This window comes from Paramormyrops kingsleyae, chromosome 14, assembly GCF_048594095.1.
Source record: "Paramormyrops kingsleyae isolate MSU_618 chromosome 14, PKINGS_0.4, whole genome shotgun sequence".
In the NCBI taxonomy this organism is placed as follows: domain Eukaryota; kingdom Metazoa; phylum Chordata; class Actinopteri; order Osteoglossiformes; family Mormyridae; genus Paramormyrops; species Paramormyrops kingsleyae.
Genome location: NC_132810.1, coordinates 19,274,249 through 19,346,337, shown reverse-complemented (window position 1 = coordinate 19,346,337; position 72,089 = coordinate 19,274,249). Strand labels below are relative to the sequence as shown.

General features: G+C 49.7%; 1 long non-coding RNA gene across 1 annotated transcript; it reads right to left on the bottom strand.

Moving 5' to 3' along the window:
- Positions 1–15,453: 15,453 nt before the first annotated feature.
- On the bottom strand, positions 15,454–37,845 carry LOC140578366 (uncharacterized). The gene is made up of 4 exons (XR_011982512.1): positions 37,327–37,845; positions 34,410–34,516; positions 16,309–16,443; positions 15,454–16,071 (listed from the first exon to the last, which is right to left on the bottom strand). It is a non-coding gene; the product is annotated as an uncharacterized lncRNA (long non-coding RNA).
- Between the last annotated feature and the right edge of the window lie 34,244 nt (positions 37,846–72,089).

Below are 72,089 nucleotides of genomic sequence, written 5' to 3'. Positions count from 1 at the left end.
TCTTTTAAATTGACAATGATGAATTATTGTAGCCACATGGCACATTTGCGATGTGTCGTTCCAAATTCTGTTCTTTCCAAAGTCAGCAGCTTTGGTGGGGAGGGTGTTTGCCCATGTTTGTGTGCATGTGGGCGTGTCTCTCCTGTAAATAACTTGTGTGAGCCGCGTACGTACCTGTGCTGTGCGCGAGGAGTGGCTGAGGCAGTAACAGACTGGAAGCAGTAGCATGCCACAGCCTGCGGGGGGCGCCAGAGAGAGGCTACCGGCACACCTGCACTATTTTGCCATCCTATCTTCAGAAGTCATCAATTTGCTTAAAACACTTTGGGGACGTTCTGGCGGCAATCATAGGATCAATCGAGTGTCAATCTTTGGGTATCTGACTCTGATAAAGACCATCAGAAAGATTCCCACAGTGCCCATTTCTAAGATCCAGGTAGGTGATGGGATTCAGTGAACAGTGTCATGTGACTTCGGTGGCTCTCTGTGATGTGGCAATGGCATGGGGGGGGGGGCACCTCTGGGTTGGAGAGTGATAGACACGCCCTCGCATGTTTTACACACCCTGGGTGCCAGCTGAGTGAATTAGCCCCCCTCACGAGACCCCCGGCCTTTTATGCTCCCCGATTTCAGGTGCAGTGATGGGTAATGGGGGGGGGGGGGGTATGTGTAGTGGGAGGGCCATAAGGGCGGGGGTGGGGCCTCAGGCCCCAGACAGCTGTTCCCCCCCAGAACAGTGGGAGTGTGAGTGAGGGAAGAAGCGAAAGAAGAAAGAAAGAAAGAAAGAAAGAAAGAAAGAAAGAAGCAAAAGAAGGAAAGTCTTCTGCTTGTCCTTCAGGCAGGCCAGGTGTCTCCGGGCTCCATGCCACGCCCCCCTGTCCCCCCCCCCGCCCCAAACAGGCCCATCGCATTGTTCTCTTTCCCCTATGGCGTACACAATTAGTGCACACGGGTCCCGTCCCGGTGAACACGTGAAAAATGACGCCTGGAGCCAGGGAGAGACTGCTGAATGGCGGAGAGCCGCACGCGCGTGTGCGCGGCCGGGTGGGGGGGGGGGGCGCCCGCGTGGGGGGGGCGCCGCTTTGTAAAGGTCCAGGTGCAGGTGCTGGATGTGGGCCCGGACCAGGCCGCCCGCTCCTCCCGCTCCCCGTTACCATCGTCAGCTTCTTTTTAATTATTATTTCTGCTCCTCCTGAAAAACGAGCAGCGCCGTCCGTGCGGCTTTCGCGCCCCCCCCCCCACTCCCCACGCCTCCGGTGTCTGCACTTCTCCCGGCCTGGGAGCGCGTGAAACTCCCCCTCTTTTTCATTTGGAGAAGACTTTCGAACACGGCAGCGTCGGAATCGTTGCGGAGCTCAGCACCCGACTTAAGCAATAATTCAGAAGGAATGATGAAATAACAATACAATCGCAAACGCCACAGCGCACAGGCAAGGGCTACACAGAGCAGACAAAGAGGAGGTGTCTGACATGCAGTTCTTCGTGGCAGCCTCTAGAGGGCAATGTGACATAGTGCATAACTGAAGTACCACTGAAGTTGGACCATTTCAAGGGCTTTGTTACGGAAGATGAGAATGGCCTTACCCAGCCATTGTAATACAGGTAGAACCAAATCTATGCCACTATCTCTAACCATCAGGCACCAATTCAGCCAGTTTCTTAGACACTGTGATTTAAAGAGGAGGTATGAAATGTCTCTAGATAAAAAGAAAAACAGGAATGACAACTATTTGCGAAACGCACGGGAGCGCATGCGAGATCCGCAGTCACACGCATGCATCACTTGATGTGGTACTTGGGTTATATCTACCACTTACCCTCCTGAAGGTCGTGACCTTTTCGGCTGATGACCCCGGTGACCCTTTGAGGATTCGCCGAAGTCTCCGCCACCCATTGACACAATGATCGAGACATGTGGGACGTGATCGGCGTGCAGAGAGAGGGGCTTTTTCCGCTGTATTTGCTCCCACCCACCACAGCCAATGAATTATTAATTTTGCCCTTGTACCAGATCGGCACTCACCTGCTCTCGCCTGGCCGAACCGTGTTGGACTTCGGGTAGACGGCACTCGCTGTGGGGCCAGTCAGAATCCCGAAAAGGAAGAATGTGCTGGAAGAATCTTCGCCCCTCATGCCTCACGGGCTATAATTGATCCAATGGCATGTTCACGAGCACCAGAATTGATGTAGAAAGTTCAGTATGGCACGTTTAACGATGATCAGATAGCTGGAGTGACTCAGCCACCAGATCAACAAGAACGACATGCTATTCATCTCTCACCCCTTTTGTGGGAAAAATTACAGCCGGCGTTTTCAGACGCTGTTCATGCTAACTGGAGTGGTTACTGGTGGAGCAGCACGACCGAGTTGCTCAGGGGCCTGAAATCCCACTGGACAGGGCCTCAAACCAGGGGATATGCAGGGGACTCAACCAACACTCTTTCCATCCTCCCTACTGCATTTCATGGGCTTCTGTGAGGATGTCAAGGGGGGCGCAGGGACAGCCAAGAGTTCCCAGATATGGACGGGACCAACAGCGGCATCCGGATAACGAGATCTCGATTTTTTTTTTCTCCCAAAGATCCGATTTCCGAGGCGCCGCGCATCTTAGATCAGAAGGAAGGTCTCACGTCTGCGCGGTTTTGGCAGAGTGACTCCGATCCTCCATCTGTCTCGCTTTAAATATATCAGCACCGTTCGAGGGGTCAAAAAAGCGATCTAACCAACTTTGTGAGTGAAGAAGCACACAGAGTCGCACGCGAGCAGCCTGGCCCCCGACGGTTAGCCGAGGAGGCTAATTGCTTTCAGCGTCGCATTTCTGATCACAGCGACAGTTGGCTGGGGAGCTTTATGGGCCCGTGCACCAAACTGAATTAAACAAAAGGAGAGACCCGACTTCACTGAGACTCGACACCCATCTCTGTGGCATCTTTGTTAAAAGCTACAGCGGCTGGGTTTAAAGAGCAGCATGATTATTTTTAAAGACCAAAAAAGAAAGCGTGTACATTTCTTTCCGCTTTGGTCCTCATTACTCCACCGGTTTTGTAACCAAGAAATGGGATCTGATGTACAAACTGCGGACAGCTGGTTTATACCCGCCGCACGGCCTGCTGGGATTTGTAGTTCTTTTCGGCGGCATATGCAAATCCCAGCAGTCCCTCCCCGGCACTCCGCAACAACCTCGCCGACTCAGGGAGAGACAAAAGTAATGAGTCTGAGCCGTTTCAATTTATTTATTTATTTTTGCTAATGAATAAAATATGGAGACAGAGCTCAGGAGCCGCTGAGCCCCAGCCCGGCGCAGGGGACTCCTGGGGGGGGGGGGGGAGATCGGGGGCGTGAGTCTGGCCTGGGTCTGCACAGCCGCACGCCACCCCCTTTTGGCGGAAATGCCGCAGCTGCGTCGCGGGTCACAGATTGTGTTGCTTCGCTGATGGGGATGACGTCCCTCGAGTGAGATGTAAAACTCCGGCACCCATCTGCCGCACAGATTTCCTCGGCCCCCGAAAGCCTTGGCAGGCGGCGATGGGTGGGGAAGGGACTCGACTCGCAGCCGGCGCTGGCGTCGCCACTCAGGCACTGGGGGGGGTGGGGGGGGGGGGCTGCAGCTCGGTGTCAATGACCCATAGGGTCACGACTGTGCCGAAATGCCAGGTCCCAAAATCAAGTGATCGACAAATGATGCTTTATTTGCCACTTCCGCATTGTACACTGGAGCGCTTCATTGCATATAATACCCCATAATACCCCATCCTGATACCCCATTATACCCCATCCTGATACCCCATTATACCCCATCCTGATACCTCATGATACCCCATTATACCCCATCATGATACCCCATTATACCGCATCATGATACCCCATTATACCCCATCCTGATACCCCATTATACCCCATCATGATACCCCATTATACCCCATCATGATACCCCATTATACCCAATCCTGATACCCCATTATACCCCATCATGATACCCCATTATACCCCATCATGATACCCCATCCTGATACCCCATCCTGATACCCCATTATACCCATCATGAGACCCCATTATACCCCATCATGATACCCCATTATACCCCATCCTGATACCCCATTATACCCCATTATACCCCATTCTGAGACATTACCACATATAAAGCTGAGAGTAAAGCTTGAGATCTGAGAAGTTTTGCCCCTGGAGCGTCTTGGGGAGTTAAGGACCTCGGTCAAGAGCCCAGTGGACATTTGACATTTTAGACAGTGACAGTCATGCCGTCACAAACATCTCCGATCCACTCGAAGCACGATGGTCTGTCCGTCTGTCCTGCAGTTCGAAGGAAAATTCACCCGCTGCTTTTTGTCAGATGCGAATTCCTAGCATCTCTGTTTTGAAACCACGGAATTATGCCAAGAATATGCCAGTCTGATGAAATAAAAAAAAATAGGTTTTAACCAGACAGATATTGAGCATAGGAGAAGCTCCCTGCATACCTGCACAGGAGCCGCTAAACTCTTATCTGTGCCATCTGATCTGGATCCCTCAGTCTCTCCATGCTTTTCCGCGTCTGTGTGTGTGCATGAAGTATGTGGCATGTGCTGTGCTGCCCGGTAACGCCGCCGCTGTCTGCCGTGTCGGTCTGACTCTGATCATTACCGATGGCTAAGGGCATGTTGGTCCCGGCAGTCTCCGAGCCGGCTGGATCCGGCCCTTGCTCCTGCCCGGAGGCGGCAGTGTCGGAGCCAGGGAGGGGGTGGGGTTTTGGGGGGGGGGGGTTGCTTTGTTAGTGCATGGCGATCCAGCCTTCCTGTTCACACCTCCCACTCACCGTGTACTGGCTCAGGAGAAACCAGCACCCCACCCACAGCTGTCGGCGGGGGACACGGGCAGGTGTTGGGCCCCCACTTCAAACGACAGCTTAGGCTGAGGGTGGGGGGATTGGGGGGAGGGGGTGGTTCTTTACAGCCACGTCAGGGTGAAACTCTCTGTCATTTAACCTCCGTCTGGCGCCCCCTCTCTCTCGACGTGGGGTGTCTCAGGATCACCAAGGACGCACATATGCGTGGCCCGAGTCCCGCCGAGTGTCGAACCTGCACACATCCGGCGCTTGCCGCCTAAACTGGGCTCCAGATGCGATGCTAATGGAAACTCTGAAGCCTGCGCTCAACTCGCTGTCTGCTTCTTTGATACCTTGTTAGCCTTAGATTTCGACTCCTGCCTCCAAAACAACACGTAAAACGTACAGAGTCGGATAAGCAATTAAAGAATTTGCAAAATAAATTAAGAGAAGTATGATATTTCCGATGCGGTTATTCACCGCGGAGAAAGAAAAAAAAGCAAAGTAATTATTTTTGTTGATGTCAGTGCTATTAACCGGCTGAGCTAACTGTATAAAAACTGTAACCAGTGACTCGTGTTTTGCAGTGACTCTCTCATTCCCCAGTGTGTACGCAGTGTGACTCTGTGAGTGAGGCGCCCTTTCACATTCATCAGGAGGACCAGAGTCCTGGAGCAGGTCACTATCTGATAACTCCCTGGTTTCAAAAGCACCTGCGGTGACTGCACAGTGCCCCTCCATGTGGATGCAGGGGATGATGCTGAGGCCCCCAAGCTTCACAGGGGGACAAGGACGTTTATAGGGGTGGGGGCCCCAGGTGAAAGCTAATTGGCCCCCTCATCTGTCACTCATCAATTCAAAACATGTTATTGGCTGCAGTAATAATAAGTAAATAATAATAATCAATCATCATCATCAACATGATAGAATCATGGTCACTTTACAAGGAGAGAAAAAAGCAGTTGAGAAAGAAGAGAAATGTCTATGTAACAGAAGGGTCTGTAAGTCTGTAAGTTAAAAGCAGTCAAGGAGAGACTGAGGAAGAGAAATGGTAAAGATGGCAGCTTTTATGACCTCGACGGCCCTTGGCTGTCAGCACACAGCATTTCAGTGAACATGGAGGAACGAGGAAAACAGCGTCATTGGCAAAGAAACACTTCAGCAGCCAATCAAAGTCAGTATCTCAAGGAATTCCGAAGTGCTACCCAAACTTTCTCCCCCTCCTCCATGCAGTCGTGGGCAGTCGTGGGCAGGCGCGGGCAGTTGTGGGCAGTCGTGGGCAGGCGCGGGCAGTCACGGGCAGTCGTGCTCGTCTCAGAAATGGGAATCCTTGCATTAAGGGGGGAAGGTCACTTTGCTTTCTAGTTCAATAAAAGTCAATTCTGCTCTGACACAAATTTATGGGAAGATTGAGGCAGCCATGAAAGCCTCTCAGGCTGATTAAATTAAGGATGTCGAGAGAGCAGGGCGGTCTGACTCGCCTTCCGGTAAATTCCAGGCCCCCTTTGACTGGGACGTTTCCTCCACCCCCCAGTCATTGACAGATGTCATCGTACTTATGAAATGTGTACAGTTGGACCACAGTCTTGAAACCCCGTCCACTGTGTATAATGTAACATATAATTATAAGCATTGAATTTCAGATTTTCCTGTCGATGGTGTCTCCTGCCTTATGCCCTGGGAGTTCCGAGCTCACAATGACTCTATACTGGATAATCAGCGATGGATGGATGGATGGATGGATGGATGGACGGATGGATGGAAATAAAGTAGTAATGAAAGCAGTACAGAAGGAGAAAAAAGGGTTGTGTATCTCTTTTGCAAAAAACATTCTACAGTCAGAAAAAAAGGGTATCAGCTCTGGAACTGTTTTGTTACAAACAATAATAATAATGTACCCCAGTGGTAAAAATCCATTTTCGTACCGTAAAGATACATTTACTTACAGCTAAGGCACAAATGGCAGATCCTTCACGGTACAGCCCCAGTAATTGTACCCTCAAAGGTACAGATTGGTACTTTTGTTACCTGATAGTGTAAGCACCAAGCCCTACTTGTTCACATCTGACTCAAAACATCTTCATTTCTTTTGTTTGACACATTTAATATTTTAAGTTTAATATGTATAATAATATGTATGCATGGTTAATATTATGTTTAATATGTGCAGTTGGGAAAATCAGCATAACTAAATGTAGATTTAAAAAAAACAACATTAAACTTTAACTTCCAGACACATCCTCCAGTCATTCTGCTCATCAAGATTACCTTCTCTTTTTTTCGAACAGCAGCCATATTGAGTCAGACTGAAATTCGCAAATCATAAAAAAAACACTTATCCAAACGTCTCCTAGTCACTTCTCTGGAGATCAGCTCAACAGGGTTTTTCCTATTTGATTTTTTTTATCGCGTTACGCCATACCGCAATCCGATTTGCTGTAAATATTTTCCAGTGCTTATGCGGTATAATCAGTTCCACGGGTGCTAGAGTAAACTACGAATGGCGTGGGCGTCGCAGAAAGAGCATTGGGTCTGAGTACGAAACCAGCAAGGCTGCGGGCCCCCCCCCCCCCGTCACGCGGGCACCGAGGGGGTGCACCTTGCCGACGGCAGCCACTCGAACCCCTCAGGGTGCAGTCAGCGTGGTCCATGCCTGCCGTAGGTTGCTGGGGGTAAGTGGGTTAGCGTGCGCTAAAAACAGAAAATAACTCAATTCCGACTGGGAGAGCGTAACCTTGCACAAAGACACGGGGGCACTGACGGAAAAGCAAGGGACGGGGGTGGGCGAGGTGAACTAGGGGTGTTTTATTCTGCGTAAATGCAGATTCCTCTAAGCAGACCAGTGTAAGCAGTAAAAACAGGGCGTTTCCCAGAGCAGCGTCGCTTGGTCAGCAGGCGAATGACCATGGAATTGGAACGACAACCTGCAATTCAGGCGGAAAAGTGAACAGCCTGCAACTTTCTGCCATTTATTATTTTACTGCTCACCCCCACCCCCCCAAGCCAGCTTGCGTATCTCCGCACCCCCCAAGTTAGCTTGTGTGTTATGAAATGGTCACCGATAACTGAGCCTGATGCCGTCATAATTCAACGTTTTTTAAATGTGGAGGCAGCGTGTGCAGGTTCCTGCGCTGTGTCTGTGGTCGGATGATTGCACATGTTAATCCCAGGGTCAGCTGAATTATTTCACCATTGGGCCCCTGAGCGAGGCCCTTAACCCCCCCCCCCACATGCTGTAGGGACTGTGCATCTCTTTGGACAAAATCTAAATAAGCAAAGTGTAGATGTATTTTGCTTTTTTTGATAAGAAACAGCAGATCAGCTGTGCATTGTTTTTGTTTCAGAGTAGGTTGCCGCTGCTCTTACCCTCACAGATGTGTTTATAACCGCAACAAACTTCGGGAACACGTCCCGTGACAGTTTCACAGAAATAATCTGAGTGCTCGTTAAGCCGACGCCGTGGGATTCGTCAGGATAACGAGCGGGAGCTCGTGGTGAGCTCATCGATTCGAGGAGAACTCCCTCACTACGTAAGACCGCCACGGTCTAAAACACGGCTCGGAAAGTTCCAGAAAGCCTCAGGTAAACACAGGGGCGGTGTCGCGCTGACAGTGTTAAATGGCGGTTTTTACCGCGGGGCTCTGACGTGAGTCACAACCACGGTGGGGTTCCCGGCGCCAGTCGGGTGCGGGGGGGTACTCGTCCCTGTTAGTACAGAGCGACCGCAGAGAACAGCAGAAATTCCCAAGGCGCGAAATAAACACGTTGACGCTCGTCACGTGTCATTACATACCCGTCGTACCCCACGTGGGTGTTTTTAATCACGCGGCTTGCCGTGCCGAGGGGGGGGCTCCTGATTTATGGCACTCTGGGCGACCCAGTGTGCTAGTCACGCTTCCTATAAAAGCCTCACCTCATTCGTAACCTTTTCTAATGTATCCAGGGGCGAATTATCTGTCACCATAACAAACTACTTTTTGGTCACAGATATTCCCAACGTCCCTGTTGTACTAAAAAAATCATTTTTTTTAATTTCTTGATGGTATTTTCTCATTTTCCTCCTTACAGTTCCTAATTTCTCTTAACGGTTTTCCGGAGGCCACGTTCAGGCCGTACAATGTCAAATCAGTAGGCCCAGGGGGGTCAAAGGTCAGGGAAGCTCAGATTCCATATCAGCATGGGATCACATGCAACGATCGGCTAGTTTAGCCTGTTTTGGCATTTCTGTATGCTTGTAGGTTTTATTTTCTGTCTAAATATCATGGCCGAAACAAAAGACGATTCCCTACGACCTAGAAGGAGGGGAACGACAGCAGAAAGTTATCAGAGGAAGTGAAAGACGTGTCTCATTTTGTTTTTACCATGCGGATAGGAGACTTTCTTGCCATAAATTAAACCCACCATTATCTTTACTCCAAAGGGCATATTCTGCGTGGATTTCTACAACGACACTGGGTTTGGGGGTCTTGTTTTTGGTAACAATTATTGAAAAGTAATGAAAATACAGTATAACCAAGACCCCCTCATCAGAGGCCCGGTGGGGAGAGAAATGTCAAACCCCCCCCCCACCTCCACTAACCCCCATACGCGCGGCCATCCTGCCCCCCTTATCGCGGGGGCCACGCGTTTGCCTTTCCTTATTAGTCTCGCAAAGGGGCCCCCACGCCATTCACCAGTTATCATATCACAAAGGCTGCAGCTGAGTCAATTATTCTGCATCGGGGGGGGGACGCTGGGTGCGAGGATCGACATAGAAAATAAAGGTGGGGGGGGGGGCAAATCGGCACCTGGATGACGGGTTCCCACTTTAATTGAAGTCGTCTCGGAACACGTGGCGGGTCTGTGGGTTAGCGGGGTGGGGGGGGGGGGATTAATTGAGGTCCTAGCAGCTGCGTTAATATGACATTGGCATGCAGTGGGGTGGAGGAGAAAGCCTCTCTGCTAGGACCCAGGCATGGCGGACCAGTGCGTGCCTGTCTGTGTGTTTGTGAGAGAGAAAGAGAGAGAGAGGTTTCTAGAAAGCTTCACCTCCAACAGAGAGAGAGCCAGATGGAGCAGGACGTGGAGCCCCAGCCTAGTAGGGGGTCTCCTGTGCCCTTTGACCCCATCACGGCTCCAAACGCCCCCCGGGGACTGGTGGCCCACCTGGGCACACATTGGACCCGCCCCCCCTTGACGGGCGGGACACGGGTGTCAGACAGGGTCCCCCAGAGCAGTCACCTCCGCCGGGAACACGGCACGACCGGAGCGGGCGTCTGGAATGGGCAGCCACAGATAATATTGTTTGCAGCAGAGAATGGAGCGAGGACCCCGGGGAACGAGGTGAGTGGGCGCGTCCTGCAAGGAACGGAGAATTTAATTTGCTGCCTTGTTTTTTCGCTCTATCTTCCTGCCGGGTTCCCTCACTGACAAGGTGTTTGTCTCCTGATACACATGAGCCCCAAGTCCACCGTGTTTCCCAGAGCCACTCGGCCCAAAACAAACCCCCCCCCCAAAACTCCTCCTCTGCTGGGTCCATTGTTTCGGCATTTCCGGCTCTCGTGTGCACACTGCGAGATAATCTCACCCGGGCTCCCTGTAAGTCATGATAAAAGCATTTTTTTTCATGGAATTCCTATTTCCGAAAAAGCCCATTTGCATAAGGCTTGCATTCGAGTCTCGCCACTTCCGTCACGGAAACGCTTCTCGCGTCGCTGTATCCTTCATGAGCAGGATTTAAGGCTGGATTGATAATTAGCCATCATTGCGGCTCTTTCTCGCGATTTTTAACTGGCATTTTTATGGGACCTGCGTGACGCCTTCCTGTACAGGTCTGCCCGTTATCATCAGCAACGGTCATCCTGTCCTCAATAAATAAAGTGAGAGACGCCACAGAAAACCTGAACGGTAAAGTTGTGCAGATGGGGCCTCGGGGCCGACATTTAGCGCTGTGGTCATCGCAACAACAGCTCTGCTAGTCGAACAGACGGCGCCAACGTTTGCAGAAAACAATAAAAAAGTGAGAGGATGTGGGTTGGTTTTTTTCGATAACCTCAATAAGAACAGGAAGACACGCCCACGGGCGGCTTGTTTTCGAGCGCTCAGCTCCTCTGATCCTTTTCAATTTGTTTTGTTTTTTTTGCTCTCTGACACAGAAACCCGCAGATTTGTGTCTCTAATGTAGATATAAAGAAAACAAACAAAAACATATCAAAGAGCAAACACCTGCTTTAGCGGGAGACTTGGTTACGGAGGGGAACCCAGATACTGACTCACCTCCCAAAAGGTTAACGAGAAGCTGCCTCAATGTAGCCAAGATAATGGTGTTCTAAGGTCCAAAAGTCTGGTCCTTCCCTTCTCATTTCCCAACACCTCCCCCCCCCCGTGTGCGTCCCGAGGTCTGGCACTGAGGTCGGCAGGCTGTCCCCCCCAGCCTGCTATTTGTGACCCCAGATCAGCGACCTCCTTCCCCCACCCCGCTGTGTGTGTCCCGAGACCAGCAGCCTCTACCCCCCACCCCGCTGTGTGTGTCCCGAGACCAGCAGCCTCTCCCCCCAACCCCGCTGTGTGTGTCCCGAGACCAGCAGCCTCTACCCCCCACCCCGCTGTGTGTGTCCCGAGACCAGCAGCCTCTCCCCCCCACCCCGCTGTGTGTGTCCCGAGACCAGCAGCCTCTACCCCCCACCCCGCTGTGTGTGTCCCGAGACCAGCAGCCTCTACCCCCCACCCCGCTGTGTGTGCTCCGAGGTTGGATCCGGAGGCCGGCAGGCTCTCCCCCCCTCCACGCCACACAGATTGCGATGCAGCCACTCCAGCCCCACTGCATCTGGGGTGCGAGCTGCGGCCGGGCACTGCGCCCTGGCACCCCAGCGCCCACTGTTTCATATTCATGCGGCCGCCAGGTCTGAAGCGTGGGCCGTGAAACACGTGTGCCGATGTCAGGAGGCCTGTCAGCCGCTCAGAAAGAAAAGAATTTCACCCATTTTCGTCATCAGTTACACCCCTCCACGAACCTCATTGGACTGACCTGTCTGTGATGTCCTATGTATGCTAGTGGGGGTGGGGGGGGGGGGGTGTGTAATTCTCAAAGCACCCCAGACCTCCCCCCAGACCCCGACGATACGCAGAAAATGAGCCGCATCCATTTCCCGTGTCGTGTTTAAACAAAGGCAACAGGCGTGAAAGAGTGAGGAACGAAATGGCGGCTTTAACCCGGACCCCAAACCGTCCGCGTCAAAAGCCACCAAACAATCGTAGGGTTCCTGTTTCCCAGAATTCCCTGCATCAGGATTAAATCGCACATTCCAAACGTGAAGGCCACGTTACATATAACGCATGCTTTCTGGCAAGGTCACAAAGGCTGATTTTTTTCTGAAGACGGTAGAGTATTAAATAACGGGGGATATTGAAGTAAAGGGTCTGCGAGTGGCACTGTCCTTAGGCAGGTGGGGCCGGTACAGACTGATGCCTGACCTGACCATGGTCCATCTCCTGCTCGAACCAGACCCAAGCAACACTCTCAGCCTGACCATCCATTCATCCATTAATCTCTGCATAGATCCATCTACTCTCACCTCCATCCATCTATCTTCCAGCCGTTGATCCTGCTCAGCGTCTTGGGCCCCAGCGCCTCCCCCAGGCGGCACAGGGCACAGGCTGGGCTACACAGAAAGCCAGAATCATATAAATACTTCATATGAAGGACATGGCTAAGGTGTCTTCAGTGTGCATGTGCCCTGCGGTGGGCGGGGAACCTGTGCTGGTTCCTCATCGGCCGCCTGCCCTGTGCTTCCTGGGAAAAAGTCCAGGCAGGTTAAACCCTGTCTATATTCTTCACGCTCACAGACCTCTGGGACGGAGTGGTGGCTCTGTGGCTGGAAGGTTGCTGGTTCAAATCCCATGAATGCCCAGGGTGATTCTACCCCATTGGGCCCTTGAGCAAGGCCCTTAACCTGCAATCGCTTCATCCTGTATGATGCTAATCTACACCCAGCCCTGTAAGGAGGTCCTCCGACTTACAGGGAAAAACTTGGGGGTTGGGGGCAGGACTGGCACTCCAGCCACTGGAAAAAAACCTCACACTGGTCCATTCGGACTAGTGTGGTGCTGAGGTATCACCCGCCACACGGCTGCACTCAGGTTGTCATCCCTGAGGTGCTTTGTCGTGTGGTGGGTGCAGCAACACACTGTAAACAGCGCATGCTCCTTACGCACTGTATTCAGCGCATGCTCCTTATGCACTGTAATCAGCGCATGCTTCTTATGCACTGTAATCAGCGCATGCTCCTTACACAATGCATGCTCCTTGCGCACTGTAATCAGCGCATGCTTCTTATGCACTGTAATCAGCGCATGCTCCTTACACAATGCATGCTCCTTGCGCACTGTAATCAGCGCATGCTTCTTATGCACTGTAATCAGCGCATGCTCCTTACACAATGCATGCCCCTTACGCACTGTAATCAGGGCATGCTTCTTATGCACTGTAATCAGCGCATGCTCCTTACACAATGCATGCTCCTTACGCACTGTAATCAGCGCATGCTCCTTACACAATGCATGCTCCTTACGCACTGTAATCAGCGCATGCTTCTTACGCACTGTATTCAGCGCATGCTCCTTACGCACTGTAATCAGCGCATGCTTCTTACGCACTGTATTCAGCGCATGCTCCTTACGCACTGTAATCAGCGCATGCTCCTTACGCACTGTAATCAGCGCATGCTCCTTACACACTGTAATCAGTGCATGCGCCTTACCTCCCTCTTCTCACACACTGAACAAGGTGCCCATTTCACACGTTACCCTCTCAGAAATCCATCCGCAGCGCATCTGTCTTGAGGGGCATCTCTTTCTGTCACTGAAAACCGGACTCCTGAGTCCAAATGGGCCGGGCTGTGGAGACAGTTTTTTATGTCATACATTGAGGTGAGATTCCCCCCCCCCCCCCACTCCCCCATACCACCGGCTCTGAAAAATGATTCTCTACACGTGGGAAAGATGCCCATGAACCGCCATGTACCGCCATGAACCGCCATGTACCGCCATGTGCCATGTTTTTCGGAACCCAGCTTTCGGAACCCAGCTTCCGGAAAAATCTCCACACACCCCCCCTTCCCCCCCGCCTCCTCCACCTCCTGGGGGAGACGGCGAGGTTAGCGTCCTGTCGCCAGGACGTGGCCTGTGGTGTCACAATGTCCCCGGCGACATGCCATTCACCCGGTTACGCCATCGCCACGGCAACACCCAATTACGTGTCGGGCTGTCAAGGGCGACAGTGCCTGGCGTCTCGTATGGGCCATGTGGCAAAAGCAGAGCCTGGTGTGGCTGACCTCTGACCCCGCTACACGCAGTTTCCGTAAGTGTATCAGAGCAGGACGATACACTCAACCCCTGGATTGTGTCACCACGTCGACCTTCACTGAAGGAACCTTAGAAGACGATCCGCCGATTCGGTAATTATTTAAAAGTGTCTTGTGCAGATTCAGTTCTTTCTGTGCCACATTCCGTAAGATACATATTGTTCATAGAAAGTCTTAGGGCGCTTGTCTCATTCAATAAAAATCTTGAAAATTATCAGGCTGATAAAATGTATTGCTTTATTTATTCGATTACACACGTATATATAGTCATATATCACATGAGAAACAACCAGCAGTTGAAGTAAAACATTCATTTCAAGTAGTAATAAACCCAAATTACAATGTTCTGAGTTAAAAAGTTTCTTGACAAGCATCACTGGGTGCTTTTTAATTAGTAACACCTTTGCAAAAACATAAAACACCAAACGTTTGTGTTTAGTATCCCTTTGGGAGCCAGTGACTACAATTGCAATTAATAGCAAAATGGCAAGAACAGAAATTAATGAGTCAGTCAAAAAATTCTGACATTTAAAAAAGTAAATGTGTGGAAACTGAATGAGTCAAAAAAAATTATGACAGTTAGTAAAAAGATACTGTTGGTGTGGAAGAAATGTGCCGATATGTTAAGCATTGTTTGCTTAATGAAGCAATGAAGGAAGAATGAAGCAAGCGCCCCGAGACTTTCTGTGAGCAGTGCACATATATCAGGAAGGAGGACAGATTTTTTTCCCCCTATATTAACCACCATTGATGGGCCTGTCTGCTTGATTAACTTGATTGATCCAGGGAGGAATTGTTGTGCAAAAAAGTGCAAAGACGGTACATACAGTGTAAACGTAAATGTGATGCTAATTTAAAAGCTACACGCTACACTAATGGAATATCCTGAAAAACAGGATTTTGGAATAAGGAAATAAACATTTATAGATGATAATAATAAATTAGCGATGGTTTTTGTGGAATGGAAAAAAAAAATAAATCTTTTTTTGTGTATTTTTTATGTTGCTCAGTAGAACTACTGGCACCTTATCAACAACCCCACTTGCCTGGCACAAGAAATAGGTAACTGGCGGGAGGGGGGGGGGCGCCCCTCCATCCCAAAGCTGCTCCTGGAGTCACGGATCGGATCACCTCGGAAAACGGCAGGGGGGGGCGGGGAATGCCGGGCGGGGGACCTTGCGGACCAGTCTGCCACTCCCAGTCAGCGTGACGCCGAATCGCATCTGCTCTTCAGCGTAAGGGGAAAAAAAACGGCGTTCATGGCCCAGGTCAGCGCGCAACACACCCCCCACCCACAGCGGACGCTTTGATCCACCCCTGACTTGTCCCTGTCGCATTACACATACAGATCTGTATGTCCTTGTTCCCTGTAAGCCCCCCCTCCCCGTTTTTAAAGTGACACACGGAGAGCGCCAGCAGCTGTGTGACTCTCGCCGGGCCACCTGGACGCCGTCCCGGCAAATGCTCGGACCTTCACAAAGCACCTCTGCTGAAAAGTCTTTGTGCCGAAGGTTATTGGGTCCCGGCTAGACGCGAGATTCTGTCGGAGTCTTTTAAACACGGTTTTTCCGCCATGTGCATGCTGTCGTTGTTTTCACCACGCATGCGTCTCCTTTTGAAATGATGCTTTATGTGCACAAGAGCGTTGGTGTGCCTCCAGTGCGTTGGTGTGCCTCCAGTGCGTTGGTGTGCCTCCAGTGCGTTGATGTGCCTCCAGTGCGTTGATGTGCCTCCAGTGTGTTGGTGTGCCTCCAGTGCGTTGATGTGCCTCCAGTGCGTTGATGTGCCTCCAGTGCGTTGATGTGCCTCCAGTGTGTTGATGTGCCTCCAGTGTGTTGGTGTGCCTCCAGTGCGTTGATGTGCCTCCAGTGTGTTGATGTGCCTCCATAGGCGTATCCTTTGCTAGAGAATCTTTAACACATACACACATCACCCAACGCATTTTTCAGGGGATTAAAGTCTTTGTTTTTGGGGTCAATGGACATATGACTAATATGTCGAGGACGGAATTCAAACCAGTAACCTTCCGATCACAGGCCTAACCTGCTGAACTACACTCCGCCCTTAACGCCTTTAGACAGATATGTACACGGTGGGGAGGTGGTATAAGCAGGACGTTGATGACGAGTAACCCCCCACTTTCCGTACCTGAGCTCCCACTCCGCCCTCATTCTCCTCTCTCTGCTGTCTCTCCTCTCCTTTGATTCTTGTCCTCCTTCTCAAGTCTTCATGGAGCGACGGCATATCAAAGGCTTCCTCAGGAGGGACACGCGGCAGCCAAGTCTGGGGGTGAGGAGGGGGGGGGGCACCGATCAGAGGTTAGCGGGATCAGTGGGAGGGGCGCCAGTCTTCAGCCCAGTCCAGGTCCGGCGTCGGGCTGGGAGTCCCGGCGCTACGAACAACGTGTCCTGTGATCCCAATAAGCAGGCTCGTTAGCGGCCTGATACTGGCCCCGTACACCTGGGGCTCCCGCACTTGGCACCGTGTTTAAAGGCAATACGGCCCCTTCGCGCCTCCCAGCCCCACGCCGAGGTGTGGGAGGGAGGAAAACAGGGTTTGGAAGGAGCCTGTGTTGGGGGAGTTTGCCGAAAGTGGGTCTTTAATTGCAGGACCTAGATTTCAAGCAAGTCTTTCATTGTGTTTTTAGCTTGTTAACTACTTTCCCTAGCGCTGTAAACGGCTCAACGGCGCCCCCAGTGTCCACTCTCTGTTAGTGTCAGCATCACTGCCCAATAGGGTGCGAGATTTCCACTCGACGGCCCTTTCATCATGGCTTCTTCTGAATGTCCTCAAAAAGAGGCAAGTTGTATTAGTGCTGGCGATGGTTTCAGTGCCATTACTGAAATGATTTCAGTCATTAATGGTGTTTCGAAACCGCGAGCTCTCAACGAGATGACAACTATCTGAACGTCCCTGTATTTCCACGGGCTAAAATAACGACACCCAGCTTTTTTTTTAGCTTGTAGCTGAAAAACAAAATCTGTCTTAACGTAATGCGTACAAATGTAACGTGTGTTTAACCTCAAAACCTGCTACGTTTTGCTTTTCCCTCTCTATCTTGCTGTATTAGGGCACCAGGTAGTATGTTAGCTGAGTCCCAGGGGCTGTGTAACTGACTTTGGAAAAAGAAAAAAAAACAAGGAATGAGACAGTTTTGGAAAAATAATAATTAACGATGGTCCTCAGGAGCAGTTTTGACATTCAGATTCCCATGTTCTGCAACGTCAACAGGAACTGGCTGACTTATAGGAACCCTTGCGTTCTTCTGACTTGTTGGTGGTGTGATTTGGGTTGGTGCCCTTGGTGGGGGACACGGGGGCTCAAGCCTCACCACAGGCTGTCCATTGTGACGATGCCCCTGCTGTCAAAACTAAACACTGTGTTTTACTGAGGACCTTGTCACATGACCTTGCTGGTTACCATGGTGAGAGGGTAAGATGAGGACCACCCGGATACTAGTGGGGGGGACAACGGGGGCAGCGCTCCTGCAAAATGATTCCCCCAGTCCATCCTGGAGGTTTGGTCCAACCACACGAAGCCGGTCGGAGGGGAGGTTGCAGATGTGCTTGTTTGTCCGGATACATGCGGCACCGCATGAGGAAAATGCGACTCGCAGCATCCCGCATTATGGGGCCCGCATTTGCGGAATAATTCAACCTGGACGCTTCATTTATAAGAAGTGCCTTTAGGAAGACGGCCATCGGTCACAATAGTCCAAACTAACAGGTGAATATGGCCCAGTTTGGGGCCTTCTTTAAGCTAACGATGATGCTACTGCAGCTAACTAGTCACACAAATCCCCAATATCTCAGCTACAGTTATTTAATTAGTCTAAAACCTACTTATTCCAAATGTAAGTCTCACAGGGTTACTTCTTTAATGTCTGTGTTGAGAGTGGTGCCTTAAATATGTCTACCACTGATGATTCGAGCTAATTAACTAGGACCTGGGGTCACAGTTTACAGCCAGTTGCACGATCAAGCATTATGGCTCGGTTGCTGGGCTGGAGTCAGGAGTTTGCCATGGCGATACCGTCGCTTCGACAACCATCGTAGATCTATAATGGGGTGACCGTTCAGTAGACTAGACTCTTCCAAAACAATTTCCAGATCCGTTTTAAAACTGCACCAGTCTGTATGTTGAGTTTTGTAGTTGTATCTCTAAATATATATTTAGTATTTATGCATATTACATATCTACGTCGTAAACAGCGCATGCAAAATAATGCGCTGAGATTTCTTTGTGACATAAAAACATGCTTCTCAGGAAAGATCATGGGACAGTGATATCCATCAGTAATAAGCCTGCCTCTGGCTTCATTGTGTCTCTGAGCGATGGCAGCGGAGTTCATTTACATACAGGAGTCCACTTGTCATCTCCAGTACACCACTAATTTCCTGTCTGGAGACCGGCAGCCTAGACAGTTGCTGTAATTCCTGCCTTGTTATGATTTTCAGATGTAGTTTCTTGGACTCCAAACATGCGGCACGATAAAAATTTAACAGGGTGCATAATTATTGTGACTAATGTTTAGCCTTAATCCCCGCTGGGCCTCCAGTTTTTGAAAGAAATAGTTTGAAAGAGAAAAAGAAGGTGGTGAGAAAATGAAAATGCAAATGACAGGCCATGCAGGGTCAGCTCGCTGGTTCCGACAATGCATGGATGCATGGATGCATGGATGGATAGCATCATTTTAATCAACTCTGAGGTCCTGCTAAAACATGCAAGGAACAGCTGAACAGATCATGCGTGCCATCGCAATAATCCGAAGTGTTTACATTTTTTGCGGCAGTGTGGCATTTTTTGAATTAAAATTTTTCCCTCCATTTTTTGCAACCCCTGCCTGTCAGCTGTGGTACAATCGCCCATCTCTGTGATTCGTCACCGTGCCGCGTGTCTCAATGACGACGAGAGTCACCTTCAGGGCTTCCCGCGTGTTTCACCGTACGAGGCACGGTCAGAAGTCGGGGAAAACGGAGAAGCCGCCCGGAATTATCCGAGCCGGGTGGGGAGGCCGAGGGGGGCCGGGGGGGGCTCGGCACCGCTCCCGACAGAAGAATATGGATTTCATCATTTCCTGCTTTGTTCCTTTCTTCCTTTTCTCTGCTCTCTTTCTAAAGGGATCGCAACACCTGTTCCACGCAGCTGCACTTCATTTGGAAACCAATTTAGCGAGATTGGGGGGGGGGGGGGGGGGAGAACAAGAGCGGGGGCCCCATTCTGCTGCTACCTTGTCATTAAGGGCCGGCGAATAGCCGGCGTTTGTTCGAGGTGCGGGTTTAATGCCTCCGAACGGCGGCTCGTTCCAGCCGTGGCCGCGGTGAATTTTCCCGAGAGTTGGCAGCTTCTGAAAGACCTTTCTGGCGAGTCGGCAGAGAAAAGCTCCTCATGGTCCCATTAAACAATGTTGTCATATTTTGCTCATCAGCTGTGTCTGCAAGGGGGTGGAGGGGGGCAAAGATGGGTGTCTGTTTCAGGGGGTTCAAAAGGAAAAGGAAAATTGGAGAGGAAGATGAGGCCTCAGATGAGAAGTGTCAGATTTTAGTTTGCAGGCAGATCTTTGGACGACTCTGTGGAGTTGGATGTGGAGTTCATTGATTGTGACACACACATGTGCTGGGGGACGGAGGGGAGGGGGCGCTAGCGAGCGGGGATCAAAGAGAAGCAGTTTTATTACCACATCAGAGCCCCCACCCCCCAATACATTTTGTATTCAGCCAATCTGTTGAAACAGTCGCAGTAAATCCCGCGAAAGGCTCCCGGTTTTCCGAGAGCGCGCATACGGGAACGGGGCGATTTAACGAGGACCCGGCGGGACGGTTTCCACGGCAGCGATTGTGGGGAGTGGGTTTGAAGACATCAATAATTGCTTTACCAAGGACGTCCGCCTGAGTGCGGAAACCCGAACCTCATCGCAAGAAGAGGGGCAGATTCTGCAAATCCGCCCATGGATCTCCCCCGTAATTTTACACGCCGGCGCACTCTTGCCGCAGAGGCTGCCGCCCACCGCCCTCTCCGTCTTAATGTGAAGTTTGTCCCTTTGTGCCGAATGGCTGCGAGCGGAGCGCTCCTGCACAGCTGACAGGTGTAGAAGCCTTTCTGTAATAGCCCCCCCCCCCCCCCCCCAGCTCACAGAGCGCCCAAAATCTGCAGCGAACAGATGAGTAAGCTCCATCGTTGCCAAAACCCAGCACACGTCCGCAGAAGGGTAAACCACACACACAGCCCATATCCGTGTCCAGCTTCCCGACAGCGAATGACAGAGACTGGACCGGCCCAGCGGGAACCCCGTCTCCGGTGGCCCGGCAATTAACCCGGTGACGGGCGTGTGGGTCGTACCAAGCAGGACAACAAAGGATGGAAAGAACGGCAAAAACCGGCGCGGAAAGTTCCGGCGCATGTTGTGTCGTGGTGATGCCAAAATCGGGGGGTGGAGGGTCACCAGGGATGTCTGGCCGCCCCGTCCCCTCCTGTCAGGCGTCGCTCGAGCCGGGCCGTGCTCCGAGGCCCGGCTCGCCGGCGGCAGATGCGAGGCCCCTGTGTCAGAGGCGGGCAGCGCGGCACGGCGCAGCGCGGCACGGCGGCCGGCGAGCCATCTCCCGAACAGATGGCGCGGTGCTGCCGGCTCTCCTCTCCCCGGTAATTACCAGCCTTCGCCACAGATGGAAATGTCAGTCAGCCTCACAGGGTCCCCCTGTCCCTGCCATCGCCTCCGTCCGCGGCCGCTCTACCTAGCCACCACGCTGCCAACGGCCACCATGTGTTCGGTGACTGCTGACTAGGCAGGCAACAAAAGAGGAGCGACGGCATGAATATTCATGCAGGGGGGGGGTGGGTGTCAGGCAGCCCGGGCTTCCGCCACACAGTTGGGCGACCGTCAGCCGCCATCTTGTTTTTTGTTTTTTTTATTTTGCACATCCAACCCTATGTGCTGGTTCTGACTGGACCGAACCGGCTTCCCTCGCCCCGACGGACGCTTTTAAATACGTGACGTCTGCAGCGTTTCCATCGCGCGGATCCGTATTTAAAAGATTAGGATAACCGTGTTTGCAAAATGGATTAATTCCCGCAGCTGCCAGTACTAACCGTCACTTATCTGCGATAAGGTGACCAGATGTCCCGCTTTGGCAAAGACACACTCCGTTTTTTTTTCTTCTTCTTTAATTGCTCCTGAACGTAGTTTCCCGCGAGAAGCTGCGTCTCACATTCCGCGGTAATCTGCCTCGGCCCGGGACGCCTGGCGGGTTTTGTTTTCGGAATGTTTACCCGTGTCGGAGCTTACGCCGCCGTGTCAGGCACGAGGGCCGGCCGGACCCTAGCCCGTGGTTGCATTCGGGCCGTTGACGCCCATAGTTCGGGTTTCTGAGCCACGTAGACGGATTGAAGAGAGACCCAACACCATGGCCTGTTCATGAGACTATCAGGATCGCTGCACTGGGGCATATACAGGGACAGGGCCACAGAGGCCCCCAGAGCCCCCCCTCCCCGTCACTTTCAGGTTCAAAACATATCATTGACTACTGGTAAGGTTGGCCCCTCTGTACGGATTATGCCGCCCCAAATTCCAGAAAGGCCCCCAGTTGCTGCAATGTGGCCAAGATCCCTTGTCATTTCAGACTGAGACACTGAAATGCTTTTCTACTATTATACAACACTGTATATGTTATTCTCCTTATAATCAAATGAGATGGACTGGTTTCTACTTATTAAATCCATTATTTGGGGTATAATCCCCTTTCTAGAACAAATAACTCAAGAATTGTTTGTAGTCCAGCACCAAACATGAATTAAAGGACAAACCTACAAGAGAAATGGAGAAATACTCATCAGAACACGCACTATATGTGTGAAATAAAAATTGCAATAGAGATTGCAGATTAACAGAAGAGAATTAACAGAACATGCAGTGTAGAATGCTGCGATGGGCTGGCCCCCCATCCTGGGTTGTTCCCTCCCTTGCACCTGTAGCTTCCGGGATAGGCTCCGCCCCCCAGCGACCCTGAATAGGACAAGCTGTTACAGAAAATGGGTGGATGGATGGATGGATGGATGGATGGATGGCACAGTGCAAGATGTCCTGTGCAAGACGGTAAATAACATCAGAGTGGCATGTGTGGCAAATGCACTATGAGGGGAGCGACGTGCAGGTTCCAGTGACGCAGGACAGAATCGGACTGCAAAAAAAAACCATCATCAGCTGTTTAATATTGTGGCACAAAATGACCGATTTGGCCATGGAGGTTAAATGTTAGGCAAGGGGAGAGGAGAGGGGGGATTCTGCCTGGGTGAGGGGATTTCACCCATGTGGTGGGATTTCTAAGGTGCTACATGAGTTTTTGTAGGAGCTGGATGGCTAGGAAGCATTGGTGTGAGGGTTTGGGTTTGGGTGGTGCTGGCATTCGGGGGGGGGGGGGGGGTTTCACTCCTCTGCTGTTAGACTCAATGCTTCATTATCAAACTAGGTATCCGATTTACCACTAGCTATCTTCCGGTGCAGAGTCCGAGTCCCACCTGTAAGCCACCGAGAAGATTCTCCAACATCTCCTGTCTCCTAGCAGCATCAGATCTCCCCCCTCCCCAACACCAGCTGCTACCCCACAGCAGACAGCCATGCGGAAAGATGGCCGGCATCAGCAGCCGTTTCCCCCACCACCACCCTCTCCCTACTGGCGCCTACTTCGGCTCTTGTTTGAGGGCAGAAAGATCCAGAAATCTCCGAACCTTTCCTACAAACAGCATCCTTCAGGTCCGGCGTATGTACAAGGCTCCCGACTTGCCTTCTGCTATGCTAACAGGTGTATTTTTACATCCTTCTCTACCCATTTTACACGCTTGGATAAAAGCTAACCATAGGGGTGTATACAGGGCGGGGCAAAGGGGCACTGGCCACCGCTGATAGCTGATTGGCCCCCCGAGGGCTACTTCCCCTGTCACTCACCCTTTCAAAGCACATCATTGGCTAATGCACCTCTTATACCACCACCTTAAAAAAAATCCTAGAATTATGCTCCTCACCTTAAGACAAATTCTAGAATCACCTTGTGCATTCGCACATTCAGGGGTGAGAGAGCCAGACTGGGAGCAGTAACTAGCATCTGGCTAAATAGGTATCCTGGTTTTGTTTCGTCCAGCGGAAAAAACTGCAGCCGAAAGCTTCAGGATTTGGCGTGGCCGCTTCCCGTCCTTCCTGACTTAACTTGTTGAACTAGTTAGCCCGCAGCACGTGGCGGTCTGCTATCTCATTGCAGTGCCAGGAGCGTATCTGTGTTGATGATGCATTGACCACATGGCACGAATTTTCTCGAGCGCGGCTTGGCTGAGGCGGATTCTCCTCTGGGGTACGTCCTGCTTAGATGTGCTTTTTCCGGTTCTGATCCGGTGCCTAGTGCTGAACCTGCCAACGTACCCGACTGTACCAAGCTGACCCTCTAGGTCCTAGACTGCTTCTTTTTTGACAGACATTCAGGTCTTTCTGCATTTCGAAAAAAAAAATCTGCACAGAAGGTTTTTGACGTGTATAATAAGAAAAATCAAATTAATATTTATTCATAGAGAAAATTTAAAAAAACAAGGTTGGCCAAAGTGCTGTACAGAATCAAACCAAGCAAACTAAAACATATATGGATAGGAACAAAAACCCAATATAGCCTAAACAAACAAACAGCAGACACATACTAATCAAAATTCAGGGGTAAAAAAAAGATGAGTTTAACTGGACTTAAAAGTGCTCAAAGTAGGTGCAGACCTAATGAGGGAGTTATTGTTGTTTTATTGGATTATATTTTATGTTTTTAGCTCCATCCAGTTGCAGCTTTGTGGAGCCTCCTATGAAGCATTGGCATCCCTTCAATGGAGACGATCTCCCCAATGTGGCGGCGCGTGTGCAGATACACACAGACACACACACACACACACACACACACACACGCGCGCGCATACAGGTTTTTATTATATCTTTGCGGGGACTCTTCATTCATTTCTATGGGGAAAACTCCGATCCCAGCCCTAACCTTAACCATAAGATGCCAAACGAAATACGAGACTTTTGGCATTTGTAATTTTTTTGATTGCATTCGCAGATCTTTGTGGGGACCAAAAACAAGTTCCCCATAACATCAAAACAAACAAAACAAAACAAAAAAAAAAAAAAAAAAAAAAAGTTTTTTTATTAAATTGTGGGGAACATTTGGTCCCCACAATGTAATATGAACATAACCCACACACACACATACACACACACACACTGACGTGGCGAGGGTCCAGCACCTGTGACATCACTGCCACTGCCAGCAGGAGACACTTCATCCCAAAACAGGAAACGGCACTGAAGAGGACATCAGTGAGGGGGCGGCGGGCGCGGGGGTGGGATAAACTCAGGTAAGGGCGGGGCGAAAGGATTTCTGGTATCTGAGCGGGCTGGGGAGGGGGATAAACTCAGGTAAGGGCGGGGGGGGGGGGGGGGGTGGCAGTGTTAGGAGGAGTCCGAGCTGGCAGGGGGCGGCTCTTCCAGGGGGGGGGGCAGGTGCCACACCTACTGATTCTCAAGGTTACGGGTTTACCGCTCCGCTACACTGTCATGCCGGGATCAGGGTACCCCCTGTGCGGGGGCTGCAGGAGCAGGGGCACCAACATGCCAAATACTGCCCCCCCCCCCCCCCCGGTGTTTAAAAAAAGCACAATGTTTAAAGGATGCATAGGTATTATTTATTCATTTTGTTAAATTAATGGTGTCTTACATAGAGGCACACTCTCAGTTGACAGAAGTGGGGGGTGATGGCGTGTGGGGTTGACTGTAAAAGTTGTCAGCCGGGGGGGGAGCTTTTTGGGCTTCAGCTGGGGTCTTTGCCTGTGCATTAAAACACCCTTGTTTACCACTTTTAAGCTCTTAAATCACTTTATTCACTGTACGATACGGGGTCACGGTACAGCCACAGTAACACAGACAGGCACCTGCTCCTGGGGCTAGAACCCAAAGATATGGGCTAACTGAGAAACCCCCCCAACCCTCACAATGTTCAGGAACGCCATGCCCTTGTACCGCTATATATGCAGTAAATATATGATTAAGTACAAGTAAATGTATGTAAATTACTCACACACAAGAAATGTGCAGCATGTCTCTGTGGGGCACCTCAGTTATAGTTTTTGTGGGCAAAGCCGCACTATAAAGTATTTACTACTTACTTTAAGTAAACGAAAATCTTCAGGTTGGCCGGCTACCCAGAATCCCCTGCGGCAGCTGACAGGAAGTGAGCTGGTACACAGCTGTTTGTGCTGAAACAGAAGCATCCTAAAATTCTTGCGCATTGAGGTTGAGTCGCCTTCTTGTATGATGACGTGGGGAAAAACCAATAGGGGCTTTATTAGAGCAAACTACCATACAGGCAGGGCAAAGGAAATAGACCACAAGGGGTCAAAACAGCGTAGGGAGGATCAGGCAGAAACTGCACGCGCACACGCACGCACGCACGCACGCACGCACGGGTAGTGGCACCAATGACCGGACTGGGGAGCACAGCACCAGGAGGCACTCTTATACACCACTAACGAGGGAGCAGACGAGGGCTGAAATGAGAGGTAAGATAAATTAGCAACAGGTGTGTCACACTAGGGAGGGAACGAGAGGGGCACAGATGCAGGGCGTGACAAGTATATTGTCCAGTTATTTGGTGCTGTTGAGCTCCTGTAGCCCAACAAGTAGTGGCTCGTACTAATAATACAAGGGTCATGGGTTCAAATCTCAGGAGTACATAAACTCCCTACTGTATGTTACTTTGGATGCAGGTGTCAGATAAATGAGTAAATAAAATGCCTGCCTATGTTCATATACAGGCCTCATACAGCCAGTATCTCCCCTGTGAACTTTGCAAGCACGGTAGCAGTAAAATTTCACCTTTTTTCTCGGTCACAAAATTTCCCCCCCCATGCAGATGTGTCAGAGATAATCACCCAGTGTTCACTCCCAGTAAAAGTATCCCACGACATTTATGTTACAGCTTGAAATGTGAACAGGCCAGGTCTCCCCCCCCCCCCCCCCCCCAAATTATGATTAATTATGGCACCAGATTTTGTGCACTTCTAATGACACGTTAGTGACATCTGACTGTCATCTTTAATGAAAAGTCACATGATTCGCCGGGGTCCAATGACCATGTGAATCTGCGATGTAAACGGGAGGCAGGCCGCCAAAACGCTGTAAGGGATAATGAGAGGCTTCACGCCCAGGGAGTCGCTGTACTTTGCCCAGGTAAAAAAAAATACAAAACTTCCATCTCCTCTCTTCTCAGCTTTAAAAACCACCTAAATTGCTATAGTTTTTTTTGACATAAACAAAGCTTAGGATGTGCAGGTGAGTCATCCCCCCCCCCAGGTATTTGGCCTGGCCTGGTGTGACAGAGGTGGAGGCATCCATGGGTGCCGTACTCGCACCCCTCTGTGACATGTGCCGCCCCAGCGCTAACGACTGGGTGGGGGGGTAGAGCACTTCTATGCGTGCTTTTTTGTATGCCCTTCTACCCCCTCCCTGGTGATTCTCAAGTGAACGCTTCATTTACCAACCTCGGAGCCCCGAAAATGTCCAGTCAGCTTCATGATTTCATGTAATTTACTGGCTAAAAGAGAGATCTATATGTTGTGGTTTGCATCCTGTGAATCGAAAGATGGGTGTGGACTCGCTGCCCTCCTGTCTGTGGATGAGCAAGAGGCTGGATAGACAGATGGACAGACAGAGACTGAAGGCATGATTAGCTCTGGGAAGAAAGAAAGGTTTCCCCTGTTACACCCAGAATAGTGTCTGGATCTGTCTGGGTTTTTAAATGATGATCTTCGATCTATCAAATCATTTTACATCTTTCTTTATAACGTGTCATTAGAAGTGCACAAAAAACATGGGGGCAGTATGCGGTTAGGTTAGGATGCCGTATGTGTGATCGGAAGGTTGCTGGTTCGAGTCCCAGGGTTGGTAGCGGGATGTTACCATTGGGCCCTTGAGCAAGGCCCATAACTGGCTAACCCTCCTTTCTCAAAAATGTATGTCGCTTTGGATAAAAGCATCACCTAAATAAATGTAATGTAAATAATAAACCCCTAATAATAAAGCCATAACAATGTACAACAGGAAGTAATCAGCATTAAAAACGGTGGTTTCCAGTGGCCTGTATGTTTGTGACGCAGCTGGACGGCCACTGTCTGTTTGTTTGTTTATTAAAAATAATGATGATACACAGAGAAGTCAAGCGCTTCACTGAACTGGTCGACTGCACCCCGGTTTCATAAGCGGAACCCACCGCGGAACCCACCGCGGAACCTGCGGAACCTGCGGGACTGCGGTGGAGTGCTTTCCGTGTCAATTAGGCAGCATCAATTATTCAGCTGGTTTGGTTTGTGCCGACAGGCAGAGATACAGGCTTCTCGGAGGCGTTACACAGTTCATTAACCTCTCTGCCCCTCCCAGTGCTGCGCATCGGTTGGACCCCCCCAGCTTGCACCGCTCTCCGTGTGAGAGCTCTCTCACTCTCCAGTATGACCGATGTGCAGAAGAAGGTCCCAGCAGGTATAAACTGAATATTGGCCCAAGCAAGGGGGCCGCCTAGGGCACTGGCTTCTAATGGGGCGGCCATTTGCCAGGCAATTTCACTTTGCCTCAGACAGGGGGCGCCGGTGGTGATGCCCGCCTAATTTCTCAGCACGTTTTGTTATACCAAATAAAGACGCAGAAATTTTCAGGTCATCGTCTTGAACTGTTTTTGATAATAGCTATTGGGGTTCCCCCTGACCTCATGAGTGGGGGCCTCACTTTAGGTAAATAAAACGGAGATTGGTACTGACCAAAAATTTTTCATCGAATTCTTGAAAACTCATTGCATTTCAACGGATAATTGTTTTTGAAAGAAATACCGACAAAGCATAGGCTGGCAAAAACAGTAAGAAATATCCTTTATTTTTGTGAAAAAATATATGTAAATGTGACATTTGTGGACAGAGAAATGATCAATAGAAACTGAATGGTTTTGGGCTTTAACACTTTCCTCCAGTCAATGTGCTTACCTGCCAGTCCCTAGTATAAGACAGAATGTTGCCAAATGCCTTATGGATCTTACCCCTCCCCTCCCACCCCTGCACCCAGAGGATTGGCCAATCAAAAAGGGACACTGTTCTGTCTTTGTTCATAATGCTCCAGTCCTTATGCATGGCCTCCCCAATGTCTGAACTCCAAGGGGCGAACAGATCCGGCTTTGAAATCCAGAGTGGAGCGCACGGGTCCACATGCTGCCCCCCCCCCCCCGCCCCCCAGCTCCGTGTCGGTACGACCAGGAAGCGGCATGTGACCAGAATCAAAAAGAAGAAGAGCAGAACCAACTCCCAGACGGGGCCCGAGAAACCGACACCATCGGAACGATGGAAAACATATATAAAATATATATGGAGGGAGGGAGGGAGGGAGAAGGGGGGGGGGGCTGTCGCAAGCGGCAACCTGGAGATGGAGCATGATGCAACACAGAGGCAAGGGGAGCTAAGAAGCGACGGGCCTGTCTTCTGAGACGGAGCCGCTTTCATCACCTGAAGACATGGCTGGGTGTCGTGACAAGGAAGGCCCACCCCCATCTACCGTATCGGCCAATCGGAAAGCAGCAGTACTGTATCATTGTTTATCATCTAAGAGCACGATTTAGAATTAAAGCAGATCATTTCTCTGTGGTAGCATCATTCCCTGCTCGTGACTTGTTTTGTTCTCCCAGCTTGACACTCCAGCACCTTTGAAAACAGCCAGTGAAAGCAACGCGCTTTTCACCAGCATTGCTGCTGCGCCACTGGATCACTGGCTCACTGTCTCACTGAGGCCCAGACGTTCCAGTGGCAGTGTGGCTCACAGTAAAAGCCGCGAAACAGTTTTGTTGCCCGGGGGGTGGGTTTGTTGGGGAGCGGGGGTGTCCAGATGGGTGAGCGTACCATACTCTGCCCCATGCCTTTGAAACCCCATTCACCCGGTTATGCACCTAGACCTTTCTCAGAGGCACCGGGGGGGGGGCGGCGGGGTAGCGGATGGTTAAATATGCTCCGGACGGTGGAAGCCTGTTTACAGCCGGCAGAAATTTGCACTTAAAAGCCATTTGTTTGGAACAATGGCCCAGGTGCGGCAGCCTCGGCGGGAGGCAGAAAGTCAGCCCAGCACCTGTCCCGCCCCTGTTAGCTTCCGGCTAAGCTAGTTTAGCGTAGCGTAGCGCCGCAGCCGTCGGAATGAATTTCATCTGCGAGCTTGAGCAGTTGAAACTGAATGGTTTTGGGCTTTAACTCTTTGCTCCAGTCAATGTGCTTACCTGCCAGTTCCTAGTACAAGACAGAATGTTGCCAAATGCCTTATGGATCTTACCCCTCCCCTCCCACCCCTGCACCCAGAGGATTGGCCAATCAAAAAGCAACACTGTTCTGTCTTTGTTCATAATGCCCCAGTCCTTTGTATGGCCTCCCCAATGTCTGAACTCTAAGTGGCAAACAGATCCATATTCTGCTCTTCGCTTCTGAAAGTCGGGAAAGGAGAGTAAAAACGATCACATCCACCACTTAACGACAGACTCCGCAAATAAATAGGCAAACTCCTACATGAAGCCACGTGTCTAGTGCATCGTGCGAAAAGCCCACGCTGGTTCATTTGAATCCTCACCCATGTTGTTCGTGAAGCTAACTTGCATGGCCCAAATCTGGCCTCCCAAATCCGAGGCACTGCATTTAACTCCGGAAGGAGCCGGGAACGTTCCTGCCGCTCGCTCTGTCCCCCTTTTCACACGCTTCCTGCTCCGTGTGTGAGGTGGCAGGCAGGGTGGCCATTAAGAACATCAGGTAGCTAGCAGGGCTGGGGGGTTAGGACCAAAACAGGAAGTGAGCTCAGTGAACACAGCCAGTTGTATAAACTGTCAGTCAGAATGTCTGCCAGGCTGCGAGGCACTTAAGACCATCACTCAGAGTAAAATCTCTACAGTCTCAAATATATTTCAGAATCTGCTAGTCTTGAAACTGTGAACCTCGGCATGGAGCTTTTCTGAGGAGGGCGTGAACTGTCCACAGGGGGGTGTAAAGGAGCTTGTGCAAGGCGTGTAAGGAAGAGTGCACCCCTCGTTTACACCATCGCAGTCCACTTCTGCACCACAGTAAAAATACCTACATCTCAGTGCATGGCACAGGGGTGCATTCAGTGAATGCAGTATTTCTGATTTTTTATTCATTTTTAATACACACTTGTTCCTCAACCTCAGCCACAAGCAGGCAATTCATGGGATTAATAATGTATATGCCGGTGGGTGTGGTTATGGTTATTATGGGGTAGGGGAGTTTGATACAGAGCAGATAAAGGGAGCTGCACGCTGGCAGGTCTCTGGGGTGGGGGGGGGGGTGCAGCAGGTCGATTCAGCAAATCAGAGATCATGGGGTGTGTGGATGGGGCACGGTGCTGTGTTCAGTCATAACATGCACGTGTGTGTGTCTGTTATTTCTAAGGATCTCTCCAGAAGTGTGGTCTGTCTGAAGGTGTCACCCTAACCCTGCCGTGCCTCCCCCATCCCCGTGTCCTCCCCCCTCCCCACTCCCCTTTCTCTCTTTTTTTGACCTGTGATTACACCGACTGGAGCAGCAGCAGTTAATGAGGCTGCAGAGAGAGCTGGGTGACCTTGTTACCAGGCGGGTTGAGCTGGACAGGCTGGTGGGAGGTTGCTGTCTACTGGGAGGGGCAGGCAGATGCTTCCCCCCCCCCCCCGGGTGAGACATCCCACGCCGTGCCGGCAGCCCACAATCTGGCCTGAGCATCTGTAACCCTAATGATCACTGGTGGCTCCGCACCTGACCGCCCCCCCCCCCCAACGCCCCGCCCGTCCCGTCCGTGTGAGGCCCGGCGGCGTGTGAGGAGGGGGCGAGGAGGGGCCGTTCTCCTCTTTGACCTACACACCAAGCACCGTTCAAAGTAGCAATGCCGTGCTTCACAATGACGACGAAACATAATTGCCGCATTTAATTCCTGTCCCCCCCCCCTTCTCCTCGGACCCGATCCCGTGCCATTCCCAAGCGTCCCGGCAGCCGAGGAGGCCCCAAATCCCCACGGCATGAGACCCGACCACGGCGTCGCTGGGAGAATCCAAACGCGGCGTGATTCCCGTTTCCGCCATCTGCAAGGTTAATTGATAAATTTGGAATGCACCTATTTAAATATTGAAATGAATTAATATCCGGGAAATATGGAAGGCCGGTAATTAGGCATTTGGACGTTTGTTTTTTTTCTTCCCTACAAAGTAGTCCTGCGTAAAAGGCTGCGAGGAATCGTGCCTTCGCTGGCTCACCACCACGATCCTAAACCGGAGGATTCGAACCGTCAACACGCGGCCGTTTTCCTGGCAGTTTCCAAATAAGTAGGTTTAGCACGTTTTATTAATTGCGGATCAAGTGGCGACTGGCTTGCGTTCGGGCCCAAACAGAACCTTAAGCGGGCCGGATGGCTAGCATTAGAATTGAGGCATTTTAAAAAAAAAAATTTTTTATGAACCAGCTACTGCCAAATACATAATATAACACATTTCGCATATTAGGGGTATCGTGGTTTCTGGAAAAATCCTTTTGTCCTGTGTCTGTATTACGAGCTATAAGCTCTACAATCCTAATTATACCATGTAAACACTGAGCTGTTGAATCGGGCAACGGTCTGTCCTGGCATGCCGCAAATAGATTCGTTTGGACAAAGAATGTCACGCAGATGGCGTTAAAAACAAAAAAAACATTCTGTGTAACCATACAGTCATGATCCTTTTATGAAGGATTGTTCAGTAAATTAATTTATCTGGTGATTGTTAAATTTTTCCAGTTTATCAAATTGATTGATCTTACTGATTTTATTTGCATGTGCAGTTAGTGACAGAAAGCACTGTTTTTAACATTAGTGTTTTTTGCAAATAGCTGTCGAATCCCTTCCCCTTCTGTCGTTGAGCTCCGTAGTAGCGCAGGGTGACGGTCGGCGTCCCAAACGCGAAGCAGCGTCTGGCTAAAAGAGCCCCCCCCCCCCTGTTCCCAGTGCATCGGAGGCTGATCTCTCAAAAGGGGGTGCTAGTTAGCTTCTGAAAGCTCACCGTGTTAGCGTGTGCTGTGAATCGCGTTGTGACACACCCTCAGCTACCAAGGAACAGCGACCACATTGTACATGCACTGCATCACTAATAGTCACACATTTCTCTCCGTAACTGCAACTGATTATTTTTCTTTCATTTTCAGTCCCTTGTCTTGGTGTGGGTCCCTATTTCCTACAGCATTATCAGCAGTTATAACGACTGTTTTATTTATATTTTATTTTACTTTTTAAAATGTCATTTCTTTGCCAGTTTTCAGTAGTTGTTGACTGGCAGCTAGCTACTTAAAAATAAAACAAGAATCTTTTTAAAAACACACAAACAAAGTGGTAATTGTATCTTCTGGCTGTATTTCCATGGCAGGATCGTGCGGTGAGACTTTCAAACGTCAGTTTTTGCTGCGATTTGTATGACATCCGAGGGCTGTGAATTTCCTAAGCGAGGAGTTTATGTGCTTTTTTTCCCAAATCTTCTCAATAGGTTCCGGCGTTTTCCATCGCTGCCGGATGGCGAGGCGGGGAGGCTGCGGTGGTCGCGCGCGCCGAGCTGCGAAGCCGCCCCAGGCTGACCCCGCGCCTCGCGAGTTCACACCGCGTCTGTCGCGAGAAAAGAGGGGCTGGGCGCTAAGTGGGCCGGCTGAAGCGGGGGGGGGCGGCAGCTAATTCACCAGGGCCTGTGCCCACCCACGGCCGGGTAGCTGCGACATCACCGAATCGGCCCTGGGGGGAGACAGGCGTCCCGGGTGTCCAGCCTGCAGGGGCGTTTTTCTGAGGTGGCGCCACTGACAATGAAAGTTCTGGAGCTGTTTGAGAAGCCGTTCTGCACGCCCACTGTCCACGAAAAGACACTCGGCCTGCTTCGAGTAGCCAGCCATCCTTGTGATTTGCCTTTTATTTATTTAGTAGACAATTTTACCCAAATAAAATAAGGCTTATAGGAAAGCAGGTCAGCCAGTCTATGGAGCAACTGAGGGTGAAGGGTTCAGCACAAGTGGAGGACAATGGTTCACTCCAACCCTGGGCTTTGATCCAACGACCTTCCATTTACACTGCTGAGCTACACACTGAGTCGCTGAGTACTCCTTCCTCTCCATTCACTGTCCGAGATGTAGCAGGTCCATATCCCTAAAGGTAATGTCAGATTAATATATTGGCCATATTGAGTAGAGTACAGAAGCAGGTCTGTCTTCTGGGTGCAGGAGCTGTCCCGGGAGGTGAGGTACCCAGCTTCACGTACTGAAGCCCCCCCATGTCGCACAGTCCCAGTCCTCCCATCCCCCACCATCCTCTTGGGAGGGTCAACGACAGCGTGTGTCAGCTTCACCCCCCACCCCACCCTCCCTGCCGAGACAGCGGCTGTCTGGAGCACGGGGCGGACCGCCCCCCCCCCCCCGCGTAGCCATCTCCGGGGTCGCGTGTGAGGGCAGTGTGCCCATGTGCGGACAGGCGGCAACCTGCCGACCCTAATGACAGCCGACCCCGGCAACAGTAACCAAGGGCCAGAATGCCTTTTCATATTTATTTCTTTTTTTGTTTAATCAGCTCGACCCCCCCCCCCCCCCGGGCCAAGCCGTGCTACCAAATTAGTGCCGCTATCAGCTGTTATCCATGACGGCGCCGCCACTGCCGGCAGCCCCGTACCGCGCGCCGCCCGTGTCCGCCCTGACGGATCCCAGACCCCACATCCTGCCGTGAGACTCCGCAGACCATCGGCCCTGTCCCAGCCGGGAACATCGCCCTCGTCTCGCCAGTCCCACCAACCAGCCTTCCGACCTTATATGGCCGTGAGTCCTACCTTCGTTTATAAGACTAAGAGATGAGCTAGGCCGTTTTTTAAAAGTGGATAATATCGTGCAAAAAAAAGATGCTGCTTGTTATTACGCTAACGATACTGCCTAATTTGTACCTGAGCAGATGGCAGAGGGCTGTGAGATATCTTTAAGAACATTCCAAGCCAACGGACAGCTGTCCCTTCAGAGGAAGTCTTGGTCACTGACTAATCGATACAGTGCAGGGAGAGCATGTACTGTAGCATCCAGTTTCTATATTCTAACATTTAAATAGCTTGAAGGTAACAGCACAAGCCGGGCAGGTGGCATGAGGGGAAAAAGGCAAAAAAACAAATGAATGATGCGGGGCTGATGCTCACCTTCGAGCAAACAGCAGGGGGCGTGTGTCCGTCGGTGGGTGAACCAGGGCTGGGCCGATTGGGACGCGCTGAAAAGGCCTTCCTGACAGTGCCCTCTGACAACGGGGCTGGAAAACAGTCATAAAACAGTCAAACTAGCCTCGGAACATGGAGACAAGTACTTTTAGTGTGGAATTTCAGCCTAGTACACAGTACATTAAAAATGTAAAAATTAACAGGTAAATGTTTTCTGCTTTATTATTGCCTTTGCTTTTATTTACCTTCCAGTTTACATCAGACATGCAGAATCCTTAAAAAAAAAAGCTTTAATCCAGCTGATCGATTGCAGGGAGGATTCCAGTGCGCTGGCTTTTATTATGAAATACTGTAGTTGGTTAATTGCATTATTAATTAATTGGTTTGGTGGATTTTATGGTGCTTGAGGAGCTCTCCTCCCAGTCAGAGAAGGTGGAATAACTGTTTACTTCATTCCGTATTTACAGAGTGCCCAAACCCACCGGGTGAATCTCAAAGCACTGGAGGGAGCCGGCCCACCCCCCCAGCACCCGCCATAGCACGTTGGCACGCCCCCGGTCATCCGCCTCCCACCGGTGGTCACCGGTTATTAAAAGTACCCCTCTGTGCCATTTCTGTCCTATTGCCATAGAGACTAAATGAATAATTAACAATCGCCTTTTGCTGACCAGTTATATATCACCGGACCTATTTAAACGGAGCTGAATAAAAACTTAATGTCCGTTGATCTGTTTGAGGAGCCCATTCTTCAGGCTCATGTCCTGCTCAGGGAGAAGAACCTCCCCCGATGTTTCTTAGAGGTGAGTAAAGAATTGGGGAAAGGCCCCATTGCATGCTGGGGAAACGGGCAATATCACGAGATGTTTAGCCATGTGTGAATCACCCCCTGCCCCCCCACCATATCCTTGTGTGCCGACAATGACAGGAGATGGATCAGAGACAGCAGCAGTGTATTTGCATGGGACCCCCAAGTTTTGGGGCCCCCTGTTGGCCACAAACAATCACTACACTGGGTGCCGGTTCTGAGTACCTTTCAGACACACGTGTGCGTGTGCTTTCACGTGAGCAAGCACACATCCGAGGGAAATCACGTGGCATGTCCCCCAGAGGCCAGCCAGACCCTGTCAGACACCGCCACACCTCCCCACCTCACGATTCGCCAAACAGCTGCCGCAGTTACTCATTCATCCAGACATACGCAAGTGCCCACCCCCCCAACAGGCCAGGTCTGCTGATCTCTTGCTGTCAGGCCTGAGGGTACACCTCCCCGCGCCCCCCACCAAAGATTTAACAGCCTGAACTGACGCTCGGCCACAACCGGAGCTTGCACTGCTGATGGCACAGGAACCCTGGATGGTGGAGGGAAGGGGGGGAAATCAGAAGGAGGTGTGTGTGTGTGGGGGGGGGGTGTGTAAAGTCATGTTGCTATGGCAACGAAGCAGTTTCTTTGCTGGGAACTTGACCTGCCTGTTCCACCGGCAAGCAGTGAGGCTGCCAGACAGATTTTCTCCTCCTTTCCCTCTCCTCTCCTTCTCCTCTCTTTCCTTCTCCTCTCCTCCTTTCCTCTCCTTCTCCTCTCCTCCTTTCTCATTGGAGTCAGGGCCCAGTGTGCAATTCAGAGCAGCACTTCTCCTGGAGTGTCTCCCGCCGTATCCGTGTGCGTGTAGCCTGTCCGCTAGGTGTTCGTGCGTGAGAATCTCAGAGGTGGAGTGTCGCTCGCAGTCTTCAGAGCATCTTAACCTCCAGCAGGGGGCATGGTCGCCGGGGTCAGCGTAGCGGCAGACTAAGGGGCAGGCTTAATGCCCTCCCGACACCCCACCCCCCCCCCCCCCCCGCCGTCCTTGTCAGGAACGACATGACAGCAAAAGCCAGCCGGCACCCGTCAGCGGCCCGGACCAGCTCCACGTCTGATTCCGTCTGGCAGACGGCGGGCGGGGGGGCAGGGGGGGCCACCTTTTCCATGACACTTCCTTTTCCAGCACGTCGGAGTTAATGGCCGCTTCCCCTCCATGACCCCCCCCCCCCCCCATCAGCTGCCACCCCCCCGCCCCTTCCATGGAACTAGCCCAATTCGTTCACCACCAGGCCAGATCACTGTGATGAAAAACAATTACCTGAGAGCCAAGGAACTTGGCAGGTATCACATTAAAACCACCTAGGGGGCTTTCATCTGCCCTGTGACAGCCCTCCACACACTGGGCCGCGACAATCACCCCCATACCGCCCCAAGACAGCCACCCGCACACCAAGCTGTAATAGCCACCCGAACACCGGGCCACGACAATCACCCCCACACCGCCCCAAGACAGCCACCTGCACACCAAGCTGTAATAGCCACCCGAAGACCGGGCCGTGACAATCACCCCCACACCGGGCCAAGACAGCCACCCGCACACCAAGCTGTAATAGCCACCCGAACACCGGGCCGCGACAATCACCCCCACACCGCCCCAAGACAGCCACCCGCACACCAAGCTGTAATAGCCACCCGAACACCGGGCCGCGACAATCACCCCCACACCGCCCCAAGACAGCCACCCGCACACCAAGCTGTAATAGCCACCCGAACACCGGGCCGCGACAGCTGCAGTCTTTGGCTCTTGACAACATCTGCAGCATAGGGGTCTCAGTTACAAGCCAACGGTTCGATTCTGCCTAGTTCTTAAGCAGTCAATATGCAGACTTACAATATACAGACAAGGTAACGGTGTACGGCGATTCTGCGGGTTGATGCAAGCCGCGTAACTCAACGCCAAGGCGATGCTTTCAGCTGTGAGCCCAAGCTGAGCTGATGTTGTAGATAATCCTCATTAGATCCTGGTTAATTGAAACTTAATACTGTACTTTCGTGTTCATCCGGCATATCCTTTTGGTTTTAAGCAGACGGAGATATCTGACTTACATCACCGGTTAGATGGCGATCGTGGGGGGTACAAACAGAGCCGGTCGGCAAGATCCGTGTTCGATTAGCATGGCGAATGCTGACCGCTCTCGTAGGTGCCCAGCTGGCATCATCTCCATTGATTACCTAAGAGGGAACACACTAACCTTAGCCATAAATCTGATCCAGGGCCTATATCACAAAGCAAAATTTGTTGGTTAACTAGATAACTTGTTAGATTTAAGGTTGTCTGAAAGAAATATAAGTGAACAAAGATAAAGTTCCTTTAAATTGGGGAAAATCTGAGACCTTTTGCAGCTAACCAACATATCTCACTTTGTGATACAGACCCCTCATAATGGTCAGTCATCAAAACAATTTGGGGACATTTTGACCACCTTAAAATCTATCACTACCTCTTGGTGTTACAGACTGTGCTGTGTAATATACAGTATATGTGTGTGTGTGTGTGTGAGTTAGGTTTATATTATATGGTGGGGACCAAATGTTCCCCACAACTGTCAGGGTCAGCCCCTCTTGTGGCCCTACCGTGTCCCTTCCCTGTTTGGCCAGCAGGTGGTGCTGGTCATCCCGTCCTTCATGTTAGTCTTTGTTCTCCCCTGTTACCTGTCTAGCCACATGGCTCAATGCGTGGAGCATGTGGTTGTCTGTGAACCTTGTCCTGTGATCGAATCCTGTTTTTGTATGTTGCTCCTTAGTGTTTCTAGTTATTGTATCTGGTGATTTTGTATTTGGTTTTGTTCCTTGTGCCCCTGCTTGTCTTTACCTGTTTGTAATTCCCTAGTGTTGGTTTAGGTTTCCTTGGTTAGTTCTTAGTTTCCCTGTTTTTAGTTCCTTTGAGTATTAGTTTCACCTGTGCCCTGTTTCCCTGGTCTTTGTTAATTAGCCTCACCTGTCCTGTGTTAGTCTCATTACCCCTTAGTATTTTAGTTCCTGCTTCTGTTCTGTTCCCCAGCGGTTCATTGTGTGTTGCTTGTCTAAGCTAAGTTAGATCTGTCTTATGTTTACCTGCCCAGTTTGTAGTGTTAGTTTATCCCCTTTGGTTTTTGACCCCTTATGGTCCTTTTGGTTTCATTGTGTTTGTAGTGTTTTCTGTTTAATTTAATAAACTCCTTTCTGTTCCTGGAGCTGCCAGTGGGTTGTCCACCCTCTTTTGTGCCCGATGCCACGTTCTCGCACCCAAGCCGCATGAATCCTTGACCGAATGAACCACTTGCAAGGATGATCCCCCAGGCTCCAGGACACCTGCCCCCCCTGAAGTTCTGGATGATGTCCAGGCTCGTGTGGAGCAGCTCCGTTCTCTTCAGGCTGTCTGGAAATGGCTATCCCAGACCCCAATAGTCCTCCAGTCACCATGGTTGTGCCAGGCCCTGATGGAGGCAGGCAACCAACTTCTCCAGCTCTCTCCTGCATTTCCGGAGGAGGTATGTAGGCTGGAGAGGGTTTTTTTGGCACCTGGCGGATCTGGCAGGGTCGCCTGAGGTACCCGACCCAGGTTTCAGTGAAGCTGCCGCCGCCGCGATGCCCGAGCCCTGCCCAGGGGAAGCCGCCGCGATGCCCGAGCCCTGCCCAGGGGAAGCCGCCGCGATGCCCGAGCCCTGCCCAGGGGAAGCCGCCGCGATGCCCGAGCCCTGCCCAGGGGAAGCCGCCGCGATGCCCGAGCCCTGCCCAGGGGAAGCCGCCGCGATGCCCGAGCCCTGCCCAGGGGAAGCCGCCGCGATGCCCGAGCCCTGCCCAGGGGAAGCCGCCGCGATGCCCGAGCCCTGCCCAGGGGAAGCCGCCGCGATGCCCCGGCTGCCTGCGCCCGGCCCATGGGGGACCATGCCTCTTGACTTTGCCCCTGCATCTCCGCCCAAGGCTGTCCTGGCCCCAAGCCCCAAGTTTCAGACTCCTACCTCCACCCAAGCGGACCTTGCATAGCGCTGGTGGGGGTCCAGCAGAGGGCCAGGCCAGTTTTCTCTCCTGAAAGGGGAGACGGGGACACATTAGGCGGACCAACCACCGCCCAGACACAGTCCCTTCCTCTTCACCCTCCAGTTCCAGTCCTGCAGTCACCTCATCACTTTCCAGTCCTTCACTCCCTCCTTTGTCACCTTCCACTTCCTGTCCTACAGACTCCTCCTCATCGCTCCCCAGTCCTGCAGTCCCTTCCTTGTTGGCCACAAAGCCCACATCCTACCCAACATTTCCCTTTTCTGTTTCCTGGCCAGCTGCCTCAAGTCCCATTTCTGCCCTTCCCTTTCAGTTCATCTGCCCCATTTCAGTCCCATGTCCCTGGTCCTTTCCCTTGCCCTGCTCCTCTTGTTCCTTGCCCTTCCGGTTCGCCTACACCATTTCCTTTTCCACCTCATGTCCCTAGTACTGTTCAGTGTCTGTGTCCATTTGTTCCTGGTCCCCAAGTTCTGCCCACTACTGTGTTCCCTCATCTAGTGTTCTTGTCCCAGCTCCTGGTGTCTGCCCGATCTGTTTTTGTTCCCCTCTTGTCCGAGTTTTTGGTTCTGTCTGTCCAGTTCCTTGGTTTTCGTTAGTGGGATCCCTGTCTTGTTCTACGTCCTTGTCGTGTCCGCCCGTTCTCTGTGGCCCTGGCAGTGCCCTTGCGCATGTCCGGTGTCCATGCGTTAGGTGGGGGGTACTGTCAGAGTCAGCCCCTCCTGTGGTCCTACCATGTCCCTTCCCCGTTTGGCCAGCAGGTGTCGCTGGTCATCCCGTTCTTTGTTAGTCTTTGTTCTCCCCTGTTACCTGTCTAGCCACATGGCTCAATGCGTGGAGCATGTGGTTGTCTGTGAACCTTGTCCTGTGTTCGAATCCTGTCTCCTGTTTTTGTATGTTGCTCCTTAGTGTTTCTAGTTATTGTATCTGGTGATTTTGTATTTGGTTTTGTTCCTTGTGCCCCTGCTTGTCTTTACCTGTTTGTAATTCCCTAGTGTTGGTTTAGGTTTCCTTGGTTAGTTCTTAGTTTCCCTGTTTTTAGTTCCTTTGAGTATTAGTTTCACCTGTGCCCTGTTTCCCTGGTCTTTGTTAATTAGCCTCAGCTGTCCTGTGTTAGTCTCGTTACCCCTTAGTATTTTAGTTCCTGCTTCTGTTCAGTTCCCCAGCGGTTCATTGTGTGTTGTTGCTTGTCTAAGCTAAGTTAGATCTGTCTTATGTTTACCTGCCCAGTTTGTAGTGTTAGTTTATCCCCTTTGGTTTTTGACCCCTTATGGTCCTTTTGGTTTCATTGTGTTTGTAGTGTTTTCTGTTTAATTTAATAAACTCCTTTCTGTTCCTGGAGCTGCCAGTGGGTTGTCCACCCTCTTTTGTGCCCGATGCCACGTTCTCGCACCCGAGCCGCATGAATCCTTGACGACAACGTGATAAAAACCTGTTTTTTTTTTTTTTTTCAGGTCCCTACAAAGATCTGTGACTGCAATAAAAAAAAAAACTAAAAATGCCAAGTCTTGTATTTAGTTTGGTTACTTATGGTTAGGGTTAGGGCTGGGTAGGGGGTAAGGTAGTCATGCTGGCATTACAGTTCTCTGGAGAGGTCCCCACAAAGACATAATTACAAACCTCTGTGTGTGAGTGTGTCAAGCTGCTCATATGCCAAATTGTTCTTGTTGGATAACTTTCACGCTGTAATCACTCCCCAGAAACAATAGCTTGTGTTTACAAATGTATTCATTTGGGAATGTATTTGACAAGCCTTTGTACTTTTTTTTTTTAGTTTTTTTAACTAAGAACTTCTGCTCTATAAAAACTATATACAGATCTATATATAGTTTCTTACATATTTCTTATGTTCTTATATACTCCACGCACTAATATAAAAAAAGTTAGTTACTGTATAAATTGAAACAACGTGTGTGTAAATTTATAATAAAAAACAAACATATCTGAACTTCAAGTGTGTGGGCACCACTGGCTTTGATGCTGACCACAGACCACTGGATCGATACATTAAGTTATTTCTGAGCGCTGATATTAATATATAGTAGTTACCTTGTGGTTAATTTGGTTACCTCCCCTTGTTGCACTGTGACTGCACTTAATTGGCTCTAATTACCTCATACTAATGACCTTGGTTACATTAAGCTAATGCATTGAACTCATGTGCTCTTACCCTGAACTCAAACTGTTAATAGATGTAAATGTACACTGGTCATAATTATGTATTGAAAAATCAAATATCACTTTGGCGTGGCCCCTTACCCAGAAGGCCGTGCCCTGTGAAGCAGCCATGATGGGTGTCATTCACACCGTAACCAGGAAAGCGGTTCACCGCTGCCACCTTTATGTTGTGTGTCTTACATTTATTTTGGCCCTAAATATACTTACATACAAAGAAGAACTTCAGCAAATATGGAAGCAATTCAAAAGCTCTGTGGAAGAGTCCATATACAGTATATATGGAATAAATTTCTAAATACACACATGTGGGTTTGCAGGAATTTAAAATGGGACCCTGTCATATTTCACTGGGCTTCCGGAGCGCACCATTGTCAGGAGAAATAAATATTTGCCATATTGGAAATATATAATTCAAAGGCGCACCATAGTAGATATGTAAGCACTAGGCTGGCTATTACTGGCTATTACTGCTTTAAATTGCTGTTTTCTAGATTCACCTGAGGTTATAAAAAAAAAATGGTATTACAGTGACTTCAGTTTTTGACCCCCCCTATCCCCACAATCTCTTTGGATAATAAAAAATGAATGAGGTGTTATCTAACGCACACAAAAGGCTGAACAATGCCATTACGCTGAAATCCACTGATTCATTTTTCATGTGATACGTTCCTTTTGTTGTTGGGGGGTGGGTGGGGGGGCTTTGATTCTAAACAATTCCAAGGTGTTTCCGTATATCTGACAAGGAACTGTCACAATGTACCCGAGGACTGGGCAGACCCGCGCGTTAACCCGTATGCCGGTTAGTGAGTACGCCGGTTCATCGCTTCCAGTCCACCATGATTCCATATAAGACCACGGATGAGGCGCATAGCCGCACGGAACGGGCTGGCGAGTTCCCCCCCACGATGGAGCGCTAGCGGAGCCCGCGGGCGTCCACAGAAACGCCCCCCCCCCCGCCCCCCCGCACACAGCAGGTGTACCATCCCGTCTCGTAATTAGAAACAAATTAGGTTAAACCGCCTCTTCGCTGAGGGCCGGAGCTCAGTGGACCCCGTGCCGGTGCAGACCGGGCCAGGAACACGCCAGCGGCATAATGGAGGACGTGAACAGCACCTGGAAATTTCCGGAGTATCCCCCCCCCCCCCATCCCCTTCATAATTAACGTTAGCATTATTTGTCAGCTGTATGAAAAGCCGGGGTGAGGGGGGGCAGAGAGGAAAGGACGGCCGCATTCACGGACGCCGGGGCCTGCTCGTTTGGGATGACGCTCCAGTCGGGCTGTTTTGTGCGGCCTAATTGAACGCTGATGGATTCACGTCCGCGTGCTCCTTGCACCTGCTTCCATTATGGCTAATGGAAGCCCCCCGTTCGTGAGATGGACGCACGGCCTTTATCAGCCCATGTAAGGCCATAGACAGAAAAAGGTGCGGGGGGGGGGGGACAATGGGGGCTAACGGTTGGAGACCATCTCGAAATTTGCCCGTTGCCAGGCGATACAGACACTCTGCGATGAGAGCGATGCAATGCGTACGTCTTTATTTCGTTTGCTCGTTTATTCACCCGTTTTATCCCCCCCCTCCGATGAATGTGTTCCGGGTCTGTGTCCAATCCCCATCCGAGAGTGCTATTCATACCCTGCTCCTTGTTGGGCGTGAACTGTTACTCAGAAAGCTTTTAAGGTAGCCTCCCCTCCAACCCCATTCCCCCCCCCCCCCCCCCCACTGAGTCCCCATTTGTAGCATAACATGCAGTGAGTAACGATTGGGGAGTTGGGGGGGCGAGTGTGGCGACCATTACCGCCTACCGGGGACGCATCGCATTGAATCTGAGCTCTTTCTCTATGTGTGGCCCCCAAATTCCTAGCTAGCTTGGGGACTGCAGACAATCTGCGACAATAACGGGGTGGTAGGCACCGGACGGGAGGGGGGGGGTCCACATCTTATGATGTCAGTCAGAAAGCTGTTGGGGGGGGGGGGGGGGGGGGAGGTGAAGGAAAGCTGCTTATTGGTTTATGGGGGCCTTTACCAGCTGGAGTGTAATTGCAATACATTATGTCAAGGCAATTGAGAAGACTTGTTATTGATCATAAGCTTAATTGCATGCTAAATTTTTTAGATTCTCCTGGGTGTGATTTATCTGTGCAAAGTGTGCCTTGTGTTCAATAATAAATTAAAATGGGGGTCGGCATTGCTGTCACTCTCTTCTGGAGCGGCGACGGCAGCGCATAACTCAAAGTGATGAATGTGTCTCTCGACGCGGCGGCTCAGCGATTTGTTTTATTTTATTTGGTTTGCGCACTGCGTGAGTGTTTACTGCGCGCTCGGCCGGCTCCCTCTCACCGCACGCCGTTTCTCGTGCCGGATGTTTTGTCTTACTGTACTGCATCGCTCTGTTCTTCGAGGACTGCTCTGAGAAGGTTCTGGATTTGTGCGTAGGGAGCATGTTCTCCTCCCCCACGTTTATCTCTGCTTGTTCCTTTCGTTTAAACAAACGGAACTTGACGCGTGTGGGGTTGCATGTACTGAGTCCGACGTCTGTGCCGGCATCTGGAATGTCGTGAGCCCAGATCGTACGGCCAGTGGTCGTGCCCTGTTCCTTGTTTCTGAGCTTTCCTCGCTTGGACATCATCTTGGATGAAAGCGCCTACTCAATAAAAATAAATCAAACAAGACAAAACAACGCAAGATAGGTCCAACTCAGAGATATCACTTCACACACTAATGGGTATTTCACACACAGACACACACGCAATGCATCATGGTCCTTTCGTAAACCTTAGTCCATTGTGTCAGGTAATCATCATTCAGAAAATTCATTTTTAGCCACAAACATGGCAATTAATCCGTAAAATAACCACAAATATGTTATACTGTCGACAACCTGGTACAGGAGCAGTCTTGTTTGAGTCATGCTGCCGGTCTTGCATGCATAGCTAAGAAGCCACACATTGCTTAGTATCTACGCATAGCATGATAGCTGAGGATGTGTAATTGCCAGTTTAAAATGGCAGATAGTTAATACTGTTCTAATGTCCTTAAGACTTAATGACTGAAACTACCTCTGAACTACCTCTGAAATATACAAATTGCACAATCGGCCACTACTATTATTATTATTATTATTATTATTATTATTATTATATTATTGTTGTATTATATTATTATTATTACTATTACTATTACAGCTGCTATTACTATTACTAGCATTACTATTATTGAATTTCTCTGCACAGAAACACTTTTACAAAACTGGAAACACTTTATATATCTCTCTCAGTACCAACGGTATATGCCTTAAGCTGCCTGCACTTTATACTTTATACACTTTATATACTGTTACTCAGTACTTAGGATGTGTTTTTTGTTGTACTTGTGCACTTCACTGTTTGTCCTATCCTGTCATGTCTTTTGTCTTGTCTGCGCATGGGACAGTGAGAAACGCAATTTCGATTCCTTTGCATGTCCAGTGCATGAGAAGGAATTGACAATAAAGCTGACTTTGACTTGACTTTGACTTAATTTATTGCGATGAATATGTCCATCCCTAAAGTTTGGATTGAAAATTTTTTACTTTTCTTAATCAGTGGAATTGATTTTTTAAAAATGAAACTCTTATTTTATTAAGTTATTGTGGAGTTTTAATGATGGGTGAAGAACCGACGATTCTGTGCACGTGGGTAGGAGACGGATGGAGAATGTAAAAGCATCAGAGCGTAGTGTCGAGCTGTCAGGCCGGCGGGGCGCCCGCGTCATTGCGTTAAGGTCAAAAGGTCGCCCCGGCGGTCTGAGGTGGGTCGGCGTCGTACCAGGGCGAACAAGAAGGCTCTTGACATGGCACAGCAAGCCCCCCTCCTGCCCCCCTCCCCCCTCCCCACTCGGTAGCATGTGTGGCTCCCGCTGCTGACCTCGCGGGGACGTTCACCACAGGGGAGAAGAGAGGCGAATTTACGAGAGCACCCCCCCCCCATACCGCCTGTCTCCTTTAACCAGATGGCCAGACTGAGAGTAATTGTGCCCCCGCAGGTCAGGGAGAAGAGTCATCTGAGTCGTCCTCTCCGTTTGTCACATTCCTTGGGTCAAAAGAAAAAAATAGGGGGAAAATTTTTTTTTGAGTGACTTGGACTAAAACCATAAGAAATTCCAATTATTTATTTACATCAGTGTTAATTTATTGGTCTCCAGATGCACTACATGTGCAGGAAAAGCTAACTGATAGAATAGAATTTTTGAATTGGAAATTTAAATTAAAAATTGTTATTGTTGTCGGATGGGGAAACAGGCGAGGTAAGTCTTTCAGACGATGTTTAAGATGGACTTCCAGGGGTATTAGCACGGTGGGCAGATGTTCCCAGGCCGTGGAACAGGCCACTGGGGGTGTGCCGAGCGGCGCCGCTTTATGTTTTTGTTCTCGCTGCGGAATGAATCAGAATACGCTAAACTTTTGCGAGTGGCTAGGGGGCGCCAGCGAGTCCAGATTGCAGAGGTACATGCGGGTGGCCTCACCGGCCCGGCAAGGACCATGGTAGGCGGGAGCGGGGACGAGGTTAATGTCGTATGACAGCGAGTCCCTTTAATGTCGGCCTGTTAGGACGCCCCCACCTCGGCGTTTGGGCCCCCCGGTCCGTTTGGGAGCCCCCTCTGCCAACAACTGGGGGGACAGCCTGCCTGCAGCTGCCAAACATGACATTTCCTGGCTCGGGCCACTGAACCCCAGCAGGTGACATCTGTGTAGCAGCCTTTCATCCCCGCCCCCCCCACCCCGAACGCCTGGATACCTGGACGAAGGCTCCAGAGCCGGGGGGGGGGCTTCTCATGAATGCGGCCAGTCTTCTTCCCAGCTGGGCGCCGCATAGCCGGGGGCTAGCCTCGCTTCCCCCCCCCCCACCCTCCAGCGTCAACATCTGCACCCCCCACCCGCCTTTGTCTCTGTGGCGAATTATGCGGCCCCCACCTCCACCCGAAGCCTGAGGCCCACCCTGGTGACAGCAGCATCGGGCAGACAGGTTTGATCAAATATGTATAAAGAAGCCCAGCCTGTGTGGGGCAGCGCTGGGGTGGCAGCGGGTAGGGCTCGCCCTTCTCGGGCCTCCGTGGTGTGCCACGGCACACAGAATCGGCAGCCTGTCTTGGTGACTGAGAGGCCTCTGGCCTCTGTTACCAAAAACAACATGGTTTCAGTTTATATTCGCCCACCCCTTAGCTAGTTTTTCCCACTAAATCATGTTGCCAATTTCCAGGTTTGCTTGAGGGTGGCTGTATTGCCTGTTGTCATGACATAACCTCTATAAAGTCTCCTGACAGCCTGACAGCACAAGTAACATCAAAGTATGACTTTGGGCGTTTTTCCATTGCACCAGGTATAGTCAGTCCTGCTACAACACGTGATATCACACCGCAAATCTGTCCTAATGAGATTGATATATTAGTACCCAAGTCCAATACAACACAGATTCACATTTGTGTTTTGCACGATTTTCAGTCAGAGAGAAAAGCACTATGCCAACTACAACACGATACAGTCTTAGTGAGACACACTACTTGCACGCAAAAAGAGCTATCCAAGTGAACAATAGTGGTGTCTGATTTGTGAACAAATCTTTTGGACATTTGGTCCCCACAATGTGATGACACATTAGACGCTTTATCACTGGAACTTTTTTGTGGAACCAGAACCTTTTTCCAGAACCAGGAACTTTTGTCATGTTCACACTGCAGGAACTCAGTTCCCGAAGCCTTTTTAGTACCTACTCCAGACTAGGTACTTTCTGTTCAAACCCGAACTACTAGGGAGGCTCTTACAGTGACAGCTTGCTGATCGGTTGACCAAAAGCACTGCTGCTAACTTGGAACTTGCATGGAAGCATGGAAAAAGAGATGCTGCAGAGCAAAAATTGAGCAGATTGAACTATTTTTGTACCCCAATTACAATTAATGAATTTCGATGCAAAAGCGCCTGTTGGCGATGTCATCGGCAGGCTGCCTGCTAACGCTCGCTACCACGGGCTAACGCATGCTAGTGCTCGCTAACAGTTGCTAGTGCACGGTAATGCATGCTAGTGCTCGCTAACAGTTGCTAGTGCACGGTAATGCATGCTAGCTTGCTGTCTGGCTCCACAGGACGCCCACCATTTGGCCTCCCCTGGAGGTGATAAAAGCTCTCCATGATTTGCAAGGACACCTGTCTGATTTGTGTGGGGTGCAGGGGGGTCACACTGACAAATGAGAAACATCGATGTGGAGTTGGGTGGCTAGTGTGGGGGAGGTATCTGGATAACAATAATTCATCACTACGGTGTCTGGGCCTTGTTTCAGGGCCTGTCTGCCACTCTGTCTGGTTTGCCCCAATGTGGGGGGGGGGGTTACTCCTATTCATGTGTAGGTGCTTCTCATTAAATAGGGACCGAGAATGCAAATATCCACATCTGGCTTCTTAGTGACTGTGCCCTCAACAGTCCTTGCCCTCAAAAATCACACCAGCAAAAGTTTCCAACTCATTTCCTAACAAATATTTCCTTAAAAGAAATTTCACAAAAGTCTGCTTGTTTAATTAGTCCATCCTAGTTTTTAATGAGTCAATAAACCCACATTCAGTAGACATCTTTCCAGCATTTTCCAGTATTTAGTAGGCAGTCAAAGGGACTCGGCATGGAACCTGATAGCCACCCCGCTTCCATTTCATTACACAGCTACGTTTCTCTGTTGTAGATTATTAAAAGTCCAGGTATTGAAGATTGGATTCCTCTCCATTCATTAATAATGTCACCCAGAATGAGATGAACCCTACCATGGTTAATTCGGCCAGACGGGTGTAGCAGTCGGGCCCGTCTCCGCTCCGTAAACGCGCCTTTGCCACTGTGCGCGTCACTGATTTGTTTATCTTCCGAGTCTTTTATCGTTTTCCATTAGCGCCTAATAGTTCGTATGAAGGAATAAAGACCCGCGGCCTGGACGCGAATGTCGGCTTTCGGGAGCATGATGGATGTACCAATTTTATTTGTGCAAAAACATCGATGCATCACTGCGAGTTAAGGGGCAGCGTGTGTGCACTGCGGCACTGCGAACCAAAGAGACATGTTCAGGGGAATAACTTATACCGTATAAAACCAATTTAGGCAGAAAATGAAATATCCCGCCTCTAGCATCACGCCTACTTTGAAGTTTGAGAGCGGAAAGCCAGGGTGCCTTTACGCTCCTTGTTTCATGCATGTCTCTTTTTTATATTTTAGAAATACTGCAGCAGCAAAAAAGTATTCCCCGAATCCCTTCTGAAACAGCTGAAAGATGTGGGCCTACGTAAAGCAGGACAATGGTCCATCCATCCATTTTCTGTAACCACTTTTTCTATTCAGGGTCATGGGGGGACCGTGGAGGCTACGGGTGCAAGGCAGGGAACAACCCAGGATGGGGCGCCAACCCATTACAGGGCACACTCACACACCATTCATTCACACACCAGTCACTCACACACCAGTCACTCACGCCTCATTCACTCACGCACCATTCACTCACGTACCATTCACTCACGTACCATTCACTCACGTACCATTCACTCACCATTCACTCACGCGTGCCATTCACACACACGTGGCATTCACACACACAACATTCACTCATGCACCATTCACTCACGCACCATTCACACACACACGCCATTCACACACACACACCATTCACACACACCATTCACTCACGCACCATTCACACACACACACACCATTCACTCACACGCCATTCACTCAAGCACCATTCACACACACACACACCATTCACACACACGCACCATTCACTCACGCACCATTCACTCACGCACCATTCACACACACACACCATTCACACACACACGCCATTCACTCACGCACCATTCACACACACACGCCATTCACTCACACGCACCATTCACACACACACACCATTCACTCACACACCATTCACTCTCACACCATTCACTCACGCACCATTCACACACACACACCATTCACGCACACACGCCATTCACTCACACGCACCATTCACACACACACACCATTCACACACACACGCCATTCACTCACATGCACCATTCACACACACGCACCATTCACTCACGCACCATTCACACACACACACCATTCACACACACACGCCATTCACTCACGCACCATTCACTCACGCACCATTCACACACACACGCCATTCACTCACATGCACCATTCACACACACGCACCATTCACTCACGCACCATTCACACACACACACCATTCACACACACACACCATTCACACACACACGCCATTCACTCACGCACCATTCACACACACATGCCATTCACACACACACACCATTCACACACATGAGCAATTTGGTAACACCAGTTAACCTCAGCATGTTTTTCACTATGGGGGGGAAACCAGAGGACCTGGAGGAAACCTCACAATGACATGGGGAGAACATGCAAACTCCACACACACGGAAGTCTGGTGGAAACTTGAACTGTGAGGTAACAGCGCCAACCACTGCACCACCATGTAGCCCTTGGGCTCAACCTTATTAGCAAAGTTTATCCAAATAGAAACAAGCCAGAGAGATGACATCATCTCATGACCAGTGAGGTTCTTCCTCTGCACATGCTCAGTGAAGTTCTCCTCAAAGAGACACTTCTGCAAAAATCAGATGTTGAGGTATTTTGTATTTACATTTACAGTACTATTGTTCTAATGTCTAACGACCCAGTCTCCTGTACTGTGCAGTTTATCTAAATAACAACACTCAAAATGTTGGTATTTGTTCATTATTCATCGTTTGGCCTCAGGATTGGGCATTTTAACACAGGACTGCAGCGTAAGCATCCTTCTTAACCGGCCGTCAGCGGGGATCCTTATCCCGAACTTGATCCGCCGACTATGTAATCCCGAGTCCAGGCCCTCAGCCCACTGCGGTTTCCGCTGGCCCCGGCGAACCGGATGATGTCACAGCACGAGGCGTCCAGTGCCAGCGCCGGGGCCACATCGGCGCCGTGATTTGTGGGACGCGGGCTGGCGATCGTACAACACGTGAAGGGCAGCCATCTCCGCCGGGAACACAAAGCAAACAGCCAGCGCCGGGGAATATAGGTCAATCACGCGCGTACGCATCCGGAAAGTTACCGCGCGAAGAGCGACGCAGTACGTGTGTCGTCCTGTTCGGTTTTAAAGTGCGCATTAACATACATTAAGCCAGATTATGCTCACTAATTAAACAAGCTCCGAATTACATGTCATACTGTTGATTTTGGCTGGATTTTCAATTAGAGCTTTACTGGCGAGTTCATTAGTTTTACGACGGGAGTTTTTTGTAAGCGCTTAAACCGCTGTTTGGGTTTTTATTCCTCCTTGTCATTCGCTCGTCAAGGAGCCATGATAAGATGTGTGAGCCAAAGTTTACGAGCGGGTCGGTCGTCGTTAAAATGTGTAACATGTCGTAGGGTAGTTCCAGTAATGAATGTGCTGATTTAGTACTCTGGTTGAGATGGGTTTAACAGGCAATGGGACACCCCCCCCATATTACCTATATGTGTATCTGTATCACGATTTTTATATTTTGATTGCCATACACCCTCTTCTCTGCTGCTACCAATGAATTAGAAGCCAATAATCTCTCAATTCCATCTGTTCAAACAATATCTCCCTTCTATTATTGGATAATTTGGCCTTGTGCCTTAATACAGTAAATTCTGAACCTAATGTTCGTGTTTATTGCTTTTTCTTCTAAGCGACCAACAGACGTGACTGCAGACTTTTTATACGTATATGTACCCATCTGTCCAAGTGATCTGCCGTATCGGAAGGTTATGGGAATCTACTGTGGGAGTGTGAGTGTCCAGAACGGTCAACGAGCCACATTGGATGGGACTGAGAGGGAGGATGGGTTTAAGGGCAATGAGGGACGCATGCATCAGCATAACGAGAAGATAATGTAAAGATAACATAAAGAGAGAACGAGTCACTTCAGTTTCAGACAAAGACTTGCACTTTTTTGATCTAGTAACCTCTACTTGTCGCAAAACCTGGCAACCCGGCATTCAGCCAGATGCCCAACCTGGCAACCCGGCGCTCTGCCACACGGTGGAGAGCCGGTGCCGCCAAACGCAGAGGCGCAGGGGGGCGTCACCCGCACGCCGGCGCTCGGGGTCCCGGCTGGCTGTTCCGACGGTTCTCCGTGGTCGGCAGCCGGCGCTTTAATCTGCTCGTCTGGAGACGGCGCCGCCCCGCGTAATTGTTATCAAATAGAGTCCAATTTGTCCTTCCTCCCATCTGGGCGCCATGAAAGGCCTGCAATTTTTTTTGGGGGCGGGGGGGGTTGGACGGAAAAAAAAAAAACAACGAGAGCGTGAGGTAGGAGGTTTGCGCGCAGTGGGGGGCCGGGGGCGCGCATGCCCGCAGGCCCAGTGAAGAGCACAAGAAAGGGGGGACCAGGGCAGCCCCCCCCGCCGGCTCTCTCTCACGGCATGGGCCTGGCGCTCACAGATCTGTGAGCAACTGCCTCTCACCAGCAGAGTGACCTCGCACATGGCACAAAGCAGGCAGCAAAGTCCAGAGCTGAACTGTATCAGATTTAAAAAGGGAAGAAAAACTCAAATCATAAAGTTTACCTCCTGTCTAACACCCCCCCCCCCCCCCCACCCCCCCACCCGTCTCTTATGCCCAGACACACCAGTTAAACTGAAAATGGGGATGTGGAGGGGGAGTGCAGGGAGGCCTGCAGTTACAGTGATATAAATCACTGGGTTTCCTTGTGCGGGTCCTGGCACCACTTTTCCGTGGGAATATTGAAATTCCGAGAAAAGACGATGTGGGAGATAAAAGCGGCGTCTCGGAGTTAAGGGGTGGAGAGCTTATCTGCCTCTACGTCCCTCTGGAGAAGCTGCTTCTCCGAGAATCCGGGGCAGTAGGAGTCGGTCTGGTGTACGGAGCTGAAACTGGGATCTGAGTGAGGCTCTGCGGCCGGTAGCCAACGGGAAGGAAAGTCTGGTCCGAGCTCGAACGAAGGGGGTTCTGGCCGCCGGGGAATCGGAATGCCGGGACGTCATCCCCGAGCGGGGCGACCAGAGTTTTTGTTCGCCATGTCAAGCGCGATACATTGAAATTCCCATCTATTTTTAATTTGCTTTTAAAACGGCCGTCTCGGAGCGGCGTGAAAAGGCTGTGAGCCTTTATCATCCTCACGCTGTGAAATTTAACAGCACCTCCTCAAAACACATTTACTGCTGACAATTACATACAGGCAACAGACATGTCGGAATTGGCTGGAGTATTTAGGTTATACTGTAGCTTAACATATATTCCTGAAATGATGTTAGTACTATTATTATACAAAAAAATGTCTGGTAAAATGAAAGAACACAGACCATCTGAGTTTGCATCCTATTTTTGATATTTGATTATAATTAAATATAGTTAAAGTGAAAAGAAAATCAGGTTAATAATAATAGATATTCAGAATATCATCTGCTGGGCTCCCCCCACTCAGGGCCTTCGCATCTAAGACGGTGAACTTTACTTAGGAACCTGAGAAGTTCACAGTGATGGTGTCGATGGGGAAAAACTCATCAGGTTTCTGTGTCTGATCCCATGCGAGTCTCTGGCTGTATTTTTATGTTGGGGAGGGAGGGGCGTCCAGACATTAGCTGCTCTCTCATGTGTATGTACACATATGCAGTATCAAATATAATTTTTATAATTACAGTTATCACACCCTGTTTTGTACTGAAATGTCATCTCCCCCAACTGTTACCAGATACTCCTATTTGGGTGCCAGCCAAACCCTGGGGAGGGGGGGCACATCGCATGACCCCCATTTAACCGGGAGGCCCCATCTGAGTGTGAGCTTTCAATTGGTCCGTTTTGTGATCATGTGACTGGTCCGGACTGGGTGGCTGGTATTATTAGTCAGTTGGCGCTGATGCACCCCGACCCGGAACAGAAACCCAGTGAGGGGGTGTGGAGTGACTGATGGACAGACATTCGGTTCTCCGCCTTTACAGACCCAAAGGTAAACAGGGGGGCTCGTAAATGCCATTGTATCTATAATCAAAGCACATATTCACACCTTATGAATATGTGATGTGTCATTTACTGGGTTTCTGGGATGATGTGCAGCAGAAAGAGCAACAATATTAATATCATACTGAATAATCCCGTAAATCCATCCGACACAATTAACTCTCACGCCTACCCTGGGGTCACATTCACCCCAAAGACACGTTAGGTCACTTCTCCTCGTAATATAACTAGGAGCATTCTGTGCTACACTTCCTCTTACATTCTTTGTTCTGTTACTGTGTATTAATATATAAATGTCATCTTATTGCCTGAATGTGTGTATTGTGCTACTGTAAACCTGCAATTTCCTTTGGGTTTAATAAAGCTACATTTCAGCTGTGAGGTCTTTTTTTCTTCTTCCCAGAAGACCATGCATGCGTGTCCGAGTACTTCACACACTCATAGGTGTTGATGCGCGTGCACATGCACCGCGGCCCAGAGATGCGAACGGGGGCCTGTGACGTTTCCATATAGGCCAATAAAATGATCGGAACCCAGTGCAGAGGGTTCCTCTGTAGCGCCTTCGGTAGAACAGGCCTCTTTCACTCAGTGGCCATTTAGAAGATTAACAATAATTCTTCCCTCTGAAATCCATTAGCCTTTCCACTATGCCCACTTTCCCTGCCCCTACCCCCCCCCCACTCACTTACACCCTCTTCCCCCCTCCCCCTTGACACAGCAGTAAAAACCAGCCTGAGGATTTACAACTCGTTTGCTCCTGGTTACTAGGGCTGTCACCACCCGTGCCCCCCCCTTCCCTGGAGCCCCCCCATGGGATAAGGGGGGGGGGGGCTTTTGGGCACTTGGAAGCCACCCTGTGCCTCCTTTTTTGTTGCTCACTGGAGGATAAAGGAATCCAAAGGGGGGGGGGGGGGGGGCTGCCTATGTAAACAGTGTGGGACGATAGCATCCAGCTCAGAGAATCACAGAGTCTAGACTCCAGATGTGTGTGTGTGTGTGTGGATGCACCGGGTGGGCGTGGGGTCTGGCCCACAAATACGCCCACCAAATGACAGCGGCCTGTCCCATCCCGGAGTGAGCTTCAGCTGGCCCCTACCAAAGATGTCTTCATTCGCGATTTTGGACAACGTTCAAAAACCCATCTTGCGTCCTCTCCCCTGATACGAAATGACTGACCTACATGCCTAAAAACTGAAACGGGTGCGGCGTGATCTTACGTAACCTCCAGCTGTTGTAGTTCTTTTTATATTTCATCGTAGCTGTGGCGGGAGGGTAACAAATGAAAAATGTGGCGGAACGCCGTTATTGTAATGTTTGGCCAGCAGGTGGTGTAGTGGTTACGAAATTGGGTTTTGTGGAGCTGGCGCTCGTGTGTCATACTAAACTATTAGGACAGGAAATATAATTCAGAACTGTTGTAAATTGGCCTGTCAAAAGTCCTACTCCTCTTAGCGAAAGAGTATACATTTATTCTTGCACACCCATGCCATATTGACCTACCACTGCTGCTCAGGAAGCTTCCGGCACTGAGCTCCGGTCTGCGTTTCCCTCTGCTGAAAACACCCCGAAGAGGTGACGGGTTTGTGGGACGGAAATGTGCAGAGATGAAGAGCCGGTAAGGTGTAGAGTCTCCAGCATTTCCACAGATTACTCATCGCCGCTGAGTGTGCCAGCTATTTGTGTTGGTTTCTTAATTGTTTGTCATCCAGCAGGTGCCATCTGTCTCCGTCCCACAACCCCCCAAGCCATGTGTGCGTAGGCCAGCCGATGCCCCCCCCCGCACGGCTGACCTGTCACCATGCCTACCGGTCGGTGCGGTTTACCGCGGCCTAGCCTTTGGACGCTCATCGGGGGGTGTGTGTTATGGCTGGGTATTCCTCCGTCGTCATGGTCCGGCAGTCTTGGTGCCGTGGAGATGTGGTCTATGTCTTCGCGGGGGGGTGTATATGCGCGCGCTTCTTTTCGTGAGGCGAGACCGATGGCACAACCCAAAGGCGCCCGTTCTAATCCCGATCTGTGGCGGTAGGGTCACCTTCACCTGCATGGCACATTAAGACAGGTTTCCACGGTGACAAATGGCTCGTTGTGTCCATGGGGGGAGGTGTGGTGGGCCTGCAAAGGCCGGGTGTGTGCTGACTAGTCCGCAGCTTACGACGTGTGAGGAGTCGAGAGAGTGGGCGGGGCACCGAGGGGGTCACCTTCAACAGGCCAGCCAATGGGAGCTCTCCCCTCTGCTGGGGAATACAGGGGCGGGCGAGGTAATGAGCCGTTTCCATGAAAAGGGAACGCTGCTCTGTATCCTTGTGGTTCTTCGCAGGAGGACAGGAGGGGAAAATCAGCCAAATGCTTCTGTGACTCTATTCCAAGTGTCAAACTATGTTAAAAAAAAACCGAGTGAATTCAACATACGCTGCAAGGTATAGCCATGGCTTAAAGAGGGGAGAGATCTTTATAGCTACCAGCCTGTGATCCGAAATTCCAAAAACATAGTAGTTTAATAGTTTCTAAAAAGAATACAAAATATTCTGCCAAATGAGAAAGAGTTTGTGAGATTAGATTTTAACTTTCTGAACAGACAATTTATCAGTACGGAAAAAATACCCACCTGCTTTATCTAGTCCAATTTTTATATGTCCCTGGGCTTGTTTATTTTATCAGGTTGGGATTTGAATGTTATTCAGAATCGTTGTCTTCAGAAGGACGAACGGGATTTGTTTTTATCTGTGTTCATTCATCAAATCATTACCCCGCATATAAAAGGATGTTTTTGCTTCCTTTTATCCTGAATTTTATAAATATTTTTTTATAGAGCGTCTACAGGGACCAAAGCAAAACACAGAATTTGTTTCGGTTCGACAGAAGGATTGTTATGGTGAAAATCGCAACACACTCATATTACGAGTATAAAAAGCTTGTGTCTGCAATAATTCTACTTCAGTGGCTTATCATAAGTTTAATTTATTCCGACTTAATTGTAGGTTCTGGCAGGTAAAAATTGAAAATAGTCCAGGTTAGAATTTTTGATACCAAATTGGCCCAATCAGTATTTTTATTCTGATATGAAGACACAAAAAATTCAAGTCATTATCTTTAATGGTCTTTGAGACAGGCCTGCTGGGCACACCGGACATGATGAGTTTAGATGCCATTCACAGTCATTTGCATCATCATGGGATTTCATTGCAAATAATTTGAAAAACATTTTTTCAAGCTTTATTTTGGTGCCGTTAGTGAGGTACTATCACAAAACTGATAGAATTTTAAGAATTCTGAAATATCATTGCAACTCAAGGGATAATTTAAGTGCTTTTTTAGCAAAATAATGACAAGGGATGGGTTAGTCAAAAGTAGGTAATATCCTTTATTCTTGGGAAATATTTAAATGTGATTTGTGGACAAATGATTTTGAAATGTTGAATCTGAAGCATCTGGGACCTTTTTACACTTCTCTGTGCTCAATGCACTTACCTGTCAGGATTGTTTTGGTTGTTTGAGGATGCTAACTCGACACATGCTAACTCGAACATGCTAACTCGAACATGCTAACTCAAAGGTTCCCAGTAAAACACGTCTTTCCTGGACTCTCACAAAAATTATACACAGGGCCACTGGAATGTGTCAGACTGGCAGGTCTATGCGGACCCAGCAGGCACACGGTGCTGCCATGGGGCGACGGCCTGCTGGGAACGTTCCAGGCCTGGCAGCCGAGAATTATGGTCCGATCCCTCACTCAAGTGAGTCACCACGATCCCGCCTGCCTAAACAGAAACACATTAATGTCCAAGCACAGGGGCCTTATGAGAAGAAACGTTACCGAACGTACAGAGAAGAACAACACGTGCAGCAGTGTGAAGAGATGCAGAGTGATCAATCTTCATTGGGGTGCTGGAATAACAGAACATTCTGGAACCTTGGGGAAGGTTTATAATCACAAAGAGCCGTGGTGGTCATTTTGACAACATTGACCTCGCGCAATAAATACGTGGCTTTATCCTTTCGAGGTCTGAGATTTTTCTGGAAACAAAATGCTATGTACACACCATGAATCACTTAAGTATGTTTAAAACGTGACGGTGATTAACTTTTACACTCTAAACATGTAACTGAGCGACAGTCAAATATTTAAAGGCTGAAATCTCATGATTTAGATATTAGTTTTAAGTTATATAAGGTTATCTATTTATGTGCTACACGTCACTAGTGAGCTCCCATCTAGGGACTCATACAAACTTTAGGACAGTGTGATCTGTTTTTTTAACATTTAAAACACAGTTTTCTACTTCTCTTCTGCAAAATAAAAATCCCCATGAAAGATCCATAAATGCCGTTGCGACAATTAGCCTTTGAAAATGCCTCACATGGAATAAAACTTTGATTTCTTGGCTGTGTGAGCCATGTGCCAGCAATCTCCCGACCTTGGTCCCTTCTGAACTCCGGGCTGCTAGATGTTCCTGACAAACCGACGAAAGATGGCGACTAGAGTCAGACCAAAGCGGGCGAAACGTAAGAAGCCACATTTCAATTCCAGAGAAACATCTGTCTTTTGGTGTGGCAGAGACAATGGCTTTTTTTCCCCACAGTCCATGATTAATGATTCCAGAAAATTCCCCACACATTTAAACACTCGTGGTCCAGTTGCATGGGTATCTGCGGTGCAGATGCCGGTCAACAAGCCACAGAAGTGATTCCCAGTCCAGTTGTTAAGGACACGAGTCTGTCATTGCCAGCTCACTGCCAGTGGTACCAGTTTTTGCATTTTTTTTTTATCAGCTTACTGGAGAATGCAAGGCCTGTCTTGCTGTATGACAGTTATGTCACAGGTGAGACTTTTGTTACTAGGAGAAGGTGGCACGAGGACCCACGTCTCCTCTCCAGGAAGGTCTCTCCCTCACCACACGTACTCAGGGGCAGTCGTACGCCCATTAATCGAGTGTGGCGAAAGCACCCGTCTGTTTACAAAGCGAAATGCGTAAACACGTTCGTGTCGTCCCCCTGCAGAGCTAAAGATCACATCGGGGAAACACTGACACAGTTTCAGTATAAAACATGCTTATGAGATCATTACGTTGGCATCCGAGTCAGGAGCTTAATCCTGCTGATGTCCACAGAGAATCACAGCACACCAATTACAAGGAAAACCACAGATAAACTACCAGAAGATTATGTTTAATAACTTTTTTATAACACCATCGCTCAGAATCAATATATGTCAACTACTCAAAATGTGTGCAATTTGAAGAATATAGTCTCCCAGTATATTTTTATAAATTATTTATATATGGTACATTACTTATTGTTTTCGGGTTTCTCGCACCATTTTGTATTTTGTGTAAACAACATAGTCACAGATCGCCACACACTCTTATCAAGTGCCTTGGAATAACTCTGTTGTGAAAAATAATAAAGGAATATATATATTTTGTATTATATCATTTTTTATATACCCATGACCCTGAATAGGACAAGAGGTTTCACAAAATGGATGGATGGATATATTTTTTATTTATACGTGCATTTCAGTGACAGTGCTGCTCACAGGTGATGTACACCTTTTTTTTGTATATTTTTCCCCTAAAGGTACAGTATGTCTTTCCTGACCACCTTCCCCAGTCCATCCCATAAGCAAACAAACAGTTATATGCATATTTACCGCAGGCATGTCTCCGGCCCAGCCAAGGAGGGGTGACGCTGAGCCTAAAGTTGCCATGGCTACGAGTTAAAAATAAGAGGGATTTTATTTGACGCCGGTCATAGGTAGGAAAAGCCTGTTAAAGTTCCAGCTGAACGGAGACAGCGGATTCTGTGTCACGGTCGCCACCTGGGAAGGTCGAAGGCATCGGAAACCGCAAGCCGTCAATCAGACCTTCTGCAGAAATAGCGGAATCCCAGAATTCCAAGCCCACCTTGGAAGGTAGGCTGGCGGATCCGGGGGCCCGTCGCCTTCACTGCGATTCCACTCCGTTTATAAAATAAGACAGGAAATGGCGAGTAATTGGAAAGGGCTGAATGTAAACAATCTCTCTGCGGCGTCAATATAGCCGTCCGCATAAAAAGTCACGTTAATTTTTTTGAAAAATGGAACTTCTGTTTTTGTCCTTCGGAATACATATATAATTTGTCAGGATAATTTAGCATTATTATGAACTCAAAAAAAAATGTTCTGAATAGGTTGTTTCTGCCAGAAGCAGTTAATGTAACCTCTTTCCACTCCAAAAAAATAAAAATAACGGTAATTCAGGTACCGTAACTTTGAGAAGAGCATTAATGTTGCCATGGAATAACGGAACCGCTGCAACAGGACACAGAATAATGTATGTCTTTGAAACACAAGGCCGGTGCCAAATGGAAAACCTGAAAGAAGGGCCTTCTGTGAACGCACCTCTAGTGGAAGCAGACCTAGGGAAACCAGCAGGAGACCGTGGTACGAGGAGAATTTAGCTCCTGGGCTTTTTTGGAGGATGTTGGAAAGGTTTGGAGACCTACTCATGCAGCGAAGGATCCCCAGCCTGACGGTGGCATGTCTGACTCGAAGTTACTGATCGTAACGAAGTGCCACATGAAAAATGACCTCAACGGACCATGAAGAACTACAACAACCAGCATTCCTGGGACAGCTGGAATGTACCATGGCCACACTGCTGTCTCTTTTGGGGGAGACTCTTGAGCATTTATTTTTACACAGTGGATAACCAAAGGGGGATGGAGGGGTTTTCATGATGTGACCGGGAGTTATTATGCAACATTTTGTTAAAAATAAGTGACTATTACTGTAGTACTGTTTTCGCCGTAACCCTAACCTTACACAATGACACCTGCACCCAACGGACAAAACCATAACCAAAAAGACTACAGACTATCCGTGAAGGAAACTTTACAGCTTTTTCATTCTCTGAACTGTGTGATGCTTCAGTCTTCACCCGTGCGTCACAATAACTGAAAAGACTCCATAACGGCTGAAAACACACAGGATTAATCCCAGGATCATGCCACTAAACGCTGCCAGTGCACGATTCACGCAAGTAAAAACAGCGCAAACATTTAACAAGCATGCAATCAGAATATCCTGGAAACAAACTGAAGGGTGGTATATTGTGATATAATTGTACTCATATTCAACAGTCCGTTCCACCGAAAACTTAACAGGGGGGGTACGTTTCAGGCATCTCATCTCCGACATGAAGGACAAGCCCCGGTCATTATAATTACTCATCTTGTTAGATTTACAATCCTCAACAGGCACCAAGGTGTCGTTTTGCTGTTTTTCACGTTGTATGTTGTTGAAAAATACATAATATAAATTTAATATGCAAAATTTTATGGACAGTGTATATCGTGAATCTGTTTCTTGGCATTTTCTAGAGCACTATGCAAGAACCGCTGCTTTCTATATACATACTTGCCATTTTAGGATTAACAATGCCAATATGTTAATATTCCTTGGAAATGACAAATTATGTTTTAACACAACAGTAGTGATTTTTGATGTAGGATAATTATTCCTTGTAAAAAAATTATTGTGGTTTGTAGGTATATTAATTTCACACATTAACGGTTAACAATATGCTAGCGTTTTAAAAGAGTGAGATGAGATTTAAAAAATACTTTCAAAGGAGTATTTGTTAAGGACCTACATTTGGATTGTTTGGATATGTAAACAGTTTTGGAGGAAAGGACTGAAAGAAGGAGCAAGAATATTCATTGTTTTATTGTGATGTCATTTATAAGGCAGGTAACGCAGACACCTGGTTGAAGAGACGGACAATTGGTGTAGACCCCACCTGCTTCACAAACATGATCCTGACAGAATGTTTAGCTGTTGCTTTCTATGTGCTTTCTTACACCACACACAGAGACCCGCTCTATATCTGCGCCCAAAGCTTTTCTTCAGCAAAACATTCCCCGATGACCAAAAAGCGACCAGCGCTGAAATACGATGAGTTTTATATGCTTGGTGGTCACAGTTGAGCGAGATCCTGTTAAAAGAATCCCAGCCGGACCCGGGGACAGCTCGCGTCACACGGATCCCGTGACTGACGTGTTCGTAAGCGTGCCCTGTATACACAGACGGGGGCGAGAACCTACTGAAAGGCCAGCTGAAAGGGTTTGGTGTTTGAGGGAGGGGGCCGTGGCCAGTCACAGGCAGAGGCATCGGGACGAAGGTGCAAGCGGCCCTGTGTTGACCAGGCGCGCGGTCCGTGCGGGTGGGCCGGGGGGTTTGTTTGGATAAAGCCCGTACAGAGAGAGAGCGGCGTCAGGGGGAGGGAGGGGGGATCACCATGAAGCATCACACCTGGAGGGAAAGACGACTAAATCCAGCCGGGGTACCAGGAGACCGGCTCCGGGAAGTCTAGCCAGCATCTGGAACGGATTCGGATTCGGATTCACACCCCGCCGCCCCATTCCTCCCGGACCCCTCCCACTACCCTGCGAAAGGCAAAGCCGGCATCCCGGATCTGTTTACATAACCACTTAAAAAGCCCTCGTCATCTTCAGCTCCGCACCGCTGCACCTCTTCACAGAACGAGGGGATGTTTTTCGAGCCGGAACCTTCCCCCCATCTTTTATAATTGTATAATTCTGTCTCTCTTCGCCCCCCCCCCCCCCGTTTGCCGCGTCCTTCCGTCGCTGCCCCAGATGGCAGTCACCCGGCATTCCTTACCACCGACCCACGAGATCTGTGCCGTACGTGGCCTCGACCACGACTGTGACCGTCCTGGGATTTTCACCCCCCCCCATGCTGACATACAGACGGCACATAAATCCACACGGTGCCAGTTCCCATACGGCTGCCGGCAGGTTCCCTCCGCTATTATCACGCGTAATTACATGGTCTGAGCACCTATGCTTTGAAAGATTATATATATACACTTTTCCATTTTTGTTTCAATTAATCCACTGCTGACAGATTTTAATTATGGGCTGTCTAAATTAAGCATGGTCCTACACCAGGTGACTGGTCATCATCCAAGGCCATAACTCGCAATCCTTCCCCAAAACCGACATGGGCATTGATCCCATGCCCCGTTGGTGACTTACTCCTTACAGTCCACATTTAATGGGAGGGTCGCAGGGTCATGGGGTCAATCCCCCCCCCCAATCACCCACAAAAATGGATGTTTTTCCTCTATGGGCAACATTAACATTCTTCCCCTGCCCACGCCACTCCGACTTAATCCTTCCATGACCTAGAAATGGCAGCGTAATTTAATAAAGATCAAAATTTTATTATCCTTTTTTAAAAAATATGCCCCCCCAACCCCAGGAGTGCCAGGCCAGGGTCCAGGCATCATTAAAATTCCTCCCATGCCCCCTCCGCACCGCGTCCGCATCATCGTCCTCCGCAGCTCCAGCCTTCTGCATTGTGGGACCCAGTCACACACCAGGAGGGGGCCGATCCACAGATAAACCAGCCGGGAAACCAGTATGGGACAGGCCTCTCTCATCCTCCCCAGCCTCAGGTGTCACGGGAAGCATGGCCCCACCCCACCCCGCTGTGTCCGTTATGGGGAGGGGCGTGGGTCACATGTGCTGATTCGCCACGACATCATGCAAATACAGTGCGATTGGGCACCGTGGCTGGGAGCAGCTCAGAACAGCGGGGTCCCCAAGACCCCAGGTCCTGAAGCCGGGCGTCTTCCGGAGAGATCGCCATGTTTTGCTGGTCAGACACGTCTCATGCTTTACAGCAGTTAGCCCGTCGCTAACGTGCGAATGAGACGCCGCCTTTCCCAAACACTGAGGAGGGGCAGGGCTACGGAGCCTGCAAGGGGGCGGCCATGTTTACTTTGGGGGGGGTTAAAAGCAAAACCTGAAGGTTCTCCACTTGCCTGGAATCCTTTACAAGGTTGTGAGGGCCACCCAAACCTGAAACATTTATTAGAGAGAGGACACCCAGCCTAACCATCACGGAGAATCTGCACAGGAACACCGGCCCACCTTAACTGTCATGTCTATGCGGCAGTAAAACATTCCGCAATAAATCATACAAATTTACGATAACAGAGTGCTGTTCTTTTGGAGTGAAACTGAGAGGCATATGGAAAGTTTTAGCTTAACTGTACCTGGCATATAAAAACGCTTCCCCCACACTACAGTGTTTATAGGCCTTGTTCTGCCTTAAGAGGGCAGTTTTGTCGCACTGTGTTTATTCCACCGAACGTACGTGACTTTCAGCCAGACGCAACGAAAAGGGCCGAGCGGCGCGCTTCCGCTTTCCGCCACTAGGTGGAGCAGCCAAAAACGCCGGCGCGCGCCAATGCCGTGGCTGCTGTGCACCTGTGGAAGGTCTTGGAAAGCAAAGGAGAACAAACAAACAAACAAACGAAAACACCAAGACTGAAGGCTCCCAAACGGCAGGCCCAGAGACAAAAAAAAGTCCTAGACAAATGTATAGCTGTAACCATCAGACCGGATCAGAATGAAGGGGATCACAGCGGCCCGTACCACAGTGGCAATACGGACTCCGGCCTCGTGTTCCCAGCTTCCTTGCTGACATTGGATAAGGGCACAGATCCCCTCTGAGGAGGGATTCTCCATCTCCCAACCCGTCCCGGAGGTCAGCCGTACGCTGCGGGCTAAGTAGGCCGTTGCCCATTCATTAGACAGCACTGGAAACCTGTGGGAAAAGGGAGAGGGGGTGGCAGAGACGGGGGGAAGGCGGGTGGAACCGAATAAAAGAGGCGAAGGGTAAATACCCATCAGGCATAAGGGGACTGATTAGGCCCGACAGCGATGGGTACAAGCACGTCGTTAAACCATCTGCACATCAATAAATATGAACATCTCTGAATGGCGATCGTTAATTAGGCTCGATCCCGTTCATTCCGACGCGTGTACATATTAGCCCGTACCGGCAGCTGCTAATGACATCACAGACCCAATATTTAGCCATAGGCCGATTTATATTGATTTATCGCATTTGCCTTGAGTTTGACGTTGGCCCAGTTGGGTTTCGACGCGGAGAAGTCCACTGTCCTCATTTTGGTTTGTTTGTTAGGGGAACCGTTTCCAAAGTGGGATGCTGGTGACTGGAGGCAGCTGGATGCATCCGGCGCGGCCCCCACCGCCGTCCCGGGCCCCTCATTAGAGAGCGGGGATCACAGCGCTGCCACGTGTCCCGCCGGTACTGACAGCGAACAGCGTGTTCGCCCGCTCCCTCCAGCAGAGACGGCACGTAGCCGGCGTTAATCAGCTCCGCACACACGCAGGCTCTCAAAAAAACACACGCAGCACAACATCATGCTACCCCTATCTCATTCTAGAAGCTTCTGAACACTGCCGAGGGCCACAGACTCATACACGGATGCCCATGTGGCGATAAGACCTCATTGTCGTTACTGGAGGCTTATTTTGTTCACAAGTGTGCCGATGTTTTTACTGGGGCTGTTAACAGCCGACTAAATCTCCCAGAAGCCCCATTATTAGAGACCAACATCACTGCATCGATTGTTGCCACGACGATGCCGTCCCTTCCAAAAGGAACAGGCACACGCGCAAACAGCCAGTCTGTTTTCACAAAGCCTTCATTAACTCTTCCCACGCTCGGCCTCACAAACTGAATCCTGTTTAGTTCCTAGCTTTAACAAGTCCGTAATACTTTGACCCCAGATTAGGAGATACGAGGGGATAAATGTTCGGTGAAATCTGTTAATACCAAATCATCCATTGGAAATCAATATGGACACCTCTGGAGAGCTGGACAGGGCATATATATCAGTCACAAGGAACAAAACAGAAACACCAAAATACAATGAGGTCAATCGTCAGCATTCCTAAAGTAACATATTGTTAGATATATGTACTCAGGTGCTGTAACTCTGACCAAAATAAAAGCCCCTGCCAAGCTCAGATGACACTGGCAGCCTCGGGCATCTTACTGGCTAAGGACACGGACTCATAATTTGAAGGCTGTCAGCACAATTCCCTGGGGGGGGCGTTCTGTTGAACCATTAACAAAAAGGCATGTAACCTGAATTGCTCCAGTAAATCATCCGGATCAATTAACCCTGCTTTAAATTAAAAATTAGTAATTTCAAATTAATTTTGAATTATAATTCATCATTATAAATTATAAATTTCTAATTAAAAATTCCACTCCATGTCCCTCCTGTAGCTAGTAAAATGTTTATAATAATTCGGATACAACTTGCATTATAAATGTGTTCGTAAATAGCCACCCTTCCTCAGTGATCGTACAGCCACATTTTTTCCTTTCATTGCACCAAAAGGCATTAAAATATACGCAGCAGCGTTAAACTGTCACCCACACCTGGAACAGGGCCTTTGTTCTTACTTAAAATTTGCCTACATCTGGACCCTCGGCTCAGATGCTATCAGATGCTACCGACCGCTCAGCCAGATCTGAGCTCTGGACAATCCCTCACTTCTACATTCATTCGTTAAATGAAAACGTACCTTGATCTCGAACTCATCAGCTTGGATTTTTGCCATCTGAACTTTTTAACACGGTTTCATTTGTTTAATATTTAATGTTTGTGTGTGATAAGCATTTAGTTTACAGGACCTCATGTGTGTCAAGCATTAAGTGCCCGCCCATTCAGCAAACAGTCTAATTGTAACGCAAACGGACAGGCATGTAGGGCTTGGTCATTTCTGTCAAATCACGCTGATTTCAGTAAACACTGCTGTGCTGGATGATGCGGAGAAAAAAAAAGAGAGCGATACAGCAAAATAATAAACTAATCAAAACCAAAATAACATTCTTCATTATCAGGAGTCAACAGTATTTATGGCATTTCCACAATGTCACAAGTATCTTCTGTAAATAAATAGCATCCCTCCCGCTGCTGTGAACACGGTGAGGAAAGGAAGATGCAATAATACTCATTTCCAGCCTCGTTAATTATTATTAATAATAACCATATAACAACAAAGACAGCAATAATATTCTCACCCGATCACGCATCGCTGACCGCCTGCAGGAAGAGCACGCGTTTACCTTTAGCGAGCGGGGTGTGTCTCCGTGGCGACGGGGCCCTCTCGTGATTAATGGCAGGCTCCTCCGAGGACGCTGCCCCGCCAACCTCGCCCGCCCCGCCAAACATCTCAGGGCATGGCCCCCGGAGCAAGCGCCACCCTGTCATTCACTCACGTGCCTGACTCCCAGTGGGAAATACCCCAGCCCACACCTGGGATATTTTTAGCCCCTTCACTCAGATAGGCGTAAATTTTCGAGATTTTAAAACGTGCTTCTGTGACATTGTGGCGATGCCATCCACCGCGCCGTCTCATTAAACAGCTGCACAGTCGTTACGTACACGTGCTGATGCAACTGTAAACACCAGTACCGTTTACAACTTTTACTACTCCATGGAATCGCCCCATCCAGAACACATGGAGCCATGTAAAAAGGGGCTGTAACTCAGGTGGTTAAGAATATATGCTGGTTATGGGATCGAATCCCATGGCTAATAGAGTAATCATATCACCAGATCCTTAACTCCAACTGCTGGGACAGAGGATGACCCTGTGCTCTGATCCTCAGAACCTGCTCTCACTGTGTCCACGAAGAGCATTATGGGATAGGTGAAATTGGATCAATTTCTGCACTGGGATCAATAAATTACGATTCTATTGTAAAGGACAAGAGCCGGTTTCTGTCTCTACGGGGCCACCCCTGTAAAACGTGCCCGCTGCGGGGATGAGGGTGCCCACTATAAGCAGACACAACACCCCCCCCCCCCCAGTTATCTGCCACGCACTTGATAGCCGGGGGCTCCAGAGGACCAGGGCCGTCTTGGGCTCACTGCAGGCTGGGAGCATCGCTGGTCAGCTCCGTGCCCGACTTCATATGCGTTGGTAAATTCCTCCCTTGGCGGGAGTCAGACATGGTGTAAAATATCCACAGAACATGAAACTCTTACCTTATAGATTTAACTACGCTGTAAAACGTCTCTTAAACCCAGCAAAGGCTGCTCCGAAGATGAGGAATCTGTAACCACAGCCTATAACTTTCTGCCTCACAAACATCTCGCATGTCCTATCGCCAAGGCTGTGCTGAATGAGATCACGCTTTCCCACTCGCTTCCGGAACTCCCGACAAAATCTGTCACCTGACCCGTAAAAGCCCTGAAAGATTCAGTTCACAGTCTGTTTCTCCTGATATTATCGATGGCCTAAACCACTTATAGCCTGTAAATGGTTTACGGTAACAATGATAATTCAAAATAAGTCGGTTGTCAGTGTTAGTGTCTTGTGTACTGTAACCCGAGGTATGACTGGTTTCCTAGTGACCAAATCTCAAAGACAACAGGCCGTCTCCGGACAGGGCCGCTATCCCGCCCGGGCACGTGCTCGCTTTATCTCCACACCTGTGTGTCCTCAGTAACGCCTCGTTCACTCCGGAGCATTTCCTGGGAACAAAGAGAATCGGAGGAAAGAGCAGCCACTAGAGCACCGATCTGAGCTCCCAAGGACAGGTGGCGGTCGCTGCGATAGAACCCCCGTCTGTCCCGGCTCCGCTATCTGTGACCGACGGGCCCCCGTAAAATAAGAAGACCCCCCCCCCCCCACCCCCGGGACCGGCTGGTGACAGCATGCCCTGCGTTTGCCTTCATTTCATCGCCGTTCTCAATTAACTTCCCTTATCTGGATCGATTTTCCCGTCGGAGCGGGACCGGCTGCCGGCGCCGAGCTCATTCCGGCACTCCCGGAGTCTGGGATCAGATCGGTCACACGCTCATCCTTACGAGAGGTGCGGGATTAAGCGGCTCACACACCATTTCTCATACATTCCCGCTAATCCTGGGCACTGTGATTATTCTTTCTGGCGAGTGTCTGAAATGTAAACAAGCCGAGAGATAAATGGGGGGGAGGGGGGGTGTCCCCTTCTGAGATGTTAGCTGGGTGTGTGGTGTCCCTGTTAGGACTTATATACACTTGCTAAGTGGGATTTTCCCCCTCTGTGCCGTTTCTATGTATGTAGGTGAGTGGGTGATGGATCTTGGGTCATTGTGGGGACACATATGCCCCCCACCATCCCTTCAGAGAGTGGACAGAGACCCCGAGAAACAGATCCCAGGCTTTAGGCGAGATCACTGCAAATGGTGCACTGCAGAGGGGAAGGGCAAGTGGGAGGGGGGACTACGTATGCGGCCACCAAAAACAGCACTTATCTCATCAGGACCCCGTTTGGGAGCACGATAAGGTCTTGGTGCGGGGGCCTGTCCAAAAACAATCCAGGACATGGGCACGCCCGTGGCCCTCGCATGCCGCCCCGCGGAATTTCAGGTTTAATTTTGGGCTTTAATTACTATAATTTCCAAATTAGACACAGTGCAGCCAAGCTACCGGGTCCCTGACTGAAGCAGCCGCAGAGGGCATGTCAGCGGAGGCTACAGGAACATCATCTCGGGTGTAAACACTGACATGGAGCAGAACCACGTCATCCCGAGTGTAAACACCGACATGGAGCAGAACCACGTCATCCCGAGTGTAAACACCGACATGGAGCAGAACCACGTCATCCCGAGTGTAAACACCGACATGGAGCAGACCCGCATCATCCTGCATGTAAACACTGACATGGTGCAGACCCGCATCATCCTGCATGTAAACACTGACATGGTGCAGACCCGCATCATCCTGCATGTAAACACTGACATGGTGCAGACCCGCATCATCCTGCATGTAAACACTGACATGGTGCAGACCCGCATCATCCTGCATGTAAACACTGACATGGTGCAGACCCGCATCATCCTGCATGTAAACACTGACATGGTGCAGACCCGCATCATCCTGCATGTAAACACTGACATGGTGCAGACCCGCATCATCCTGCATGTAAACACTGACATGGTGCAGACCCACATCTTCCACGAGAGCATCTCCAGACAAAGCAGGAGCAAATTTTTGCCATAGTTCCAAAATTTGAAATAAAATTTGGGGATTTTCATTCTATGATTATTAGTCGTTTAGCTCCCATATTAATGTTCTTTTTGCAGATTTTTTAACCCGAATATTTATGAAGGAGGCCGCAGTCTGCCAGTGTACTTCAGAGGGGAATACAGACCTCTACACGAAAGCACCCGGAAATGATCCTTGCTGCGTGCCATAGGCATACAGCTTGCAACTATCCATGTACACCAAACCTCAACATGGCCGTCAAAAAAGTCTTTCAGGACCAGACCTTCTCAGTTCAAATCCTCACAGCCTGGAAGGTTGAACAAGTGCATGCATGTTCAGAAAACATTTCAAATTCAGGTATTTTTACTGCATGAACTATAAAATCAAGTGGAGGCCCTGCATGTTGCAGGCATGTAGGCCGTTTGTCATTTTCATTTCATTATTCTATTCTCGTCTTCTGCCCCCCCTACCCTGAAATCCTGACCACCAGCCCAAAGCAGGAAGTGGTCAGGACCCCTCAGCTGGGAAGTCCATGCGTTCCCTCCGTTAATTTTATCGACACAATCTGATTAATATTCTGTGTGGCCAGAGTAATTGTATTAGTGACGGAGATATTTTTCACGTTTGCTTGCCCAATAACACGTGCTATAATTAGAGGGAACGCAGCTCCCAGCAGCCCCCGCCTCTGCCGATCAATGTGGGGGCCATTAAACGAACTCACAGCGACCCCCCCAGGCTATCGATCGGCACATCCCGCCATGCAAATGCACGGTGCAAACGAGCGCACCGAGAGAGGAACACATCCCACGGGGTGAATCAATACCCAGCGCCGGATAATGGAGGCCTCGCTCAGACAGCTGCGCCCCCCCCCTCCCACCGCCTACCGTGGGTCTGAGCCGCGGCACCTGCTAGCTCCGGGGAGACCCCCCCCCCACCCGGTCAGGAGGCTGTCCACTCCTCCAACCCCAACCACCAACCGCCATTTACTGCTCAATCAGCCTCACTGCCAGACATAAGTAGCAGATCGCAGATAAGACAGATATGGATTCACACCTGTGTGTGTGTATGTGTATGAGAGATGGCCCCCATCCTGCCTTAAACATACATCCTATTGTACCCCTGCACCACCTTTGTAAACCATCCCCCATCCCCACATGCGTGACTGATATCCTTTTTCTACAACCGCGCAACGTAACACACCAAACCTTCGGAAAGCACCCTCTTCCGCTGTAGCTCGCGGGTGCCTTATGCAAGAGTTATGAAAGCAAAATCCGTTCCTAGAATTCAGGACGTGAGGTTCACTGCGGAGGAACCAGGAAATCCTCCTTCACTTTTTTTCCACCGAGCTCTGAATAGACTTTCTGAGATCAGGTCCCCAACACAGAGGTTAAAGTGAAAGCATAAATCCATCCTTAAACAACTTCCAATTACAGTTTCTGTCGTGTGGCCTATATTTAAACGCTAATCAAACAAATAAAACAAACAGCGCACAACAATCGTTGCGATAAAGGTCACTGCTTCTGGCCTCAAAATGCCAAAATAAATTGCTTTAGAAAACGATTCTGTTATAATTCTTATTGTGATAGTGTTCATTAGCTCGGAATGCTAAATAGCTACTGTAAATATTTACATTCAGTCAGGCACCGAGCAGACCTGCTATGTTTAATTTGCGAATTTGCCGCCGCAGTTAGCGGGCGTCCATGAGAAAGCCCATGCCCCCAGTCGCGGTCCCACCCCTTGTATTTCGCCAGAGGGCCTCGCTTCCGTTGCAGAGGCGCCGGTGCGTCTCTGGCACTCCATTGCCCGGGTAATTAACGGCTTGCGACAGAGGACGCTAACGAGGGAATGAGGAGGCAACGGGCTGGAGCACAGGGGGCAGGAGGCTCAGTTGTGAACGAGGCAGACAACGCACACGAGCCTGTGAGGGGATTATTTTTAAACAAGGGTTTTGTTATCCGCCCTGTGGAGCCTGCCTGCCCTGGGCAGATGTTAGATAACAGCCACACCTCCGAATGTATTTTTGCAGAAAAACAAAAAAAAAAACACAACATAAAAAACAACATGGCTGCACCTTTCTCCCACAGCACTCTGAACAAACAGATGACCTTATTCCCCCCCAGTAAAATTATTAAATGAAATAAATCTAACTCCATGACGATCTGTATCATTGCGTTTTATCTGCGACATAATTACGGCATGGAAATAAACGGTCCCATATGATTAGCAACTTATGCAAGGCCAAAAGTACTGAGGTCCCTGCAGGTCAACGAAAAACACGGTCAATAAAGCGATCAAGGTCAGGCCTTCTTCCTCTGCATGCAGACTCTAGGGGCGGGGGTAGGAACAGTGAGCCAATTAGAAGAGGGGGTTCATTATCAGCCAATTAGAGGTGCGGTTTTAACGGCCTCGAGAGTCAGGATCCAGGAGGTAGGATGCGGAATTAGAACAGAGAAATGCCGGAAAGGGTGCCGTGACGACTGGATTAACGCGGGCTCGATCCGACCTGGAGCCGAAGGTGGTACTGGCGGTGATGATGTCACATTGTTTTGGTAGGATTTTCCTTCGGTGTTCCGGAAGCACCCTGGGAGCACAGCCTCCACGGGCCTTGACTCCCTATACCCTCCACCGTCGTTAGAGAGACCTGGGGGGACACCTTCTGGCAGAAGAATCACATAAATCCACTGGGGGGGGGGGCATTAGCATATACAGAGGCTCATCCTCTCATGTGACGAATGGCTTTTCTGTGATTGTTGGGAGGAGGGCAAAAATGCT